This window comes from Cynocephalus volans, chromosome X (assembly GCF_027409185.1).
Source record: "Cynocephalus volans isolate mCynVol1 chromosome X, mCynVol1.pri, whole genome shotgun sequence".
Taxonomy (NCBI): Eukaryota; Metazoa; Chordata; class Mammalia; order Dermoptera; family Cynocephalidae; genus Cynocephalus; species Cynocephalus volans.
Genome location: NC_084478.1, coordinates 150,015,388 through 150,076,335, shown reverse-complemented (window position 1 = coordinate 150,076,335; position 60,948 = coordinate 150,015,388). Strand labels below are relative to the sequence as shown.

At 43.3% G+C, this 60,948-nt stretch overlaps 1 protein-coding gene and 2 pseudogenes across 1 annotated transcript; 2 read left to right on the top strand and 1 right to left on the bottom strand.

The window, feature by feature from the left end:
- The first annotated feature begins 2,404 nt into the window (after nt 1-2,404).
- LOC134368471 (zinc finger protein 75D-like) lies at nt 2,405-35,520 on the top strand. Its single transcript, XM_063084933.1, is given in 7 exon segments — nt 2,405-2,688; nt 2,690-2,804; nt 4,026-4,218; nt 4,939-5,030; nt 5,347-5,375; nt 5,377-5,471; nt 35,489-35,520. Coding segments are annotated over 7 exon segments (840 nt in total).
- LOC134367092 (zinc finger protein 75D-like) lies at nt 12,849-18,635 on the top strand (annotated as a pseudogene).
- Nucleotides 35,521-56,551: 21,031 nt separating the features above from the next.
- On the bottom strand, nt 56,552-57,891 carry LOC134368470 (paraneoplastic antigen-like protein 5; annotated as a pseudogene).
- Between the last annotated feature and the right edge of the window lie 3,057 nt (nt 57,892-60,948).

The window sequence follows — 60,948 nt, the reverse complement described above, 5'->3', positions numbered from 1 at the left end:
GGTTGGGGCTCAGGAAGGGCGAGAGCACAGCCTGCACACAAGAGTGCTGAGGCGGTCCCGATCTTTTGAACCGATCCCTTCTGTGTCCCGTTGACTTTCCAGGTGGCGAGAAAGGGCCACTGGCCGTCAGGAATCCAGCAGGAACAATCGGTAAGCGCAACACCTCCCAAATCAGGGAGAGGAGACCTCGGCGCCAGGAGTCTGTAGGCTACATCGCTCCCAGGCGGCCAGCCATTTATGGGACTCTTCTAGTCTTCCAGCAGGCATGGAGACTCTGTGGCATTAATCCTTTCTTGCATCCAGGGCCGAACTGGAACAGGAGGCGGGTTCCTCCGGGATAGAAAGGAACCTCGGGACAGTTCCTGACTCGCAGCTAGACCTCACAGGCAGAGGGAGGGCGATTGCTGGGCGTGGCTGTCACGAAGCCACCGGAAACACATCTTTCTTTTCCGGTTGGGGATCGGTCAACAGACCGTGAACGGGGAATGGTGAGCCGGGGTACAGTCCCAGGGGAGGTTGAGGGATCGGGTGGGGGACTGATCTTCCAAGGCCCTTGCAGTCCCGAAATCTTGGAGCTTCAGTCGCCAGGCATCTCGCGCTTTCCTGACTTTGCTTCCCCGAGTGGAGCAGGAGCTGGGAGCTTTGCTCCTGAGAGCAGCGGGGAAGCATGGCGACTTTATAGTCGAGCCAAAGAAGAGGGAAGTGGACTCCATGGAAGCCAGATCTAACTGAAGGTAAATGCGATGCTAATTTTCCCTTTAGATTCGGATCTTCTGAGAGATACCAGCCGCTTCTGTCAGTTGCAGCCTTTGGGGCTGCCTCCTGGCAGTGAGTGGGGGTCGGGGGTGGGGGGTGGGATGCGTCATTTGTCAGTACGCAGTGGTATCATTGCCAGGCCGCAGGTAGGCTGGAGAGTAGGCGAGACCTGTCCTCAGCAAGGCCTGCACGCAAGCTCCTGCAGCCACTTCTACCCTCCGAAAGCAACCTCTTTCTTTCCTATGTGCAAATATAATCCAGGGATGCTGATGAAGCACACTCGGAGGTAGCCCGCGTGCAGAGTGCTTGTGGGCGTCCCTGTGGTCAATCTAGAAGGTGTCGTGAATCGGCGGGGGTTGGGACAGTAGTATCTACCACTGCACCCAACGAAAGTTCCCGATTTCCACTGGCTTATGATCATAACACTGGAGAAGGGTCATTTTAACTTTAAAGGCATTAACTTCTGCCGACGCAGAAATGTGGAAAGTGTTTCTGTACCTCCTTTGCCTGGGTGGGCAGCAAGAAGCCAATCATTTCTTCTAGTACTTGTGGCATCCTCGAAAGAATTTTGCTGCTGTTTCTGCTGGATCGCCTCAGGGAAAATCAGGCTGTCAAGGCAATCCTCAGCCTTGAGGATATGTAAAGTCAGGAGAAGGATTAATCCTCACTGGACCCTTTCAATCTATGAAGAACCTTAATCATCACCATCTCTCTTTCTTTCCTTTTTAAATGACCTGACATTTGGACATTTGTAAACAAAGGCCAGCTGTAAGTTTTTTCAGTTAAAGTAAACAAAAAAATTAATACACGGGTACAAAACTGCACAGTTCCTTTATATGTTTTCCAAAGAAGTGTCACCCCCACCCCCCATGTTGGTGGTCTGGTTGCTTAGTGGGGGGACTTTTGCTGAGAGGAGTAAGGTTACTTTTCCACTAATTAATTCTACTCTGATATTGCTGTCTCAGTTCTCCTACCTGTATTAATACAATGGAAAGGAGAATATCAGATATTCCAAGGAGTAACGGCTTCAGTTTTCATGAGAGGATGAAGGGGCATAAAAGTTATTTTTCCCCCAATTAAAGACAAAAGACTGAAATGATCTGTTAAAATTTAGAGAAACTCAGGTATGCCTGATTTTTGAAGATAGGACAGGAAGCACACAGATTAAGAACTGAATAATGTCAAAGTTCCTTTAGCTAGTGGGTGCTAGTTTTCTCACTCACCAGCTTTCCCTCAACAGTTAAACCAAAAAAAAAAAAAAAAAAAAAGGGTGAGGTAGGGTGGGAACTCGATTGACATCTGCCTTTTCCAAGCTGTGCTTTGTTTCAAAGTTGAGTAACAAAGAGAAGGAAAGAAACATACCTCCTGAAATAATCTATCATCATGGGTGTCCTAATATTTGGCAGTTGATTTTAAAGGGACAGCAGGATAGGAACTTTTTGTTCATTTGTCTTTCTTAATGAATAGCAAATAAATAAGTCATGTGGCTTTCTTCTTGACATGAACTTTCTTTTCTGCTCTCCCTCAGTGCCCTTGGGAAGAAGATCCATTTATTGATTTTGTACCAAACCTGACGGCGCCTCAGTTGTCAAAGGTGGCACCAGGGGGCTGTTAGTGACACTCAGGAGTAAAACTGTTCCTAGAGCAAATGATGATGAGAGAGCTGAAGGCAGATGCATGCCTGAACCCCCAGATGGGAGCTATGTGGAAGACTAATGAGTATGTGAAAGAGAGCTCCAGTCACAGCAAGGAGTACAGCAGGCAAATGGAGAGTCTTGGTCCTGAGAGCGCTCGCAGGCACTTCCGGAGCTTCCATTATCATGAAGCACCTGGACCACTTGGGGCTGTCAGCCAGCGTCAGGAATTATGCCATCAGTGGCTGAGGCCAGAGATCCACTTGAAAGAGCAGATCTTGGAACTGCTGGTGCTGGAGCATTCTGCCCAGGGAGACTAAGAACTGGGTGCAGAAGCATCATCCACAGAACATCAAACAGGCTGTGGTCCTGGTAGAACGCTTGCAGAGAGAACCCAGTGGAACAAAGAATGCGGTGAGAAGAAAGACTCCTTACATGTACAATAAAGGTGGATATGCGGGGGTGGTGGTTATCAGGGAACGAGATGGATTAAGTCACTCTTCTATTGTTCCTTTAAGACAGCGAGGCAGGATCTGAAATCACAGACATACAGCAGTAGCCAGTCCACAGGTTTCAGAGTTCCCTAGAGAAAAATGTATTTTTCCCTCTTTGGAGCCAGGGTGAATTGAGGGTGAGGAGCCTAGTCTGGCATGGCCAAGGAGACAAGACAAGTTCTTAGAAACAGTGAAATAAAAGGCAAGATAGAGTTGAGAAAGGGGGAAAGTTCCAAAAAATGGACAGCAGTTATAGACACCAAGGGAGAGAGAGGGTAGCAAGCACAAGTGTAAATCAAACTATTCTGGGGAGACTGCAAAGCAAGAGAAAAAATGGAAAGAGAAAAGGGAAGCAGAGACATGGAAAGAAGAAAATGGCCAACAGAGAAGTGGAGGGAATCAGGATTCTGAGGGGTAGCGTTCTTTGTAGCAGGAGCTACATCCTTGAACTGCTGGACCGGGAGGAAAGAGCCTCCACTGCCCTCCCTTAGTGGCCTGGCCTTGGCTTTGCTGGTGAGTAGGGAACCGAGGTGTGCCCTTGGGAGATGACAGCACACTTCTCCTCAGGAAGCCACCTTGAAGAATGCAGGGCGGAGCATATTTGTGGTTTCTTATTGCAACCAAATCATGTGGGGGCAGGTTGGAGTCCAACACTTCCTTCATTTTTCCTCCATTCCATCCATTTGTCACATGAAATCTTACCCTGGCTATGGGAGGATTGGAAAATATGGCTGACAGGCACACCTTTTAAATTCAATTTCTTATCTTTTAGAGAAAACTAGAAGATAGAAATCCACCAAAGCAGAGATCCAAGTCAAGAAAGCAAGTCAGTGAAGGTGGCAGGGGAACAGGCAGCCTACAACCCTGCTAGTGGCTTGAACCATGGCCGTGTGCACAGGGGTGGGGGCTGCTGGGTTGGAGGGCTGGCAGTTGTCACAGCTTTCTTCATTTTATCCTAATTTTCTCAGATTTTGTGTATAGTTCTTTATAAGAACATAATAGCACAATATCTCTTCAGTCTTTTGATTACTTCCTTTAATGTCACACACTCCCCAAATCTGGGCTCTACTCTTGTTCCTCCCTGCACCACCCCAAAAGTAAAAGTAAATTCTGTGCTAGTCAGGATGGGGATTATTTCTAGATCACAGCCCATGAACTGGCAAAGGAGACAGTGCTCTTGGGAGGAACAGCAGTGGTCCCAGGCTTCAAGTGTAAGCCAGCAGAGCCCCAACCAATGAGTGTGTTCCAGAAACAATGTGGGAATACATACTGCATGCTGCAAGGACAGCTGGGCTGGAATACTCACAACGAAACCCAGCCTGTATATGAAAGAGGTGAGGAGCTACATAATAATTCTCTTCTCCTATGAGCAATGGTATAAACTGGTTCAGCTGGAATGTTGTGGGAATTTTCCAGGTGCCCAGCCATGCTAGCAGTCTTGATGTCTCCCAGGTGGGACTACAGTGGGCCAAAGGTGGGTGAAGGTGGGGGTTGGCCTGGGAGACAGAAGTATCCAAACCACGGAATCTTGGGATTCACATTGTGGACTCTGCTCCTTAGGAACTTAAGAGAAGATGGAACAGGTACAGGTGGGAACACCTCACCCTTGTTAGTTACAGTAGAGATTGGGATCAAAAATGGGCTTTCAGTGGCATAATGTGAAGAAAAATGTGCACCAGGAAAAAAACAATGAGACAAAAGTCTCCCACATTTGCTGTTGTTTACTGGAGGACCCTAGTTCTCCATTTTCAAACACCTCTAATTCTTGCCCAGCTTAATGAACAATTTATTTTTTGAGAGAAAAACTTATAGATTTTCTGTTATTAATTTCTCTCATGAAACCTGAGGAAATAGTGAACTTGGGACCTGTTCTATGAGTAGTGGATATTTAATTCTTATTTACATTGAGATGGCAACTTCTGGGTGCCATGCACACACTTGTCAATGTGATCCATCTTTACTGAAGGTGTTGTGATGTCCCATATTTTAGAAATCAGCTCAGGATGTTCATAAACAGGAAAGAGAAATTTTCTCTGGCTCTTTTCCACCTACATCTGTGCATTGTCAACAGATTTTAGCCCTTTCTGAGCAGAAAATCACCAAAGACTGGAAGATGTCATCTGCACTCATCTTGCCTGAGTCCCAGGTGAGCTCTACTTAACATGGTCTTGTCTCTGCTTTTCTCTGCTGCCTATGACCCATAGTGTCAGGCAGGTGCTCTCAGGTGTGTTAGCCCCAGACCTTCTCTACACATTAGGCTTGGCACAGTGAGAATTGGGCAACTCCCAGGCTGTTTACTGACTCTCTTTGCTCCGTCCTTTCTGCCATCTCACCGCCCCCCCCCCCCCAAATCTTGTACTGTTAACATCTTTAACATCTGACATACAGTGCAATTCAGACATGGGTGGTAGGATAGTTTCTGTAGTGGCAAGTACTAAACTAAAGGCCATTCTCTTCCCTAGACTTTGTTGAAATTTGAAGATGTGGCCATGTTTTTCTGAGGAAGAATGGCAATTATTGAACCCTACTCAGAAGATTCTCCACAATGATGTAATGCAGGATAACTATGAGACTGTCATCTCTCTAGGTAAAGATTCCTCTTTCCCTTTGTGTAGAATTCGAGTAATATGTTATGTCCCCGGTTTATGGAAAATGAGCCCCTGTGAGAGAGTTCCAGTGTTCCAGTAGGAACTGCGCAACGTGATGGTGTGCGGAAGAGAAAAAGCATACCCCAATCACCAGGAGAGCTTTTTGTAAATACACATCTCTCACTTCCTTATTCTAAATAGAATTCTCAATCTATCATATGCCTACCCCCACACTACAAACCAGCTCCTGCCATATCTTTCCCATCTCAGCAAAGTGTACCACCATTTGCCCAATAGCTCAGGCCAAAAACATCTCAGTCATGCTTTTCTCTAATCTTTCCGTTACACTCCATAACCGATCCATCAGAAAGCTCTCTTAGCTCCATATTCAAAATGTATACTGAATCCAACCAATCTCATCATCCTAGTCTAAGCCACCGTTATCCTTAACTGAGTCTTCTTCAATTGCACCGGATTCCCATTTCCCATATAATTTTCATTTATTTACTTTAGGTTTAGTTCTTAGCTTCCTCATTGCATATCCACGCACATCCACAGTAGACTATAAAGAAGAATTGGATCCAAGATTCTGGTCATTTAAACATTTGGAGAAAAAAGTATAAAAGAGTTATTCATTCCTCCTGAAAATTATATGGACTTAAGATGCTAGTCCATGACCTCAAGGTTTTATTCTAAGAGCATTATTGTTCCACCCTAAACTTAAAGTGATCTGTTTAGAGCAAGGGGGGAACCATAGATCCAAAGTGCTCTAAGACCTCAACGACAGCCTTGGAGCGTCTTCTAAAGGTAAGAACATACATGAGAAGAGTAGAAATATTCCTTGGTAGATACTTTTACATGGGCTTCGCATTTTAAGAATCACTCCTATATTTTCTTTTTTTTTTTCTGAGTTTGGAATGCTGATCTTTTTATTTTTTTAATTTATCAGTATACAATGTCGTTGATTTTCATGTCCCTTTAGCAAATCCTCTTTCCCCCCTCCCTCTACCCCCTCCCCCCATCAACATCATGTCTGTTCACTTGTCTTAACAAATACAAGGAGTTGTTGTGATTGTTGTGTCTTCTTCCCTGCCCCCAACAAGGATTGTTTGTATATTTATTTATTTATTTATTTACTTTTAGGTCCCACAAATGAGTGAGAACATTTGGAATTTCTCTTTCTGTGCCTGACTTATTTCACTTAATATAACTTTTTCTAAGTCCATCCATGTTGCTGCGAATGGCAGTATTTCATTCTTTTTATAGTAGAATAGTATTCCATTGTGTAGATATACCACATTTTCTTTTTCCACTCATCTGAGGATGGACATTTGGGCAAGTTCCAACTCTTGGCTATTGTAAATAGTGCTGCAATAAAACTGGGAGTACAGATATCCCTTCAACATGATGATTTCTATTCCTTTGGATATATTCCCAGCAGTGTAATAGCTGGGTGATCTGTAATTGTTTGTGGAATCTCCATACCATTTTCCATAAAGACTGCACCATTTTGCATTCACACCAACAGTGTATGAGGGTTCCTTTTTCACCACAACCTCACCAGCATTTATCATCCTTAGTCTTTTGGATATTAGCCATCCTAACAGGAGTAAGATGGTATCTTAAAGTGGTTTTGATTTGCATTTCCCAAATGCTGAGTGATGTTGAGCATTTTTTCATATGTCTCTAAGACATTTGTGTATCTTCCTTTGAGAAATGCCTATTTTGCTCCCTTGCCCATCTTTTAATTGGGTTATTTGGGTTTTTGCTGTAAAGTTTTTTGAATTCCTTGTATATTCTGGATATTAATCCTTTGTCAGATGTATATTTTGAAAGTATTTTCTCCCACTCTGTTGCTTGTCTTCTCACTCGGTTAATTGTTTCTGTTGCTGTGCAGAAGCTTTTTAGTTTAATATAATCCCATTTGTTTATTTTTCCTTTGGTTGCCTGTGCTTTGGGATTCATATTCATAAAGTCTATACCAAATCCTACTTCCTGCATTGTTTTGCCTGTGTTTTCTTTAAGGAGTTTTATTGTTTCTGGATGTATATTTAATTTTTTAATCCATTTTGAGTTGATTTGGGCATATGGTGAGAGGCATGGGTCTAGTTTCATTCTCCTGCATATGAATATCCAGTTTTCTCAGCACCATTTGATGAAGAGGCAGTCTCTTCCCAGTGTGTAGACTTGGTGCCTTTGTCAAAGGTCAGATGACTTTAGGTGTATGGGTTGATTTCTGGATTCTCTATTCTATTCCATTTATCCGTGTGTTTGTTTTTATGCTAGTACCATGCTGTTTTGTTTATTAGAGCTTTGTAGTATAGTTTAAGGTCAGGTAGTGTTATGCCTCCAGCTTTATTTATTTGTTTTTTTTTTTGCTCGGAATGGCTTTAGCTATTTGTGGTCTTTTCTTATTCCATATAAATGTTAAAATAGTTTTTTTTTTTCCATTTCTGAGAAAAATGTCATTGGAATTTTGATGGGGATTGTATTGAATTTGTAGATCACTTTGGGTGGTATGGACATTTTCACAATGCTAATTCTTCCAATCCAAGAGTGTGGTATATCTTTTCATCTTCTTCTGTCCTCTTTAATTTCTCTCAATATTGGTTTGTAGTTCTCACTGTAGAACTTATTCACATCCTTGGTTAACTTTACTCCTAAGTTTTTTATTTTTTTGGTGGCTATTGTGAGTGATTTCTTTTTCTGCATGTTCATTGTTGGAGTATAGAAATGCTATTGATTTTTGTGTGTTGATTTTGTATCCTGCAATGTTGCTGAAAGAATTTATCAATTCTAAGAGGTTTTTTTTTTTTTTTTTTGTAGAGGCTTTAGGCTGTTTGAATCTATACGATCATATCATCTGTAAACAGGGACAGGTTGATTTCATCTTTTCCAATCTGGATGCCATTTATTTCCTTCTCTTCTCTGATTGCTCTGGCTAGTACTTCCAACACTATGCTGAATAGGAGTGGTGAGAGTCAGCATCATTGTCTAGTTCCTGTTCTTAAGGCAAAAGTCCCATTCAGGATGATATTGACATTGGGCTTATCATATATGGCTTTAATTATGTTGAGATACTTTCTATCTATACCTGATTTGTAGAGAGTCTTTATCGTGAATGAATGTTGAATTCTGTCAAATGCTTTTTCAGTGTCTATAGAGATAATCATATGGTCTTTGTCTTTGGTTTTATTGATGTGGTGTATCACATTTCTTGATTTGCATATCAACCTTGCATCCCTGGCATGAATCCCACTTGGTCACGGTGTATACTTTTGTGTAGGTGTTACTGTATTCTTTTAGCTGTATTTCATTGAGGATTTTTGCATCTCTATTCATCAAGGATATTGGCCTTTAGTTTTCTTTTTTTGTTGTATCTTTGTCTGGTTTTGGTATCAGGGTGATGTTTGCCTCATAGAGTGAGTTTGGGAGAATGGCTTCTCTTTCAATATTTTGGAATAGTTTGTAAAGAATTGGTATCAATTCCTATTTGAAGGTTTGGTAGAATTCTGCAGTGAACCCATCAGGTCCTGGGCTTTTTTTGTTGGGAGCTTTCTGATAACAGCTTCAATCTCTTTTATTATTGATATGTTCAGATTTTCTATATCTTCTTGACTCAGTTTTGGTAGTTTGTGTGTGTCTAGAAATTTATCCAATTCCTTCAGATTTTCAAATTTGTTGGCATATAGTTGTTTATAGTAGTCTCTAATGATTTCTTGTACTTCTGAGGTATCAGTAGTGAATATCAACTTTTTCATTTCTAATTTTTGTTATTTGGGTCTTCTCTTTTCTCTTTTTAGTTAGCCTTGCTAATGGTTTGTCAATTTTAATTCTCTTTTCAAAAAACCAACTTTTTGTTTCATTGATCTTTTGTATCATTTTTTTGGTTCCTATTTCATTAAGTTCTGCTCTGATCTTAATTATTTCTTTCCATCTGCTAACTTTGGGTTTGGATTGTTCTTGTTTTTCTAGTTCTTTAAGGTGAAGTGTTAGGTTGTTTACTTGCCATCTTTCCATTCTTCTGAAGTAAGCATTTAATGTGATAAATTTCCCCCTTTGTACTGCTTTTGCAATATCTCACAGTATTTCTTATGATGTATCATTATTTTCAATAGTTTCAATAAATTTTTTGATTTCCTGTTTAATTTCTTCTCAGACCCATATGTCATTAAGTAGAATGGTGTTTAATTTCCATGTGTTTGTATAGCTTCCAGAGTTTTTTTTGTTAGTGATTTCTAATTTTAATCCATTGTGATCTGAAAAATACATGGAATAATTTCAATTTTTTTGAAATTGTTGAGACTTGATTTGTGACTTAGCATGTGGTCTATCCTGGAGAATGTTCCATGTGCTGATGAAAAGAATGAATATTTTGAGGTTGTTGGATGGAATGTTCTGTAGATATCTGCCAAGTCCAAATGGTCTAAAGCGTTGTTTAGATCTTGTGTTTCCCTATTGATTTTTTGCCTAGATGATCTGTCCAGTATTGATAGTGGGGTGTTCAGGTCCCCTGCTAATATGGTATTATTGTCTCTATCATTCTTTAGGTCTAATAGTGTTTGCTTTATAAATCCAGCTGCTCCAATGTTGGGTGCATAAATATTTATGATTGTTAGGTCTTCTTGATGGATAGATCCTTTTATCATTATATAGTGGTCTTCTTTATCTCTTTTTATGGTTTTTGGTTTAAAGCCTATTTTATCTGATATAAGAATAGCTGGTCCAGTGTGTTAGTCTGTATTGTGTTGCTTATAAGAAAATACATGGAACTGGGTAATTACAAAGTAAAATGAAATTTATTGCTTACAGTTTCGGAGACTGGGAAGTCCAAAGTCCATCTGGTGGTGGTTACAGCAATCCAGGGGTCTCACAATCCAAGATGGTGGAAGCAGAGAGAGCAGAGAGAGAAAAAAAGACATACTCTCCTCTTCTTTTAAAGCCCTCAGAACCACGCCCCTGACCACCATTTTTAATCCATTCATTGCTACATGGTCCCACAATCCAATCATCTCTTCAGGGCCCCACCTTTCAATTAACATAATAGGATTTCCCACCCTCTTAACCATTACAGTAGGGGCTAAGTTTCTAATACATCAAACTTGGGAAACAATTCAAGCTTCAGTGAGTTTTGCGGCACATAACTCAATCCACTACATCCAGCTTGTTTTTCGTTTCTATTTTCATGGTATATCTTTTTACATCCTTTCACTCTTAGTATGTGTGTGTCTTTATAGGTGAGGAGAGTCTCTTGAAGGCAGCATATAGTTGGGTCCAGCTTTTTAATCCAGTCAGTCAGTCTGTGTCTTTTGAGTGGGGAATTTAATCCTTTAACATTAAGAGTTCTTATTGAAAGGTGTTGATTTACACCTAGCACTTTATTGATTTTTGTTTGGATATCTTAAGTATCTTTTATTCCTTTCTTTCTGATTTACTGTTTGTCTTCTGTGTTTGTTGGTTTCTTGGGGTGGTAGATAATTTTTTTTTCCCTTTATTGTTAACATTTTTATTTTACTATTGGGTTTTGTTCTTTCTTGAGTATTTATGGCAGTGATGGTTGTTTTTCAGGTACCAAACCCAGTTCTCCCTTGAGAATTTCTTGTAAGGCTGGTCATGTCGTAGTGAACTCCTGCAGTTTTTATTTGTTTGAGAAATATACTATTTGTCCTTCATTTTGGAAGGATAACCTTGCTGGGTAAATTATTCTTTGCTGGCAATTTTTGTCTTTTAGTATTTTGGATATTTCATCCCATTCTTTTCTGGCTTTTAGGGTTTCTGATGGAAAGTCTGATGTTAGTCTGACTGGGGCTCCCTTATAGGTGACTTGATGCTTCTGTCTTATACTTTTAAGATTCTCTCTTTGTCTTTGAGTTTTGCCAATTTGACTGTAACATGTCTTGTAGAGGACCTTTTTGGGTAGAATATGTTTGGGGATCTTTGAGCTTCCTGAATCTGAAGTTCTGTGTCTTTTCCTATACCTGGGAAGTTTTCTGCTATAATTTCATTGAATGTGTTTTCATTGCCATTTCCTTTTTCCTCCCCTTCTGGAATACTCATGATTCGGATATTTGAGTGCTTAAGGTTGTCTGTTATCTCTCTTAGATTTTCTTCAATTTTTTAAATTCTTTTTTCTTTTTCTTTCTTTCTTTTCTTTTCTTTTTTCTTTTTCTTTTTTTTTTTGTCTGCCTGTGTTATTTTGAAGAGCCCATCTTCAAGGTTAGAAATTCTCTTTTCTGCTTGTTCTATCCTTCTGGTTGGACTCTGTTGTGTTTTTTATTTCGTTGAATGAATCCTACAGCTGCACAAGCTCTGCTACATTCTTTTTCAGGGCATTGATTTCTTTGTACATTACTTTTTTCACGTCCTGTATACTTTTAAAAATTTCATTGTGAGGGCCAAGCCCGTGGCGCACTCGGTAGCGTGTTGCGCTGGGAGCGCAGCGACGCTCCCACCGCGGGTTCGGATCCTATATAGGAATGACTGGTGCACTCACTGGCTGAGTGCCGGTCACGGAAAAAAAAAAAAAAAAAAAAATTTCATTGTGATGTCTAACTGAGTTTTCTTGTATCTCATTTGGTTTCCTTAGAATTGTTGCTTGAAATTCCTTGTCAGTCATTTCAAGGACTTCCTGTTCTATAGGATTTAGAGCTTGAGAGTTATTATTTTCATTTGGTTGTGTCATACTTTCTTGATTTTTCATATTTCTGGTATCGTTCCTTTGGTGTTTAGTTATTGTGGCAGGGGATTTCATGGTCCACTCATTCAACCCTTGTGTCTGGCTAGGGTCCTGCAGGGACTGCCAATTCAGCACCGCTGCCTCAGTGCCTGTGGGCCAGCGGCTCAGGCCTCTCTCAGCTGCAGGGACTGGCCTAGCCTAGGAATCTTGCAGCATGGTGTCTGCCTGTTCTGGCATGGGTGTCTGGGGGTCCTGTGAGCCCAGTGGCTCTCTGGCCTCTCTGGGCTGCTGGGAGTGGCCTGGGCTAGGAATCCCACAGTGGCACATACCTGTTATGGTGCAGGTGACTTGGGGCCTGTGGGTGTGACAGCTCTTGGGCCTCTCCAGTTGGTGTGGACTGGCCTGGGCTGGGATTCCCAAGGCAGTGCCTGCCTGTTCCAACATGGGTGGTTCATGGCTCTGTGGCCCGGTGGCTCTTGGGCCTCTCTGGGTGGCATGGACTGGCCTGTGCTGGGAGTCCCATGGTGTGGCACCTACCTGTTTTGGTATGGGTGGCTTGGGGTCCATGGGCCAAGCAGCTCTGGGATCTCTCTGTCCAGTGTGGATTGGCCTTTGCTAGGAGTCCCGTGGTGGCACATACCTGTTCTGGTGCAGGCGGCTCGGGTCTGTGAGCCTGGTGGCTCTCGGGCCTCTCTGGGAGATGCAGACTGGCCTGGGCTGGGATGCCTGTGGCATTGCCTACCCATTCCAGCATGGGTGGCTCAGGGCCTGTGGGCCCAGCAGCTCTCAGGCTTCTCTGGGTGGTGCAGACTGGCCCGGGCTGGGAGTCCCATGGCAGCATCTACCTGTTCCAGCCTGGGGGCTTGGGGCCTATGGGTCTGGCAGCTCTTGGGACTCTCCAAGTAGCATGGACAGGCCTGCGTTGGGAATCCCATGGTGTGGCACCTGCCTGCTCTGGCATGGGTGGCTCGGGGCCCTGTGGGCCTGGTGGCTCTCAGGCCTCTCTGGGCGTTGCAGACTGGCCTGGGCTGGGAGTCCCATAGTGGCAATTTGGAATGCTGTTCTTAATGAATCTGGAGGTGGCTGACATTCTAGAACTATGGAGCTGGACACTGGAGATTGAAACAAGAGAAAATCACATTGTCAAAACCAACTCGCCATCTCCTGTATTTTTTAACTAAAATTTTTATTGAGATAATTTTAGATTCACATGCAGATTTCAAATGTAATATGAAGAGAACCCATGTACATTTTACCCAGTTTCCTGCAAAGATAACTTGCAAAACTATCATATGATATCACCACAAGGATATGGGTATTAATACATTGCACTGTTCTTATTAAGAATTCCCCAGCTTTACTTGTATTCATTCTTTTGTGTGTACATGTGTATGTGTATTAATTCTATGAAGTTTTATCACATGTAGATTTGTGTATTCACCACCACAGTCATAATGCTAGACAGTTCTCTTCGACACACACACTTCCCTCCCACATGCCACTAATCCATGCCAACTACTAATCTGTTCTACATTTCTAAAATTTTGCCATTTCAAAAATGTTATATGAATGGAGTCATAAAGCATATCAATTTTAGGGATCAGCTTTTTTCATTTAGACTAATTCCCTGGAAAGTCGTCTAAGTTGTTGCATGTATCAATCATTCATTCCTTTTTACTGCTGAGTAGCATTCCATGATATTGATATATCACTGTTGGTCTAACCATTTACCCGTTGACGGACATCTTTGCTGTCTATAGTTTTGGCTATTATGAATAAAGCTGCCAGGAACATTTGTGTACAGATTTTTCTGTAGAGGTAAATTTTCATTTTTCTGGGATAAGTGCCACAAAGTCATTTGCTGGTTTATATGGTAATTGCATGTTTAATTTTTCAAGAAACTGCTAAACTGTTTTCCATAGTGACTATATGATTTTACACTCCTGCCAGCAGTGTATGAAAGATCCAGTTTCTCTACATCCTTGCCAGTGTTTAGTGTCATTATTTACTTACTTTTTAAAAAAATTTAGCCATTATGACAGATATGTAGTAATATTTCATTGTGGTTTTGATTTGCATTTTCTTAATGGCTAATGATGTTTTATATCTTTTCATGTGCTCATTTACCGTCTTTTATATCCTCTTCAGTGAAATGTCTTTTGCCTGTATTTTAATTGGATTGTTTGTTTTGTAAATGTTGAATTTTGAGAGTTCTTTATATAGTCTAGATATTAGTGCTTCGTTGGATATATGGTTTGCAAATAGTTTCTCGCAGTCTGTATATTGTCTTTATCCTCTTTCCACAGATTAAAAGTTTTTAATTTTGATGAGGACCAATTTGTCACTGTTTTCTTCTATAGATTCTGATTTTGTTGTCAAGTCTAGAACTCTGACTAACCTAGCCCTAGATCCCTTAGATTTTATTGTATGTTTTTTCCTAAAAGTTTTATAATTTTATGTTTTACATTTAAGTCCATGTTACATTTTGAGTTAATTATTATATAAGGTGTGAGGTTTAGATTGAGGGTTTGTTTGTTTGTTTCTTTTTTTTTTTTTCCTTTGGAGGTCCAGTTACTTCACCATCTTTCTTTGAAAGGGCTATCATTCTTCCATTGAATTCCTTTCACAATTTTTATCAAAGATCAATTGGACACATTTATGTATATCTATTCTGTTTCTAAGAGCTATGTGTCTTTCCCTCCGTCAGTATTGCCCTGTCTTAATTACTGTAGCGGTATAGTAAGCCTTACTATCTATTGGGTGGAGTGATTCTTCCCACTTTATTCTTCTATGTCAAGATTCTTTTAGATATTCTAGGGCCTCTTCCTTTCTGTTTTAATTTTAGAGTAAGCTTATCTATGTCTATAATAAACTTTTTTGGGATTTTGCTAGAAATTACATTAAAATTATACATCAGTTTGAGGAGGATTGGCATCTTTACTATGTTGCTTGACTGCTCCAATCCATAAACACAGTATGTCTCTATTTGGGTATTCTTTGATTTCTTTCATCAACTTTTAGTAATGTTCATTGTACTGTTACTCTGTATGTTTTGTTAAGTATATGTATAAGCTTTTCATTTTTGTTGGAACAATTGTAAACGGTATTATTTTTAATATTGTCTTCTGCATGTTCATGGTTTTTAAGAATGCCATTGATTTTGTGTTTTGATCCTGTATCCTGTGACTCTACTGAACTCACTTATTAGTTCTAAGAGTTTTTTTGTAGATTCCTAGGGATTTTCTACATAGGCAATTGCTTCATCTACAGTGCCTTTATTTCTTCTTGCCTTATTGCGTAAGTGCTATGTTGAATAAGAGTGGTGAGAGCAGATACCTTTGCCTTATTCCTAGTTTTATTGCAAAAACATTCAGTCTTTCACCATTACCTACAACATTAGCGCTGGGTCTTTGTTGGTACTCTTTATCAAGTTGATATAATTTCTAAATTTATGAGTGTTTTTATCATGAATAGATGTGGGATTTTATCAAAATAGACATGGGATTTTTTTGTGTCTTGGTTAATAGTAGCATGTGATCTTTCTTTTTTAGCTTGTTGATATGGTGGATTATGTTAATTGATTTTCAAATGTTGAACCAGTCTTGCATACCTGCAATAAATCTACATGGTCCTGGTATATATAATTCTTCATATACATTGTTGCATTCAGATTGCCAATATTTTGTTGACAATTTGTGCATTTAAGTTAATGTGAGATGTTAGCCTGTAGTTTTCTTGTTTAGTACTGTCTTTATATGGTTTTGGTATCAGAATAATACTGGCCTCATAAAATGAGCTGGGTAGTTCTGTTTTCTGGAAGAGATTGCATAGAATTGTTGTTAATTAAGTGTTTGGTAGAATCCTCCAGTGACACTATCTGGATCTGGAGATTTCTTTTTGGGAGCATTTAAATTATGAATTCAACTTCTTTAATTGTCATAGTGCTATTCAGGTTATCTATTTCATATTGGTTGAATTCTGATAGTTTGTGGTTTTCAAGGAACTGGTACGTTTTTCCTCTTTAAATTTATGCACATAAAGTTCATAATACTCCCTTATTATCTTTTTAATTGCTGCAGAATGTGCAGTGATATACCCTTTTTCTTTCCAATATTGGTAATTTGTGTCTTCTCTCTTTATTTTTGTCAGTGTTGATAGAGGTTTACCAGTTTTATTCATTTTTTTGAACAACAAGCTTTTTGTTTGTGATTTCTGCTCTCATCTTTATTATTTCTCCTTTTTCAACTTGCTTTGAGTTTGTTTTCCTTTTTCTAGTTTCTTAAGGTAGGAACTTAAGGTATTGATTTGAGATCTTTTCCCTTTTCTATTGTAAGCATTTAGGACTTCGTGTTTTCCTCTGAGCAGTTCTTTAACTTCATTTTATATATCTTAATTGAGCATCATTTTTATTCAACTCTGTATTTTTAAGTTTCCTTTGAACCATGGCTTATTTAGAAGTATATTATCGCATTTCCACATGTTTTTAGATTATTCTGTTGTCTTTCTCTTTTTGGTTTTTAATTTGATTCCATTCTTGTCAGATTGCCTTTTCTCATTCAAGTTGTACTTTTCTTGGTTCTTGGTCTGATGAATGATTTTTGCTTTTTTTTTTTTTTGTCGTTTTCGTGACCGGCACTCAGCCAGTGAGTGCACCGGTCATTCCTATATAGGATCCGAACCCGCGGCAGGAGCATCGCTGTGCTCCTAGCGCCGCACTCTACCGAGTGCGCCACGGGCTCGGCCCGAATGATTTTTGATTTATCCTGATCGTTTTGTCTGTTATGTTGGGATGATCTGGGTCCTACTTATATTTTTTATTTTAGCAGGCAGTCCCTCTGTTTTAGTTTAGCATGCAGGTTCTTTCCTACTTTGTGGGGTATGCGTCAAATGACAGTTTGATTTTCAGAGTCTTTATGGTGTTATTTTGGTTTCTTTGGTTTTTCTGGTGCTTCTGAGGCTCCCGTGAGTCCCTGCTGGTGCTGCCTGAGGATGTAGAAGGCATTTTCCTAGGCCAGGGTGTCTCTTACTAGTGAAGGGGTGTCTCAGACCTATGGGGGTTAAGAGGCTTCCTGGGCCAGGCCACTCATTGTGGCTGGGTTCTTCTTGCCAATTCTACCTGCCTACTTTGATGCCCCTATTGGAGGGAGGAAGTCTCATATCTACAGTATTAAAGAACCATCTCATCTATTCGCCTTCATATGGCTGGGTTCCTCTTGCCAGTTCTTCTTATATACTTTGGTATCTCTCAGCTGAGGTTGAGGAGAGTCTCCAACCCAATATGGAAGGCAAGTACCTCTGCTTGCCACTTACCTTTGACAGGACTCCAGGGCAATCCCCTCTGCCACTTGTGTCTGGTTTGCCTGATGTTGTCAGAAGCTTTCCCATTCAGGCTGGGACAGGAATAAGCCTACCCAGTCAGCTGTCTGTTGATGGGTTGAGGGTTGGAAAACCCTGTATCTGGGTTGCCTTCTTCTGTTGGGTGTGGGGATGTAAGACACCCTGCTATGTTTTTCTGTCCGTCTTGGGGTTCCAAACCAGCTTGCTTTCTTCTTACCAATTTTTAGAATTCTTTTTTGTCTGTCTCTTGCATTATTTAATGGGTTTGTTGTTGTGCCTAGCAGGAAAGATCAAGTAGAAATGGGTCAATGCCATTTTGCCCAGACTAGACCAGAAATCACTTGTTTCTATATTTTCAAAAAGCAATCATCGTTGAATTCTTTTCATTCCTGTAGTTTTCTTGCTCTCGGACACATATGGCTAATTCTTCTGTTTATTCTAACAAGTTTAAAGCTCAAAAATGACACTAAAGATGATCAGCCTATATCTGTTTCTACATCAGAAATACAAGCACCAGAATGCAAAGTATCAAAAAAGACCAGAATGAAAATTTCCCAGAAAACAACAGGCAAAGAAAATCTTGGTGATACACACAGGGTATGGAAACAGCACCAAGCTTTTCCAAAACAGAAAAGAAACTTTCAACTTATAAACAAGAACTTCTGAAATTTACGGATCTCATGGGAAAGGCCACACAAGAGAGAAACCTTTTAAATGTCAGGAATGTGGGAAAAGCTTCAGAGTTAGCTCTGACCTTATTAAGCAGCAGAGAATTCACACCGAAGAGAAACCCTATAAATGTCAACAATGTGATAGGAGGTTTCGGTGGAGTTCAGATCTTAATAAGCACTTCATGGCACACCAAGGAATAAAACCATATAGATGTTCATGGTGTGGAAAAAGCTTCAGTCATAACACAAATCTACGCACACACCACAGAATTCACACAGGAGAGAAGCCCTTTAAATGTCATGAATGTGGTAAAAGGTTTATTCAGAACTCCCACCTTATTAAACACCAGAGAACCCACACAGGTGAACAGCCTTATACTTGTAGCATATGCAGGAGAAATTTTAGCAGGCGGTCAAGCCTTCTCAGACACCAGAAACTCCACAGGGGAAGGGAAGCATGTCTAGTGTATCCAGTCTGAGGAAAGTCACCAAAAGGGACTTGACCCTAGAAGTGATGGAAGAATACAAATTTATGAGACATGCAATGATAGGCATCTATCATCAACAGGATATTTGGGAGGGTTACATGTCATTCTTCACAGAAAGAATCTAAGCTGTCTCTCTTATTCAGCATTGTATCTTCAGTGCCTAGCACAAGACTGATACATAATGAGTACTTTATAAATAAAAGAATGCAAATAGAATTATCAGACATCTATAGTTATCTATCTATATGTATTTATCTGGTTACTCAGAGATTCCCCATCCTCAGTGATTTAAATTCTTCAGATATCTGGTGCTCAGTTAATATATTATGGCCATGTGTCCTACTCTCAGTCTTTGTTCTTTCTCAGGAGAGATGGAAAATGAAAGTAATCAGATCCTCTGAAGGTAGTTCAGAGAAAATTACTAAGTGAGGGACAGTTCCCAGGGCTCAGAGAATTTTGCTCGGGAACAGGAAGAGAGGATTCAATGTTTGCCCTTGGAGAAGTGCCTTCATTCTAGTTGTCTCTCTCCTGAGTACCCACTACCACAATGTCTTCTGTCAAACAAGTGGCAAAGAAAGGACTGAATGCCAACACAGACCTAGGAACCTTGTAAGCATTTGATATCTCTTCTCCTGCTGATCCTCTCAACACAGGCATATAGAATGAAATGATAAGGGAAGCAGTCTGGGCCCTCATTCAGATATCTGTCTCTTTGTAGAAAGCACAAGACAGTGGTGAATGGCCTTTTTTTTCATTATGTGGACTGGAGGCTTTCAAACGTGCAATACTGCTCCAAGGACTAAAGAAGGTCCATATTTGTGGCTGCTCTGCCACATACCTGTACACTTGAATGCTTTGCAAGAAGGTCTGGAGATTTTGCAAAACTAATTTCCTGAGAATGGCAAAGAGAGCCCTTTGGCCTCTAAGCCTTGGTACACATTTAATAGCAGAAGGGAACATCCAGAAGTGTCAGAGCAAAGTAAGGCATGTGGCTTAGAGTGATTGGCCCAGTCAGAGTCAGACCACTGGAAACTATTTTCTGATGTTACTAATTTCCTTACCTTCCCCATTGGCATAATTGATTATCTGTTAAGAAAAGACAATATGATGTCAAGGAAAGTTAGAAGACATGGATTTATATCTATGTCAGATCCTGGTTTATGATGTTGGCCAAAGCTTCTCTATATTTGTTAAGTATTTCATAAAATTTTACTTTTTAACAGAAATGACATGTTTCTTATTAAATTTAATCATTAAACAAAACTTCTTTGTTACAAAATTGCTCAGAAATGGCCAATGTTTATTTTTTGGAATCAAGATGCCTTTAGGTATATTTTCCACCAAGAGACCTTTCTAAGCCTGTTTTCAGATATGTAAAATGGGGATAATAATTTCTACCTCTCAGGGCTACTGTGAGGATTAAATTGGACACACATGTGAGTATGCCTAACACAGTGACGGGCCACAGTAAATGTTCCATAAACATTTGGAACATTCTTCATTCATCCTTCAGCTAGTTATTTAGAAAAGAAAGTAAACTTTTTCTACTCATACAGCTTTTAAGCACCCTTAATTAATGGGCTTTCCATCACTTCCAGCTGGTTTTTAGGCCTGATAATGATGGTGAGAAAGGTAGCCTTCTGGCATTACATTCCTTTCTAGAGATGCTCCTGTCCTCTTAGCATTAAACTATAAACTAATGTCCCAATTCAGCTAGGTAGACAGCTTATGAGTAACAGAACTGAAATATACTAGAGTCCCCCGACTTGAAATGCCTGAAAATGGAGGGGATGTGATGGCTTGCGGTGAAATTTTGTGGACAGTACTTACACTATTAAGTGCATCCTCAAACTAATGAACTTGAAATAAGAGAGGGAAGAAGTGACTGTATAGAATGGCCACTGAAAAGGATGACAGAGCTAAGCCAAGAGTAGGAAGTGAACTGGGTGGAAAGGATCCCGTTATACTCTCAAGTATTGGGGATTGTGACCACCCCACCATCCCTTCCAGAACTATCTGATTTTGCCTTAGGAACTAAGAAGGGCATATTCAACTTCCTGTAGAGGGCTTCACTCAGTGTGAATCCATGTTTGTTAGCATCTAGATAGCTGCTATCATACCACCATTCAAAGGACATTTATTCATGTAGCTTTTAGAAAAAAGGGATTAACTTAAAAATTCAAGGAAGTACTGGATCAATGGAAGCAGCAGTTACTGCCATTCATGAGGTTCAGCAAAGTCACAAAAACAGGTCAGCAAAAGGTCATTCCATTTTCACAAAGCTGCCAGCCCTGTTATAATACCTGTTAGCTTCAGAGCTCATCTTGCAGGTCCTCATCTACACTGATGTCATTCACAGCAGGGGCCAAAACATGGAACATGGGTCCTATTTGAAAGATCAGTTATTTAAGGCAAGTGGCAAGAAATGATTGCCTTGAGATGTGTCTGAGCAGAAACAGGAAGACAATTGAAGTTTCCTTGTTCTGAGTTCATATACTCTACCATCGTTAGAATATAAGTGCTCAAGGAAGAAGCACATTTTCTTCCTCAAAGTTTGTGGAACAGGATTTAGAAGTCAGGGCTCTTGGCCAACTCGTCAGTACTTATTCTTCCCTTTCAGCCCTCTGACATGGTGTCTCAAGGCCCCATTCCCCATGCAACCTGCCGACTTATATCAGCCCTCACTATCTCAGAAAAAGGACAGACAATGTGTCCATGGAGACATGAACACTAAGGAAAGAAATGGCAGAATGGGATAAAGGAAGCCCTTCCATTCTTATTCTTATCTTCTTTGCTTTCCCCTTCTCCCTCTGTGCTGCCTGCTCCTTACTACCGTTTGGGTTCAGGCAAAGGACATGGCTATACAAGACGAGACAAAGAGTCAGGGAAACTCTCTTAAGGATCAGTGATCATGAGCATATGAGGGGATAGGGCAGGAGCCACGGGTGGGAGAAGCAGAGGGACCATGTCACCATCAGATCTGGACAATCCAGTTATAGGAACAATCCAGGCGTAGCTGCTTCGTGAAGCAGTTCTGCTCCAGAGCTGGGATTTATGGATGAAGTAGAGAGGATGAACTAGGCAGTGCCAAGAAAGATTTTCACTGTCCCTCCTCAGGCTCTGTGTGAGACTTGGGGTGGCGAGAAGGAGCTGACTCCAAACAGAGGGCGGCAGTGGATGCTTCAAAGGAACTCTGAATTCGGTAGCATAAGGTTTCATACCTGAAGGGGTTGTCTCTTCAGGCAGTACCCATGTATCTGCCCATCCCCAGGCCTCCCTCAGGGAGGTCCTCAGCTTCCACAAAGGGAGCTATTCTGGATTTTCTTCTTTACCTCACGCCCCATTCTACTATAAGTGACAGGAGTGTAAGGACATTATTTTGGTGGTATTCCCTATGTTAGAGCCTTGAGCAAGTGACCTCTATCTCCTATGAGTCCAGGCATCCCTTCTTAGGATATTCTGGGTTCTTGGAGGGATCCAAACCGATTTTTCTCTCAGGATATCACCTTACCAGGTGTTCCATGCCTGAGCTCTAAGAAAAAGCTGCCCTGTTAACAGGGGTTGCCATGTCTTCCAAAAGTACTTCTTGTTCCCTGTACACAGTCTGATCAGGAAACCATCCCTCCTCTAACCATTCTCAGGCAAAAGAGTCACAGAAAAAGCTGGAAACAAGGGGCATATGTCCTTGGAAAGGCAGACTCTCCACAAACACCCAACCTCCACATTTCTGTGATACATATTCATTAATTTTTCCTCAAACATCATGTCACTCTTCCACTCCTAAAGCATCAACAGCTCCCCAGTTCCCACAACTTTCAAGTTCCACTCCTGACCTTGACCTCAAGGCCCTTCTTCACCTTGCCCCACACGATCATCACCAACCCCCTCTCCTCTCTTCCAGCTCACATATGCCTGATGTTAATCTGTCTTTGGTTATGCTTTGCTTTTAGCCCCCAGTATCACCTCCTGACCTATCCAAATCCTTCCTTCAACTTCACATCCCTTTTGTTCCTCATAGTGCCCCAAAACTCACCTCACACTGACTGTCCTCTTCTCTAGCAGAGCATTTAAAACCCAGAATTTGTTTAGACAGTGATTGCTGGGCCCCACTTCCAGAGTTTCTACTTTAGTTGGCCTGGGTTATGGCCATAAAATTAGCATTTCTGACAAGCTCTCAGGTATGCTGATGCTTCAGCGACCCCACTTTGAGAACTACTGTTTTAGAGTACCTCTCATGTACTTTCTCCTGGGGGCATAGGTTAACTTAGAAGCCCAGTAATTCTATCAAAGGCTGGCCCAGTGCTGGCTGTCTATATAAATCCCCTGGACATATGATCCTGGCCACTTTAGGGTTAAATGTGAACTTAATGTGTACCTTATTCTCATCCAATTGCCAAATCTGCACCAATAATTAAGAGTGGGTACAAAATCTTCTTGTTTTCCCTCAATTTTGAAACATCCAGTGCCAGTCGCCCTTATCTCACCGTGTTTCCATTTCTGGGATTGCCAGCATGCCTGGTCTCCTTGCAGATTCCTGGATGATGGGCATGCATTGGCTCTGGGCATCCCTGGACAGAAACTTCAGGAAATGCTGCTGCACCAGCACTTCTGCCATCTGCTTCTCTGGGCCCTTGCATGTCAGTCATCAACTTCGAAGCTGGCTGCATTGCAAGGACCTCTGGGATCTGCTGGTCTCTGGGATGGAACCAAAATAACTGGGAAGAATCTCTGTAAACTAGTTTTTCTCCTTCCTGGTGTTGTGTTTCCTCCATTACCCAGCCTGCTCAGCACGCTGTACCCTCTGGGAACTGACCCTAGTAGAAGTCACAGAGAAGACTGAAATGACGTAGCAGGGAAGTGCAGGGGCCTGCTTCTCCCCACGGAGATTCAACTTTCTCTGAGGGCTCTTAACCCATGCCTCATTCTGGCGATGGGCAAGGGATGTATCTTCCCAGAGCCGCTTGAAAATGGGTACAGTTAGGAAGACTCAGCACAGTTGCCCAGGCCTGTCCAAAGTCCTCTGGGAGAGTGGGGACTCCCTCCAATGGTTTGGGAGTGTCCTCACTTTTGAGGCCTGCAGCTCCCCAGCTGCTGCAGGTCAGCAGCAGCCTGGGTGCTTGAGGCTCAGAGAGGCTTCTGGAGAGGCAGTCTGAGGAGCAAACCCTGAGGAGTCCTCAGTTAACTGTCTTCAAATCAAGGGTCACTTGCTCCTGGGAGTGCACCCCTGTAATGAGCATGGGGAATCTTAAAGAAATCTCTTTTCAAATCTTAAGTTTTATGCATTCTTCTTAAAACTGGTCTGAGGGAAACCTTGAGAGAAATTCTCCTTTCCTATCTCCTTTTCTCTATTCCTCTTTTATCACTCTCCCCTGCCCTGGTCTTACTATGGTGCATTGCCCCAGAATTCTTCGTCTCCTAGGAGCCAAGGGGACTTTCAAATATCCTTGCCTGGAAATGGAGAGACAAATGACTGGATAGGGGATCCTGCATAGCAAATAATTTCCAGTGTTTTCCTTTCAACAGAACTGAAGAAGGACTTCATCATTTGGTCAGCTGATAGACCACTAGAAAAAATTACAATACTTCACTACGTGATTTGGGCCATATAACTCTAAGGGAAATTAAAAATTTTGATTGATCCTGCCATAACATAATTTCCATTCCATATACATATAATTTCTGAAAACAAGAAATAGGGATATAATTGGTAGTGAGCCAGGCTTTATTCTGGAAATAATATTCATTCATGATAGGAACTAATTTTTTAAAAATTCATCCATATCATTAGGAGTGGGATTTTTAATAAATTTTAATTTTTTGTTTATAATTAACCAAATTTATAACATACATATCTTGTTTGACCACTAGTATTTCATAATTGTAATAACTCAGTCTGAAGAAACACATTAACGCTTAGAGGCTCATGGTCACGAGAAATTTCTTTTTCTATTCAGTCATCCCTTGGCATCCGTGTGAAATTGGTTCCAGAAACCTCTCCTCAGGTACCAAAATCCACAGATGCTCAAATTCCACAGTTTGCCCTTTGGAACCAGGAGATATGAAAAGTTGGCCCTCCATATATGCAGTTCCACACCCCGCATATTTCAATCCACTGTTGGCTGAATCCACAGATGTGGAACCAGCAGACACAAAGGGCCGGCTGTATTTATTGGGGAAAAAAAATCCACTTATAAATGGACTCATGCAGTTCAAACCTGTGTTGTTCAAGGGCCACCTGTATATTCATTTTAAAAGAAACCTTTATGGAATCATGACACACAAACAGAAAAATGCTCAAATATTTAGTGTACAGTTTAGTGAATTGTCGCAAAGTGAACATCCTTGTAACCACCACCCAGATCAAGAAAAAGAACATTAGCAGTACTCTAGCACACTAGGAGTGGAATGACTGGGTCATTGGGTTTATATATGTTCACCTTCTTTATATCTGTCAAAAGGTTTTTCAAAATGTGCCAGTAATTTGATTTCTTCTTTGACACATTTGTTGTTTAGGAGCATATTGTTTAATTTCCATTATTCGTCTGGTTTTAATGTCCTTTTTGTGTTGATTTCTGATTTTATTCCATTGTGGTTGGACAAGGTAGTTGATATGCTTTTGATTTTTTCAAATTTGTTGAGACTTGTTTTGTGCCCTAACATATGGCCTATTCTAGAGAATGTTCCATGTGCTGCTGAGAAGAATGTGTACTCTGCAGCTGTTAGATGAAATGTTCTATAAATATCCATGAGGTCAAGTAGTCCTATGGTAGAGATTAATTCTAGTGTTTCTGGGTTAATTTCCTGTCTGGACAATCTGTCCTTTGCTGCTGAAAGTGGGATATTAAAGTCCCCAAATATTACTGTGTTGGAGTCTATCTCTCCCGTTAGGTCCAATAGTAATTGCTTTATATAACTGGTGCTCCAGAGTTGGGTGCATATATATTTAGAACTGTTATGTCCTCTTGTTGAATTGATCCCTTTATCATTATATGATGACCTATCTTATCTTTTTTTTATTTTCGTTGGATGGAAATAAGTATAGCTACTCCTGCTCTTTTTGGTTTCCATTTGCAAGAAATATTTTTTTCCATCCCTTCACTTTCAGACGGTGTGTGTCTTTATAGGTGAAGTGAATTTCTTGGAGGCAGCATATTGTTGTTCCTTGATTTATAGTCCATTCAGACACCGTGTGTCTTTTAATTGGGGCACTTAATCTGTTTTCATGTAGTGTTGTTATTGATATATACAGACTCATTACTGCCATTTTGTTATTTTTTTAAGGTTGTTTTGTAGATCCTTTTATCTGGTCTTACTGTTTTCCCTTGTGGTTGAGTGGTTTTCTCTAGCCTTACATTTTGATTTCTCACTATTTGTTTTTAGTATGTCTCATAAGTTTTTGTGTTATGGTTACCATGAAGCTTACAAAAATATGTTATAACTATAACAAATTATTTTAGACTAATAACAACTTAACTTTGAAATCTAAGAAAAAAGAAAAAAAAAAAAACAGCCAACTCTACACTTTGGCATCATTATCCCCCACTTTTTCATGTTTTGTTGTTCCAAGTTATATCTTTTAATATTGCCTGTCTCTTATATGGTTGTATATGTTATTGTCTTGTTAGGTTTGTCCTTTAGTTTTACACTAAGGATGCAAGTGGCTTATTCATCACCTTTACAACATTGGAGTATTTTGAGGCTGTCTGTGTATTTACTTTACTAGTGAGATATGTACCTTCAAATATTTTCTTGCTGCTTCTTGACATTGTCTTCTTTCAGACTGAAGAACTCACTTTAGCATTTCTCATAAGGCGGGTCTAGTGCTGATGAATTCCCTTAGCTTTTGTTTGTCTGGGAAAGACTTTATTTCTCCTTCATATTTGAATGTTAGTTTTGCCGGATGTTGAATTATTGCTTGGTAGTCTTTTTCCTTCAGCACCCTGAATATATTATCCCATTCTCTGGCCTGTAGGGTTTCTACTGAAAAATCTGCTGAGAGACGTATTGGGGCTCCATTGAAAGTTATGTGTTTCTTTTCTCTTGCTGCTTTCAGTAGTCTCTGTCTTTGGGTTTTGATAATTTCATTATGATGTGCTTTATGGTGTTCCTCTCTGGAGTGAATTTGACTGGTAACCTCTGAGCTTCCTGTACCTGGATGCTGACATCTTTCTCCATATCCGGGAAATTTTCAGTTGTTATTTCCTCAAATATGCTTTCTACATCTCTTCTTTTTTCTTTTCCTTCAGGTATGCCAATTATTCAGTGGTTATATCAGTTGATGGAGTCCCATGTTTCCTGTATTTGTTTCACTTTTTCTTATTCTTTTTTCCTTTTGCTCCTCTGATAAGACAATTTTGTGTATTTTATATTCGAGCTCATTGATTCTTTCATCTGTTCAATTAAATCTGCTATTGGAGCTTTCTATAATGTTTTCAAATAGAACAATGTGTTCTTTATATCTAGAATTTCTATTTGTTTTTTTTAAAAAAATGATTCTATTCCTTTGTCAAGTTTCTCATTCTGTTTCTGAATTGTTTTCCAGATATCATTTAATTTTCTATCTGTACTTTCTTATGACTTCCTTAACATTCTTAAGTGGGTTGTCCTGAATTCCCTGTCAGACATTTCATAGATCTGCTGTTCCTCTGAATCCTTTGCTGGCACTTTATTTGTTTCCTTTGGTGGTGACATATTTCTCTTTTATTTCTCAATCATTGTGTCTTTACATTTATGCCTTGGCATTTGAGGAGACTGCTACCTGTTTTAGGTTTTATAAGTGGTTATCAGAGCTTTGTCTCTGGTCTGTGGGTTTTTTGTTTTGTTTTTGTTCTATAATGGATTAATAGGTACCACTACCACTTAGACTCTGCATAGGAACTAATGTGTTGTCCTGTGGTTAGTTCCTGAGTTGTGCGGACTAGACCTTGAGCTCTGGACTTGAGCTAACTTGCTGCTTTGCTGCCAATTCTGTGAGGAAGGCTTTTTGTGTGAATCATTAATCACTTCCAGGTTTAGATTGTGTGGAAATTCTATCTTGGGACCGAGTGTTTCCTGCAGATTGCACTCCTTGCAGTTTATTACCCTGACTAATTTCCAGTGAGCCCAGCTTCCCTCGCTGCATCCAATGTACCCCCAGCAGGCTAGCCTTTCTCCTGCACTCCAAATGCTTCCTGTTGGGCAGGCCACGTATGTGTCCCTGGTGATAACTCACTGGCCTCTGGGCTGCTCCTTTCTCCAGTCAGCTGTGGTCACTTGGTCCTATGCGGGCCCAGTGGAATCTTGCCAATGGTCCTTATGGCCTGTGGGCTGGTATGGTGCTCTCCAAAGCCCTCCTCTCCCCTGCAGACTCCAAGCAGGTTTACATGAAGGGTGCTGCTGTGGCTTTTTCCAGCTTCAATCCATATGTAGCAGTCACTCCCTACCTCCTATCGGGTGGCTTGGAAGTGGCCAGGGCTCAGAACTATAGTCCTTACACCCTCTTGCCATGACCTTTCACACCTTCACAAACTCCATGGGTCTCTCCTCCTCTTCCCCCAGCTCCGGCAGTCCCAGGTTGGCAGTCCTTGCTTCTGAGTAGTTGTAAATTGGTTACTTGTGGGAATTATCTATTCCGCCATCTTGATGATATTGCTCTCCGCCTCTGACAATTTTATGGAGTAGCTTATGTAGGGAAAGATTTCTCCTGTGGATTTGCCCTATAGTGTTAGTTGGGTAGGGTGCTTTAGCGCTGGTTCTGGGTGGGTGCAGTAGTCAAGTCTCTGTATGATACTTTTTAGTCTCTGTATGATGTCAGTGGTGTCTGTGAGCACCTCAGTGGCATACACTGTTGGTGCTTGTAGAGACAGTGGCGTGGCTTTTCTAGGGGTGGGGGCTGCCAGGCAGGACAGTTCTTAGGCCTTGGAGGGTCACAGTCCTGGCCCAGCAGTTCTGCTCACTGCAGGAGAGGCATCACCAGCTCTGGTGGGCACCAGGTGGGCTAACTTTTCGTCACTGCTGGGTGCACACATTGTCTGGTGGCTCTGCCACTGAAGAGGGCATGGTTGCCGGTGGCAATGGGAGCTGGGTGGGCCATTTCTTGATCATTAAGGGGCACATGTAGAGTGCAGCTGCTACCCTGCTGGAGGGTGAAGGCACCCATGGTGGAAAAGAAACAGAAGAGGTCAATCTTAATAGTATGTAGTATTTAATCCAAACTATCAGGATTTCAACATGTAAAAAATACAAACAATTATCAGCGAGATATTTTATCTACTTTATTTTCATACTAAGTCTTCTGCATGAGGTGCGTGTTTTACACTTAAAGCAGACCTCAGTTTGCACTGGCCTCATTTCAAGTGCTCAAGAGCCTCACATGGCTAGTGACTCCTGTACTAGGCAGTGCACGTCTAGATATAGGAAGATAGAATCTTGTATAGTAAATAAAACCAAGAAGACAGAGACAAAAGGGGAAACCACCAACCCATGCTATGCTAGAAAGGCAAAAACCTTGGAAGACCCCTTCCAGGGTGGCTACCTGCCTTGAAGCTAACAGCTCCTGGAGACCTGCGCCCACACTTAAGACCACAGCACACCTGATGCCCAGCTGGAAGCACTTACTTTAGAAATGAAGGAGAAATAAACTTTATTTCTGTTTGTCAGATAAATACAAAATATTTTTGCATATTTTAGTGTGAAATGAATTTTCTAGATATGCATGTGGAAATCAAAAGAAGACTACACTATTTATTGTTCAGATTTACCAAGATTCGTATGCCATTCTGGAAAATCATAGGAACAGCATATGATATGAGCAATCATATGAGCAGCATATGCTCAAAGTTATTGAGCAGTATCAGTCTGAATTTCTGGCTGTTGTAGTACAGTGATTCCAAGCATAGATGTAGGCATCTTACATCATCATGATGTCTTCCCGTTCAGTCAAGCCCAAACATGTATTATGCAGAAGTGCACATTAGTTTATAACAAAGTATGTTCCTTTTCCTTTATATCCCTTCTATACTCTACTTGATTCAAGGTTGACAAAGTTTTTCTATAAAGAAAAAGATAGTAAAAGTATTAGGCTTTGTGGGCCACATTCGCTCTGTCAGTTCTTCTTCCTCATTTTTTTTTTTCTAGAGTGCTTTAACAAGGTAAAAACCATTACCAGCTCACAGTGTACACTAAAACCGTTCATGGCAGAATTTGGTCTGCAGGACTTAGAGAAATATATTGATAGTTTTGTCATAGGTGGGAGATAGGTTCTAACGAGGTTGAGAATAACTGACATATTCTAATTCCAGCAAAAGAGAACAATGAAAAGTACTGTGGAGAAACCTTGGGGCTGAGAAACGACACAGACACAAACTGTTTGGTCTAGTCCCAGCTGCTTCGGCTACTTCCTTCAGTTTAGTTACAAAGATACTAAACTCTTTTCTCACCTGCTGCTCTAGTATCTCAAGTTCTCTCTGTAGGTCTTCTATCAGTGACACTACTCTTTCTCTATATTCTGGGCCATGTTCCCTCACCCAGGTCTCTATCTCTGTGGGCAGAATAGTTAGGAATTGTTCCAACACTAGAAGCTCTCCCAGAGTTTGTTGAAAGCTTCATGAGGCCCAGCTGCTTCTCTGTACTGGAACTGCCTGAAGCGCTGACGGAAGACTTCACAGTCAGTGTCATACTCTTGAAACACAGAGCCCTGATTCAAGGAGGCCTGGATTGCACAAGCCAGGGTCACAGCCATTGCCCCCTCCAGCAGTTTATGGTTTGTGTGGGGCCTGAAGTCCCCAATTCCAATTTGTTTCTCTTTGTAATTGTCAAGGGGAGCCACCCACAGCTGAGGACAGAAAAAAAATGAGAAAGGGGAAAAGCACTGTTACAAGACGGTATACTTCCCGCCCTTAACTTAATTTTCACCAAAGCTCTAAAGCAGAAGTTTGTAATCATTTTTTTGTTTTTTTTAAAGATGACTGGTAAGGGGATCTTAACCCTTGACTTGGTGTTGTCAGCACCACGCTCATCCAATGAGCCAACCGGCCATCCCTATATGGGATCCAAACCCGGGGCCTTGGTGTTATCAGCACCGCACTGTCCCGAGTGAGCCACGGGCTGGCCCATGTAATCATTTTTGTGGTTTGGAGAATCTGATGAAAGGTATGGACAGACTCATGTATTAGTCCGTTTCTGTTGCTTACACCAAAATACTTGGAACTGGGTGATTTATGAGTAAATAAATTTACTGCTTATATTTTCTAAGGCTGGGGAGTCCAAAGTCCAAGGAACACATCTGGTGAGGGTCCTGGTGGTGGTGACAGTGAACCAGGGGTCTCACATGGCAGAAAATGGCAGAACACAGAGAGACTAACTTCTCATGTGCTCTTCTTTGCAAGCCCTCATAACCACGCCCCTGACCACCATTATTAGTCCATTTACTACAGCATGGCCCTACAGTCTAATCACCTCTTCAAGGCCCCACCTTTCAATTACCATAATAAGATTTCCCACCCTCAGCAGTTACAGTGGGGATTAAGCTCCTAATATATGAACTTTGGTGACACAATTCAATCAATCTACAGCAACTCACTTCCTAGAAAAATATATATACACATCCAATTCTGCATCTAGTTTCCAAAAGGATTACAAAATATCCGAGGGCATCCACAGACTCTCCAGAACTGTGCTGGACAATATGGGTAGCCACTAGCCTCTCATGGCCATCTAAGTAAAAATGCAATAAAATTGAAAGTTCAGCTACTAGCCACATTTCAAATGCTTGACAGCCATTTATAGAGAGCCATTACTAATAGCCACTACAGAGAACTATTTTGGACAGCTCTGTTCTGGAATTCCATGCACCCCAGGCTAAGAACCCCCGCCCTTAAGTAGAACCTCTTAAAAATTTACTGGCCTGTAACCCCACTCCTAGTCTAATAAGGGCAGTCTTGTGTTTGTGAACATGGGGAGTCCACAAAAGAAATGGAGAAGGAATATGAACAATACTGTTAAATAACCCTGAAAGTCCATCTAGCTTTGAGTCACCCTTAGTAGCCTTCAACCAACGCGACCTCAGCTACAGTCATGCTTTGCCAGGGCAGCAAATCATCAATCCCTCATTCTTCCCATCATGGAATCTGTGTAATTCCACTAGTGTCTCCATGCCCTTCCCCTGCTACCCCCTCCTTCCATAGTGTTCCAAGTGGCTCTTCTATGGAAAAAATGCACTGAAATAGGACAGGCCATGAGGAATTTGCTCTGCATTCATAATGAAGGGCATTTGTTGAATTCACGATATATGCAAGATACTGTTTTAAGCATCCTGCATGTATTAGCTCAATAAACCCTCACCCAATGTTAAGAGCTGGTACCAGTATTTTCTCCTGAATTCAGATGAGGAAACTGAGGTTTGAGGTTCAAACGGATTAAATAATTTGTCTAAGTTCCCATTGTAAGTACTAGAGAAAAATGGTAATGAGGTTAGAACCAATAATCTCCTGAAATTCAAATGTCTAAAAGCATCAAAATGTTCTCAGTGCAATCTCTGAAGTCACAGCAGTGGTCACATACATGTTGCCACAGGCCTGAAGATCTATACCTGCCCATGTGCTGTTGGTCTTCTCTCTCCTGTCTCTGTCCTCTTCCCTGAAGGGGATCAAAGAAAAAGAAATACTCATGACTCTCTTTCCTTCTGGTCTTCCAGAATCAACAGTCTCTATCCCAATACCATCCCCATGCAAAGCTTCTTAAGTGACCCCATTGCCTCTGTCTGTAGCATGAGGATAATCACATCCACATAAAATGTCCTTCATGGATCCAATTGCATGGAAAATGAATAGCAGTGTGCCTGCACAGAGGAAGTGCTCACCAAAGTTAATTTCTGGTCAAGACTCATTCCTAGGAACCTTCTATTTCTCTGAGCCTAGGCACCTAACCATTGCTGGAAGGAATCCAGCAACTGTGCAGTGTCTCGCTGTGGACCCACTGTTAATCCACTCCAACCTCACAGCTGGCCAGCCTTCCCCTGACTGACCCAAGAACTTTCACCACTGTCTACCAGGGAAGTGCCCCGCCCCCCGGGTTTCCTTCCAAAGGCTCTTCCCAATTAAACTTCACTTCTCCACAGAGCTGATGGTTTCTTTCCAAACCCTCATGTAATGATCCTACCCTCACAGGTCCTAGGAATAAAGAAGTGTGAAAAAAAGGGGGACTGCAAGTGGGAGATGTCCCTAAAAATCCTAAGGCTGGATTAAAGACAGATGAGTTATACGTGCAGGGTCTTTGAACTCTCTTTGAGGACTAGGTCCCATAGCCTGGGCAGGTGCTCCTTGCCCTTTAGGATTCCCAGGAAGGCCTAACCTGTGCACAGGGAGCTGTGATGAGAACCCAGACCTGACAGGGAGCAAGACTACTTGCATATGTGTTTCACAGACAGACAGTGGCCTGCTGCACTATGCTCCTTAATGGGCCCCAGGGAGCTACAGGTCTTGCCTGTTGCTACTATCCAAGCCTGTGCTTCAAAGAGGCACAGTGGCCCACTGCTGGTTGCTCTTATTCTTGTCCCCTTCTCAGGGAAGGACCGGGAACTGCTGACTATTGCTCATCTCTGTGCACTGCTCTTGGGTCAGGACTTGAGGCAGCCAGTTCCCATGGCCCTGGCCTGTGAAAAGAGCTGTCTCCTCTTGGCTCCTTCCAGCCACCCTTCCCCTGTCAGAAGAGCTGCCCTCACCCTAAAGCTGATGGCTTAATCGTCCCTCCCATTTTCTCGGTGGTTTCAGCACACCTGCCTGTGTCCTTACCCCTCATTCCTTAGTGTCCTGAGTGTCGCGGCATCCCAGTACATTGTAGTGTAGGAAAACCTGGCCTGTAACTGACTAATTAATTGCTGGAGGCAGAGTGCGGACAATTTGATGAGGTAAAAACTCCAGGCAATATACTCCAAGACTGATATTCACAATGTCATGAGATTTACTTCCATGAGGTCAAACAGGTACCCACAGCAAATATCATAGAAAGATCTCTTCATGCTTCCAGCTGGGGGAGGGATAAAGGAACCGTGTGAAAAACCCCAGAACATTATGTTCTTCTTTACAAGACCTCCCCTCAGAAAAAACTGCTTAACAAGAGCCTAACCTGCTGGGGTATTATGAAAGTGTAACCAGCATGGGAAAAGGCAAAAATCAGACTCGAGGCAGATCTAGCCTATCAGGTGGGAGAAGGAAAATGCACAACTCCAGCCCCCCTAGACGTCTGGTTTCACCTACAAGGAAAGAATAAAACTAAGAAACATTTGTGAAGTTCGTTGTCTGGAAGCAAAGGCTCAGTCAAGGACTGAGACATAATCATAGCTCTATAGGATGCTTCTCCTTCCCACAGATTTTACCACCTTATTATTAAAGTCTTATTTACATGAGTCACTTTTACACAGTACAACATGGCTGGCTATCAGGAAAAAGTAAAAGGCAAACTAAAAGGCAAAAGCTAATTTGAAGACACAGAGCACCCATCAGAACCAGACATGGCAGGGATGATGGAATTATCAGACTGCGAATTTAAAACAACTATGATTAACATGCTAAGGGCGCCAGTGGAGAAAGTAGAAATCATCCAAGAGTAGATGGGCAATGTAAGCTGAGAGCTGAAAATACTGAGTAACAACCAAAAGGAAATGCTAGAGATCAAAAATGCTGTAGCAGAAATGAAGAATGCCTTCAATGGGCTTATGAGGAGACTGCACACAACTGAGAATGAATCTCTGACCTTGAGGATATATCAACATAAACTTCAAAAACTTGAAAGCCAATAGAAAAAAAACTGAAAGAAACAAACAAACAAACAAACAAAAAACAGTACAGTGGGCCCGTGGCTCACATGGGAGAGTGTGGTGCTGACAACACCAAGTCAAAGGTTAAGATCCCCTTACTAGTCATCTTTAAAAAAAAACAAACAACAACAACAACAAAAACCCAGCATATGTAAGGGCTATGTAACAACTAGAAAATGTGTAAGTATGCATAATGGAAATACAAGAAGGACAAGAAAAGGAGAAAACATTAAAAGAAATAATTGAAAATGTGTAGTTCAGATGGTTAGACCACAGTCTTCTAATACCAAGGTCACTGGTTCGAATCCCCAAACTGGCCAGCTGCCAAAAAAAAAAAAAAAAAAAAAAATCAAAAAACAAAAACTGAAAATATAAGGACTGAGAATTACAACAAATTAAAGTCAGTCACCACATACATATCTAGGAGGGTCAGAGAATACCAAGCATGATAAGTGCAGAGAAACCTACAACTATGCACACCATGGTCAAACTACAGAAAATTAAAGATTAAAAAAAAAAAATCCAGAAACAGGACAGAAGGGGGAAGAAGCCTTACCTGTACAAGAACAAACATAAGAATTATATCCAACTTATGCTCAGAAAGCATACAAGCAAGAAGTGAGTAGGGTGAAATGTTTAAATTGTTGAGAGAAAAAACAGGCCAAACCTAGAATTCTTTACCTGCAAAATTATCCTTCAGGTATTTCGCATATTTGGAAGGAGATGCTTTATCTAGATATCTGCACAAAAATATTGACTTGACAACAAAAGTGCTAATGGCCTTGAACATAGTAAAATTTGCACAGACTACATCTCATTGATAGCTATTAGCTGGTCCCTAGTGGAAAAAACTAGTGTGTACGTAACATTGGAGTCAAACATCTGTGACACTGTACGACCTCCGTGAAACCTTAGGTCCCGTGGCAGTCTGAAGAGCACAGCTCTGGTCTGGATACACTCAGGCCGAGCGCTGTAGCCTGTTCTTCTTCAGGTCCCCAATGTACAGTGTGATGGATGCAATGTCCCAACAGGGAGCTTTCTGCTTTTTCAGCATCGCGGCACCTGAACTCCACAGAGGACTAATGATCCTCTTGGCAATAATGAGCTACAAGACGTCAGCAAAGAAGGCGTTTGCAGCGCTTCCTCGCCTTTACACCCCAGTGTCTGAGTGAGTCTCTGCTAACATCTCACACATTTGCTGGTAAGACATTCTTTTAATTGATGATTCCTGGTATAAAGTACCTAATCCTCGGACACAGGCAGGAACCTCCTCATTCAGTGGGCGGGTTTTCCTCTGCAGAGTCATCACAGGAGGAATAGTTCGCTATTTGTGCCCCGTGGAAACTGCCCGGCTCTGATATGAGTTAAGGTTGTACTCAGGGAGTAAAACACCCATCTACATAATAAGCTCACAGGCTAAATAATGAAATAATCAGAAAAAGCACAGACTAATGAGCAGGTACTATATCTATTTTCAGCAAGTAATTGAGTACTGAACAAAAAAGTGAGAGTTTAAATTCCTAAAAAGAAAAGAATAAACTCATGAGAATTAAATTCACAAACGACACTGAAGTGCTTATTTTCCTCTGTACCAACTGGCAAAATTTCTCAAATAAGGACCTTCTTAAAAGTCGGAAATGGTGCTAAGGACATATATACCAAGAGGAACTTTGGATGAGGGGGAGAATCCTTTACCAAATGCAAATTTAGGAAAGAAACTGACCCTTGACCCTCGATACCAAATATTCACTTTTGAGGTAGGAGTCACTTCTTCCTGTATTAGATATCGCAGTTAGAAAAACAGAATGTCAATGCACTTGTTTTTAAAGATCTGGAAAACCTCAAAATGAAGTGACGCATGAGTTAAGTGGCTAGATTTAAAATTTTCAACATGCGGAAACATAGGAGAAAGACACGCCTCTCCTCCGAGTGAGAGTGTTTTTGGTTTGGAATGATTCCCGAAAGCAATTTCAGCTGCTCTGCAGAATGCATTTCACTAATTTATTCCAACCAGATTGTGAAGCAGTTTCATCTTTGTTAAACAAAATATTTCCCATTGAAGATTTTGTATGCCATTATATGTAAAACAATCACATTAGAATAGACAAGAATTATTTTTTATCATGTTTAGATGAACATGCAATCAACTTTCCACGCACTGGATATTACACCTGAGGAGAAAAAACTTTGTCAATCACTTATCTCTACAGAAAGTTGTGAACTATTTAAATGATAAGTAACTGACCACATGTATATATTAATGAAATACTTTTAATCAATGGTAATGGTAGATGTCATTTAATCGTGGACCAAAATTAATTAAATGGCACAACTGTTACTTATGTATCTTATTCAGCTGTCTTAATGATGTTGAGCAGTTTAACTTATTCCATGGCACAAACATGTTGCTCTTAATAGGTTTTGTATGTCTTTAGAACACACTTTCTTTGAAATCTTATTTCCATTAGAATCGGGTTATGGATCTTAATAAGTTTCAACAAAACTAGCTACAGAAAATAGACTTAGCCTTTTTAAATTTTTTTTCTTAGGGAAGAAAAACGTAACTTCCATCCTGTGCTTTCTGCCATTTGGGACTAATGCACATCCACCGAGGACAAACCTAAAGTTAAATGAGCTTTCGTGCTAACAGTTAATCGACAGTGGCAGGTAGAAAAAGTCACCATGACTACCTAAGGACTGGAAGCCTGATACATGCAACTCTGGAGTGGCTGCTACTCACACAACCGTTTCGGTTATCTGAGTTTTAACAGAAAGGAGACGTGACACTTAACAGACAACACAAACAAAGAAGATGTCATAATTTAAACTTGAACTTTGAAGCCACAGTGCTTTCACGTAGCTAATCTTATGACAGTATTGTATGACTTAGGTTCCGCTTCCTTCTTTAAAGTTTCATGAGAACAACAGGGACTGAAGAGACTTTCAGACACTAGCCGTGTCTTCCTGCTGCTGTTACATGAAAAGAGACGTGAAGTGTTTGTTTAATATTTAGGTAAGTATTGTACTCACCTCAGCAAATACATTATTTCAATGCTTAAGTCAATCCTTAGTTCTCAATTTCAAACCCACACTACTTACAGTTTTCATCATAAGTTGTGCTTGCAACACGGCCATTTCTTTTCTAAGCTCACTTTGTTCACCAGAAAGATTTCCATGATTCTCCTCCAGGTCCTCGACATTCTAAACAAAAAGCCTAGTTTAGTCGCAAACCACCACTTTCCATTGTGGTATCATCATCATACAACTACATTTCATTATCAGTAAATTTTAAAATCCAAATAATAGTCATTATTTATACTCAATACAAAATATTCTAAGTACTACATGAAGACCACAATACCCAGTAAACAAACATAAAAATGTGTAGTTTGAGTCAAATATTATTATAATAGGACCGAGAACAATAGTACACTTTGCTTGAAGCAATAAGACAATGAACGTTTAGGGTAAAGATGGAGCAAAAAAAGAGTATAAGTTCCATATCAATAAATGCCATAATTTTGAAATCCTTTAATAAGCTTTCAAAACACCAGGTATTATGCCATGAATTATCGCTAATAGTCAATGTAACATGATTTCCTAAGGGAGATAAAAATGTTCAACTTATGAAACATACAATTTATGAACAGTGCAACAGTGTGTAATCTGTAATAATTAAAGTGACCTGTGCTATCAATCAAAAAAATGAATTCATGATTTCTTCCATATTCCTGTGACAAGAGAAAACATATAAAGAGAAATCATACAAAAATTTCAGTGGAAGGGCAACTTGCTGGGACTATGGATTGAAAAATGGAGATTAATGCCTACTTAGGTGGCAGAAGAATAAGATTTCAACTGGTGAGGAAAAAAGGAGTTAGTAGTATCGTAGGGGTAGAACATAAAAAAGCATGCAGGTAATGGTGAGATATCTAGAGTAAGCTACCATCCTGGAGGGGTGCGAGTAAAGAAACAATGAAGCAAATGAAGCTTAAAAAGAGGGTCATAGAGTGGGAGGTGATGGGATGCCTCTGAATATCTGACAATTCCGAAGAGAAAGCAACTGACAGTTTAGAAGACAGGAGGGTTATATTTTAGGAAGAAAATACTGCCGAAATATGGAGGATCATTTCATTTCAGGGAAGAGAGAACTCAGATAAGAGTTTAACTGTACAAGCAAGGAATGATGAGGCTCCGAACTAGGGCAGCAGCAGTGAATATTTAAAGAAAGAAATTAAGTACCATTGCAGAGATAAAAATTCCAGGGCCTAGTGATAGCTACATGGGAAAGATAAAGAAATACAGGAGAATGAATGCTTGTAAGGTTTCATTTATCACTAACATTGAGAAGGAAACTGTTGAATTATGTATGAATATTCTAAATATTTGAATGAGTCTAAATATATGAATTATTCTAAAAGGATTTAAAGAATTATTACATTTAAACTAGCATTTTTCAACATCCTGATTACATTAGAAGACTGAAATTTGAAAATGAATTTGAACAAGATGGTTTTAACAACACCCCATCAAAAAAAAGCGGGGGGAGGAGAATGTACAGGATTCCATCAAATCCTAATAAGTATATACCTGCATGAAGAAGTCAATGTCACTGAGGACAGTTTGCTAAGGTGCAAATCTGACAGTAGATACTTCTCAATTCACAAACTGTTAATTCTCCACTGGCTTTTTCATTCTGTTTTAAAGCTCGGCCCTGTCTTATGATGATAAGTTGGCATATAAAGTAATTTGTAGCCATTTCAATAATGCTACAAGCAAATAGGCCATGAAATACTCGGAAAATAACTGTGAAGTAACCGAAATACTCATTAATTACAACCGAATTGTTTTTATTTAAGAATCAGTGGCACTAGAAAGACAAATGACGTCTGGAAATGATGTAGAGACTTCCTACTTTTATCTATCACTACTCCTCTAAAAATCTAATTGTGGAACAAACGACCGTAATTAAACTGCTAAGAAAGTATGAATTTCCTGTTGGACAGGTATGTTTCTAAGTAAAATTGCCCATTTACCATTTCCTGTTTGGAATAACACCCACAAGCACTAATGAATCCTGATAACAAAAATATAGTTTGCACTTATGTTGCAATGGGACCAATGATACCAAAATGAAAATACTTGGACTGCCATGGAGACCCCAGACCTGCAGAGTAACCCATGGGCAATGCCAGCCTGGGAGAGCTAAAGCATCAACTGAGACCAGGAAATCCATAGGAGTGGAGCTCCCTGAGGACTTGGGGACCCAACCCCCACACCAGTGTGCAGAGGCTGTGGAACATGGAGTCGAGGTACATGATTTGCCACCTTTGAGATTTAATGTCTGCCTGCTGGGTTTCGGACTTGTTTAGGACTTGTTACACCTTTCTTTTGGCCTACTTCTCCCTTTTGGAATGATAATATGTATCCTATGTTTGTCCCACCATTGTACCTTGGAAGTAGATAACTTATATTGATTTCACATGTGGGACTTTGATCTTTGGACTTTTGAGTTGAAACAATACTGTGGGGATGAAATGAATGTATTTACATATGAAAGGGACATGAGTTTTGGGAGGCCAACAGTGGAATGCAGTGGATTGAATTATGTCCCCCCAAAACTCACTGGAGCTTCAATTGTGTCCCCCATGTTCTATGTATTAGAAACTTAGCCCCCACTGTGACTGTTAAGAGGGTGGGAAATCCTATTATGGTAACTGAAAGGTGGAGTCTTGAAGAGGTCATTAGATTGTAGGACGGTGCGGTAGTAAATGGATTAACAATGGTGGTCAGGGTGTGGTTCTGAGGGCTTTCAAAGAAGAGAGTCTGTCTCTCTTGCTCTCCTCTCTCTCTGCTTCCACCACCTTGTAATGTGAGGCCCCTGGATCACTGTCACAACCACTAGATGGACTTTGGACTTCCCAGCCTTAGAAAATGTAAGCAATAAATACCATTTTCTTTATAAATCACCCAATTCCAAGTAAGCAACGGAAATGGACTAACACATTTATCCAAAAGAAAACTTTTTTTTTTTTTTATTTTGCATTTTCTCTTTCTGAATTACACGTTGGTTATGGTAGCATAAATAGATTCAATGAGGACATTATACCCATTTATCATCTAAGACTTCAAGCAGGAATACTTCATTTCCCCTAGTATGTCACGGGAAGGATTCTGTACAAAAGAACAGTGAATGAAATACAGTTCAAGTAACAAATTTTTTAAATGTAAGATAAACCTTTTTCTATATAATCGAATACAGTTGACTATTACAGGACTAATAGTTTAAGACATTCATGGAATGAATACACATTTCTTTATGTTAAGCAAACTCAACTGTAATTTGAAATGACAAAAGGTCATCTTTATTGACCTCTAGTAAATACATCCCTGTTCAATTATGCTGTGAGGTAATAAAACTGAAAAAGCAAGTGAAATATATTTTCCAATTGAGCTACTGGCAAATAGCCGAACACAGTATTTTTTAAAGAAGTTTGCTCCCATGAATAGTGGGAAATAATACAAAGGGTCTGGCTCTAAAAAAACGGATAGACTGCTAGTCATTTAGTTCAGTTGGTTAGAATATGCGGTGTTATAACACAAAGGTCACTGGTGCCAAAAAAGAAAAAGAAAAAATAATAAAGTAAAATTTTAAACATTAAAACGCAACAGTCTTACCTTTACTCTTGCTGAGTTTTCCAACCATGCTCAGTATTCTGCTGAATGGTTTTGATGGAAGCATTGGTATTCATTATGAAACTTTTTTTTCTCTTTGCATGAAAAACCTTTTTAATATCCCCTACATTGATAATATATACTCATTAAAATTTATCTTGAAAATTATTTGAAAATTTTTATATTTGAATATTTATTTGAAAATTAGATTTTTCTCACATATTAAAGTTAATATGGCTAATGTTGGTTCAGCAGTATTAGAAAGATACTGAGCATTAAAAAATAAGCATCATTTCAATAGTCAAGATTATTTGCCTCCTTTTTCACAGTAAAAATATAAAGGGACTAGTACCTCAATTCAAAATTTTAAACTTGCACACCACTTTTTAATTCCCTGCCATGTTCTCCAGTGCCCTGTGACTGTCCTGTGTGGACCATAGAGTAGGACCCTGGCCCAGCGGGTCAGCCCAGGAGAGGGTTCACTCAATTGAGTTGACATTGCCAGAGTCCACCGTCCTGGCCAGATGCAGATCCAGGGGCCCTAAGGAAGGGAGAGGTTGGCAGAAGGGCCACAGCATGAGTGGCAGATGTGGCACCTGGTCAGGAACCCCAGGAGGAGGGGGCCCAGGGACCCATGACCTCTCGTGGCCGATACAATTTCCCCTCTGTGATGTCGTCCCCTTCTCCTCAGTGGTTCAGCAGATGTTTCTTGTCAAAAAAGTTTTCTGGATGTTGAAGCTGAGTCTCGCTTCTGCTGTGGGCAATTGACGGCTGGGCCAGCCTGGGCTGGGATGGAGGTGGGGATGAGGGGACACAGGGACCACGTTAACATTGGGGGTTGTGTGGGGCAGGGGCCGTGATGGGCCATTGGGGCCCCTGGGATGCACGGAGCGGGTGACATGACATGGGGCAGTGGTTGGTTGGGTCCCCCAGGCACTCAGTCAGCCCCCAGGAATAAGTGGGTAGAAGCTGAAGCAAGGGCGAGAAACAGCAGGCAGACCCCAGGCCCCAGGACCCCAGCAGCGTGTGGGGGCTCAGGGCATCCAAACAGGCCAGAGGGGCCACATGGGCACTCCCAGGAACAAGCAAGGTCAGGTAAGGGCCCCAGAAGGGCTGGGGCATGAGGTCAGGTGCACCTGCCAGGAGCTGGAAGCAACAGTGGCCTTGTCAATGCTGGTGTTTGTGGGGGACTTGGCCTGCAAAGTGATTTGGGGTGCACTAGCCGCAAAAGGTGGTTATGAGCCAGGTTCTTTTGCTTATGGACCCAGGCAAAGGACCCCAGTTGAGCAGTCTGTATGGTGCTAGTCAATATGCCACACAGGCGGTGGCTGACTGGGTCCCCAGGGCATTCTTGGAGCTTCTCAGAAATAAGTAAAACATTAAAGGGAGAGTGTGGGATGGCAGGAGGACCTGAGGCCACAGGATCCCTTGTAGCACTGTGGGGACTCAGGACATCCACATCTGAAGCATTCAAACCAGACCCGTATGTGTGAGCTTGTGTCAATGTATGTGTATGAGATGATATGTGAATACGTGTGAGCATGTGTGTTAGTGACTGTGTGTGGGAGTGTGAGCGTGAGAGTAATATGAGTATGTGTTTGTAAGTTTGTGTGTCAGTATGTGTGTCAGTGAATGTTTCAATGAGTGTGTAAATATGTAAGTGTGTGAGATGGCATGTGAACATATTCTGTTAATGGACATGTGTGTTCTCAGTGTGAGTATGAGTATGAATTAGAGTGTGGGAATGTGTGTGTGGGCGTGCAAAAGTATGTTTGTGTGTTGGTGTGTAGTTTTTGTGGATATGTATGCCTCCAGAACCCAGGCTCTTCACCACTGTACTACAGTTTCTCCAATTTCCCCAACATCCAGCCACTACCTCCCTACTTCTGGAGGTCACTCACTTCAGTACTACACCTCAGTCATGTATCTAGACCTAAAAACGATCGATGGGAACACATTTCACTATCCAATATCCCCACACCAAAGGCCTCCCTTTCCTCAGTCCCAGCTTCAATTCCATTCTCATATATACCCTGCCCCCATCTCTCTCTGCCAATGTCCTTGTCTAGCCCCTGATCCTGGAAAATCCAACCCTCCAGCTGCTCTGGCACAACCATGCCCACTGGTCTCCCTCTAAATTCCTGATCGCTATGACACTACTTTAAGTTGGATCCCTAATGGCACGTGGCATTTTTCTTCCCCAGTCCATTCACTGGCCAGCTCTCAGCAAACAATTCCATGCCTGATCCTCTGCCCCAAAAGGAAGCATCTCCTCCCCATTCTTACTCCTAACTGATGACATTACTGTCTAACTAAGGAAACAGAAGCAATACAAAGAGGACATCCCGTCTCCCATTGCCACATTTTCCTTCCACCTTTGTCCATCTGGGCTCATGTACTCTAGTTTCTCTACTGAAGTTTTGCATGAACAACTGCAACTTGAGACTTCAGTACAGTAGATTAAGGATAAAGCTGAGCCTGAGGCCAACAGCTAGTTTTTCTTGTTGTGCTGCAGCTTTCTGCACATCTAAGACCCAGACTTGGAAGAAAGTGCAAAACTACTGAGAATATTTGTAAAGAAGATTCTGCCTGTAACCCATAATAATGAACACAGTCATACTGTATAAAGTAAAAAAAAACAAAGCATATTCAAAACAAAATTGACTTGACGTAATTTATGCTACAAAAGGAGGGAGTAATATCAGCTGAAATTTTCTCATGGGAAAGAGAGACATAGAATAATTGACTCTTTCCAAATGTATTTGTTCCTAACTGACTACTAGAGAGATTATATCACATGCTTTACCTATTGAAATCTAAAAGGATATATTGGAATACAAACTTTCCAGAAATATTCATTTTATCTAAAAGTGCTTTCCTAAGATTTTGTTAGTATTGTTTTCCATAAGAACTTTCACTTTTCTTCTTACTGAGTAGCATGAAAGTTCTTTTATGATCAGTAGATATAATGTGGGTATCATATCAATTCATCCTATGGGATTTCCAAACAGGAGTGGTTCACTGAACTGTTTCCCCACTTTTGAACAACAGGGGTTTTGTACAAAGAATAGTGAACACGATTCAGCTAAAATATGCAATTTCTTTGCAATGTAAGATCGTCCTTTTCTACATAATTGAATATTGTTAATTATCACAAGACTGATGATTTAAGACATTTACCTTATAGGCAGCTAGTATATTTCTAGAAATGTATATACATTAATTTTGCAGGAAAGCTATTGGCTTCTTGGGAACATATTTCAATTCTGTTAGACTTAGAATATAGAATGAAGGAAACATCTGCTTATAGAAAAATCAAGCGAAATATATTTTTCACTGGAGCCCCCAATAAATATAAAACAACAGTGTGAGTCTGAAGCTATTTACACCAATGAATGCTAAGAAATCATACAAATATCAGGGTCCAATAAAGCCAACCATCTTACCTTTGCTCATGTAGTGTTTTGCAAACATTCTTCATTTTTTGGTTAATGGATTCGATAGAAGCATTTGTGCTCTTTTCAAACTTTTTTTCTATTTGCAAGAAGAGCCTGTTTAATGTCACCTATACAGAAATGACATATTCATTAAAAGTGAATGTTGAAAAGTATTTTGTTCCCATATAGTCAAATTAGTAGGGGAAATGTTGGTTCAGCAACATTGGAAAGACGTTTAAATTTTATAACACAGGAACCATTTCAAACAGCAAGATTTGCGCACTTATTTTCTGTGAAAACTTTCAGATACTAGTATTCCAATTCTAATTTGACTTACTGCGAATCACTTTTTAATTTAGGTATGATTAAAAAAGGGTCAATATGCAAAGTAGTTTCTGTTTTGTAAATGAGTATAAAGGGTCTCAAAGACAGACTATAATTTCTGGATAAGAAAACAGCTAAAAAGCAAATTGTTTTGCATTTATAAAACATCCTCCAATTCAGTGGACACGTTTAAATGGAATATTGTCAGAGTTCATTGTATAAAGCAACCAAGAGTATTTATTTAGAAAGCCCATCACAAGGATAGAAATAATCAGACACACGATGAGAATTATATTTCAACAATTTAATGAGTGATGCTTTTAACAGTACTATACTAAAAGAGACAATGTCAATGGGTTTAAACATTCTGGTTTAAGTAAGCAAATTAATAAAGGATTATTAGGACACTTTTAGGACACTTTTAAAATATTTTCATGGACCTTTTTACATTTTCATCCATTGTGCCATGTTCTATAAAATTTTAATCCTAAAAGTCATGCTTTACAACATAGGATTTTATATCAGGGATCTACCATCTCTTTTTGTTTTTCAGTAAACCTAAAGGATCTGCAGCATAATGCAAATATTTATACGTACAGTACCCCTCTATAATAATCAATTTGTCACACAGCTCACAAAACAACACCTTTGTCACCACCAAGTACAGCAAAGCTTTCCAAACATATTTCCTTGTATAAATTACTTCTATAGAAGAGCCAAAAATTAAATAGGACACTTTTATAAGAGTATTGTCTCTATAGTCCCTAGAAAAGTGCCAGACATTTACTCAGATTCTTCTTTAACGGTCTGGTCCTCTAACATAGTTAGTGCAACTGACATTTAACATGCCAATATGCAGTTCATGAGTTTTTGCATCCAATTACATGTTTCTCACCAGCTACGAAAGTTGTGCTTACTTTTCCACTACACCATTTATAAATGCAAAAATAACAATAAACAACTGTTTTAGAGGATTCAATTTTAACTGCTTCTCCAAAGAAAACAACATCAGAAGGCTGTAAAAATAAGATAGGTGTAAAAAACAACATTTAAGAACATGAAAAATTGATATTTCACTTAATCTGGGCACACTAAAAGGAAGAGAGATTTTTCTCACCCATTCTCCTCCAACCTTCCACAGTCCTATAAATTTCCCCATGCACAAAACACAGACCACTGCTAGATACATTCTTACTGTTCACATCAACAATTAAAAAGGTAAATGGGCAAAATGTGAAGCTGAACACATGAAATTCTTAGGTCAACTCCTATACATGAGAATGAGGCACTAAATATGGTGTTGTAGTCCACTGATTAACAGTTCCTATTGTAAAAGTTGTATTCTTGAGAACAATTAATTTGAGCTATAAATATCTCTTGAGACATACCTTCAAATCCTTGTAAAATCTTCTGTATATCATCCCTGAGAAAAAAAAAATGGCATATGCATTTTTAAATAATGAGTCATAAACCACGCTTTACATCCTAGGCTTATGCCTTTTGTGGCACTTGCTATGGATTTTGTGACCCCCTGGAATCCTGTTTCCCAACTTGCTCCAGCTCTGCCAGCCTGTATTCCCTTTACAGTCCCAGCCAACCAGCAGGGGACTGCTGAAGGACTCCAGGAGGAACTCTGCCCTGTTATTCAGGGACTGTCCCTAGGTTCTACAGTTTTGGCCTAACTGCCTGGGACCATGCTGGGGAAACAGTCCACTGACTTGCCTGGTAGGGCCGCCCTGATCTCTTGCCTCCCTCCCCGCTCCCACCCTTCATCTCCTCCACTGCCACGGCAGGAAAATACCCACATGTTCATGGACGGATGGGTCACTGACAAAGTGGAGACACTGCCCCTTGATGGCAGCTGGATATATGTCTCCTGGCATCCCTGACTATAGTCCACTGTAGACACCTGAGGCCAGAAAGAAAGAGCTAGGCATAAGCCAACATCTCCCATTCAAATAATCCCCCAGCCCCACAGAGATGCAGAACAGGATGCATGTCTGCTTTGCCTACTATAACAATGAGGACTTCCCGTTCACTCTGTTTCTTCTTCTGACTTATAAGAAGTGTGTTTCCTTAATGTGACTAATTCTGCAGATGTGAACTCACTATCTTCCCCTGCCCCTGAAGGAGTCCCAGTCGGCCAGCCCTCATCCTTGTATTCTTGTGTCTCTCTGCCAAATTGGACACAAGCAGGTTTCCTTAAAAATGTTTGGTTTGGGGCCGGCCCATGGCTCACTCGGTAGAGTGCGGTGCTGATAACACCAAGGCCCGGGTTCAGTTCCCACATACGGATGGCCGGTTCGCTCACTGGCTGAGTGTGGTGCTGACAACACCAAGTCAAGGGTTAAGATCCCCTTACAGGTCATCTTTAAAAAAAAAAAAAAAAAATGTTTGGTTTGCCTGGTGTGCATCAATCACATCTCACTATGTTTCCTGTAGCTCTGCCTATTTATGGGTCTTCTCCAAATGCTCCTTGGTCTCCTTCCCTTCTCCAGTTGTGCCTGCCTCACACCTGCTACTCATGTGGTTTACTTCAGAATTTACATAGACCTTTTAGTGATTGCCCTTTAATAACTGAATGTTGTCACCAGTGGGACAGCTTAGACAGTGAATACTGGGAACCATGAGCCTCAGAGTTGCACGTGAGGCATTTCCTAGCCTAGGGGAGGTGGTAGGAGGGAGTTCCTATCTTCTTGCCAAGGTTATGGTGCAAAACTGCTGTTTTTATTAAAGCAATGTAGAACTGAGTAACACCATGCCAACTGTAGGTTATTGTCTTAGTCTATTTTGTGCTGCTGTAACAAATTACCTGAAACTGGGTAATTTATAAAGAACAGAAATTTATTTCTCACAGTTCTTGAGGCTAGGAAGTGCAAGAGCAAGGCAGTGGCATCTGGTGAGGGTCTTCTTGCTGCATCCTCACACGGTGAAAGGCAGAAGGGACAAACGGGGACGGACATTGTGTCCTAACAACAGAAGAGCAGAAGGGCATGAACCCACTCCTGCAAGTCCTTTTTATAAAACATCAATCCCTTCCTAAGGGCAGAGCCCTCATGAGCTAAACACCTCCCAAAAGGCCCCACCTCCCAACACGGTTGCATTGGGAATTAAGTTTCCAACACTTGAACTTTGGGGGACACATTCAGACCATAATAATTTATCTTCACAACAAACTTGATATTTAAAATTTATTTTTCGCATACTTCTGCCTATGGTTTACTTGACATCAGAATCTCACATTTTTAACAATGCTGCATGATAGAACTTTAGATTGTAGAGTAACCAAGTGACTGCAGCATTAAAAAAAAACAAATCACTGGATCAGAACAGAATATGTGTGCAATATATATGCACCCATGTGTACAATATAGACAAAAGAAACAGCAATCATCACTATGGAATGATGATTTAAACATGGTCCCAGAACCTTTGCCTATTTGGAGGAAAAATTAGTATAGGTCTTGGACACACGCCACACTCTAAAGTGTATGTCAGAAGGATTAAAGACTAAATGCAAAGGAAAATATTAGAGTAAAATACCAGTGAATACTTATGTTCTCCCTGGATAGGAAAATTTTCTGAGTTTAAAGGTAATGAAATAAATTACAGAGGAAATGTCTTAAATACATTGAATAGTATAAAAATTTTTTAAAAAATATTTACATCAAGCATCACAAACAGAACTAAGTGTAAGTAGCATGTGGAGCCTAACATCTGCAAGAAATATAATGAACAAAATTTTAACATGTGAATCAGTCTTAAAATGTGGGAACCAACGGGGGCCCCCGGTGCTGCCCTGGGATCACTTGCAGGGTCTCTCGCGTGTGGGTGCTCATGAGCTACCCCCGAGACCTAGCCTCAGAGTGGCTGGTGTGTAGCAGAGCACTGGAGGTCTCACAAGCTCTTGGGGGGACTCTGCCGTGCACCCAGCTTGCAGGCCAGAGGCGTGTGTTGGGTGCAGGAGAGACATGGACGGGCATCACCCTAAAGATGGCTTTGGAGAAACTGAGCCCCTCCCCAAATGCATATGTGTGTTTCATGCTAAAAATAGCAACCAGAGCCAGAGACATAAGGAAAATCGTCTCACTCCTTCATAATCTGCTCAAGCTCCTCACTTACCGTATTCACTGACCCATTTGAATCCTTCCCGGCCCTGTTTGGAAGCCAGGCCTCCTCCGAGTCTGCAGATCCGCCCTCCCAGCAGGAGCACCGGGCCTCTGAAAGGACTTCTGGAGGCCACTTTCATTGTGATGTCTGCTGTAGCCTGCGCTTGCTAAGAAGCCAGTTACGCGATGTCACACAGGAAGTTGAATCCGACTCCTTCCCATGGCCTCCAAGCCCTGCCACACTGAGCCCAGTGCCCATGTGACCTCCCCTGTGCCAATCTTCCGACTCACTCGGCTCCAGCCACGCTCTTCCCCATTCTTGGGACACACCAAGTTCTAGTGTGTCTTCCCTCTGTTGAGAATGTTCCTCTTCAGCCGGCCGATGCCTTCCCATCTCGCAGGTCTCCATTCTGATGCCACTGCCTCAGCGGATGTGGTAGGAAGTATTTGGTCTCCCTCCCCTGCTGGCCCTTGTCACGGTTCACTGTAGGCAGAATATACTTCCACACACCACTGCCTTTGGGCTTTTGCCGTGACTTGCCAACGTGATAGATATGAGTGGGCGTGAGGTGCACCATGTCCCGTGAGAGGCTTTGATGTGCTTCCGTGGTTTGACCTTCCACTTCTGCCCCTGCCCTTGCCCATTGGGTGTCACGGCCTCACTCAGGTAACCACTGCTGATTCTATTGGGCACCCAGAATGTGGAGACACATGGAGCAGACCTGAAGCCATCTCCACCACCGCACACACAGCCACAAGTGACCCTAAGGCCATGAGTGAGAAATGTTGATGTGAACCACTGAGGCCCAGGGGCTGTTGGTTTGGCAGCACTTTTGCAGCAAACGCTTTCAGATGCCCCAGGGGAGGAGCAGTCACTAGAAGCAAAACTAGAGAATTAAGTGAAGGTCGAGAGAGGCTAGTGGTGACACACTCTACTCCAGAGCATTGGCCGCCAGTAAATACCTTCCAGGTAGAAGATGAAAGGATTTCTCTGGTGGGGGAAAGAAAAAGTCCAAGAGAAAAGATTCAGAGACATTCGCCATAAGAAGTCCCACCATCAATCTCAGTTCTCCCCCACAAAGCCCTCAGGGCGTAGGGCTCCCGGTCCTGTCCACACACACAGGGCTTCCAAACAGTTCCAATAAGTGTTTAATGAAAATACACAAAAACATCCATTTTGAAGTGGAAAAAGTAAATGGCCATCAAAAGAGTCTCTTCTCCCCTTTTGAAGGGGTGATGGGGCCCGAGCAGCTGCACATCGCTCCATGCCACCAGCACATTCGGTCTAGATGACTCACCAGGTTCCATTGGCAGTCAGGGGGGTCACTCTAAAATGCCCTGCAGCTCACAACCCTCCTGTGGCTTCCAGATCCCCATCCATGGCCTCCAAGCCTCCTGCCTTGTCCGACCTCCCCAGCTCCCACTTGCCTTTTCTCACTGGTCCTACTCCAGGTCCTTGAACATGCCTGTTGTAACTGTCACGTCCTTGGTGCGTTCTGGGCTGGCCTGACTCTCGTTGTCTTATTGTCTTAATATTTACCACAATCTGTAATTGTATAGGATTTTTTCATTCCTTGAGCTATTGTCTGTTTCTCCTATATACCAAAAGGACCACTGGAGCAGGCCTCGCTGTGGCATTTACTGCTGAATCCCCAGTATCTAGTGCGAGGCCTGCTCTGGAGGAAAGAGCACTGACTGAGAGGGGAAGGTGGCCTCAGTGATGGGTGGGAAGTGCTCGAGGCCGTGCCCCTGGGTGTGGGAAGGTTGGGGTGAGTTTCTGTAGAAATGGAATCTGGGTGTTTCCCTGCCCCAAGCCATGTCCTCTCCCTTCCCTTTGGAACCTGTCTCTTCTCCTGTCCCCACTGCTAGGATAGGATGTGTGAGTCACCCAGCTGCTATGGGCAGCACACGCAGAGGGTCTGTAGAGCATGGGAGGGCTTGGGTTCTTTGTTCAGAGCCAGGGACTTGGAGGAAGCACAACCCCAAGAGCCTGGTGAGGAAGAAAGCAAAGGAGCAGAAAGTGGCTCTGCCTGGGGTAGGAGGTGGGGGGACTGTTCCTGCAAGTGGCAGAGGCTGCCCCCAGATAGTGTCAGGAGCCCGAAGGTCTCAGCACCCCTGGTCTCCCACCAAATAGGGCACTTGGAACTTCTGTGGGGTGATGCGGCATGAAAGAGGGCTTCGGCCCAGGTCAGGGTGGGACTGAATGGGATCGGTGCGATGCTGCAGTCCCAGCCAGGGTGGTATGAATTCCAGCTGTCCTGTCTTGACAACATAGAAATGGAGTACCCCCTTCTCCCCACATGCAAGTCAGGGGATGGGTGTGCATCAAGTTTGGACTGGGGACAGCCACTCAGACCCTAGAGTCTCTCAGGAAATCCAGGAAAGACAAGGCACACGGCCTCAGGCTGCAGGACCCCAGCTGGGAACTGTGCAGCAGTAGCCTGGGGAGAGGGAGGAGCTGGCCCCAAGCGGCCATGCTTGTGGGCGAGGGGGTGTGGGAGGCCTGTTCCGGGTACTGTCACCCGACAAGGTTGAGGGCCTCCAACAAGAGACGATGTGCTTGGCTCTGGGACAAGGAAGCATCTTCCTGGGAACACGGAGTGCAGCTTAGGGAGACAGGAGCTCCTTGTTTCAAACCCTGTGTATGCTACCGGCTGATGGTGGGGGGCGGGAGGCCCATGGTGTGGCCCACGGTCTGGCAGGGACCACCTGGGTCTGCAGTGCTCCTGTGGACAGTGGCCCTGCCACCTGCCTGGGGCCCTCGCCAGGCCTCCACCATCAGGTTATTGAGGAGATGGTCAAAGGCATCCACCAAGCCAAGGTCACACAACACTGGCTCTGCGGGGAGCCCCTTGCCTTCCTGCACAAGCTCATCTTGTCCCCCTTCCCACACGCCCTGAGTCCTTCTCCAAAACCACAGACTGTGCCAGGCCCCCTTCAGACTCTTCCTAGGCCTCTGCTGGGAAGCTGGACTCCCGGGGTGGGGCTGGGGTTGGGGGCCCAACTCTTCTCTGACACACACCCCCACTGGCCCTATCGGTCTAGACCCCTTTGTCCCCGTGTCTCTGCTGCTGGTCCCCACAGCGGGCTGGGACAGGCAGGGTGGGGATCAGAGCCTGCATCTCCAGGGCCCTGGTCTGGTGGCTTTCTGGAGCAGGGGCTGGGTCAGGTGAGTTGAACGGACCTGATCAAGTTCCGCCTTAGGCTCTGTCCCTCTCTTCCTCTCCAGTTTGGGAAGAAATGCCCCCCAGCCCGGTCTGGCACAGGGGTGGCCCCAGATGCCTGCGTGGGAGCAGGCAGGGCCTGAAGACCAGGCCCCCCAGGCTTGGCCACCCGCAGCAAGGAGCACAGGCTCCTGCAGATGCCTGGGAAACCACAGCCACTGAGAGATGGAAGTCGAGAGCTCACGCCACCTCAGTCACTATAAATCTCTATTTTCAGCTACGCAGCCCCAGGAAGTTACCCTCTCATAAGTCTTACAAACTTTTTCTATTGCTACCTTTTATGCTTTCTCATTCCACTTAGATGTGGAAGAGATCACATATATGGTTTTTAATTCCTCCACAGCACTTCACATGGTAAGTTTTGTGTAGTGCAAATAACATCATTATTTTTTGAGTGAATAGTGAACATTTAAAACAGAAGCTATGTTTTTTCTTAACTTAAAGAGGTTCCATGACAGGCCATTTTATTCCTTCTTAGGAATCATGGTACCGGAACTGTGAGTGAAAATAAATGGGGCATTACCTCCTAAAAAGTGATGGTATTTTATGGTTTGGGACTGCCAGTCTTTTTCTGTCTTTGTTCCATCTTGACCAGAACTGTTCATCAACCCATTTTTCAGAGTTAAGTATAAAACTATTGCACCTCCCGTAATATTAGTCTTTCACTCAAATCTTACATTTAAAAATTTCTTAAGTGGGTATTTTTATCTCCGTGTATTTACTATAACATTTTAAGTTGCAATAAATAACAAGCCTATGTATGAAAAGTTGTGCCTTTTGAAATTTAATTTTACCTGTTTAGAATGTGACATGAAAGTGGCTTATAACTGAAGTGGACTTTTTGTTTTAGGCTCTCAAGGACTTGGATGGGAATGATGAAAGTCTCCTTATTGACGAACAAAGTGAACTTAACAAAGACATGGCCGTGTTGCAGCAAAACATTATGATGGGAACTGTAAGTAGTGTCTCTTTAATATTAGAGACTAAGGGTGGGTGTGAGCACTGGAACACTTTGTGGAGTTGCGCGTGAGAATTACGTACATTTCATTTCTGAAACAGCATCAGCAAGAAATGGCAGTTATTGAAATATCTCTTCGATCACTGTAATTCTGAAGACTCTGAAGAGGGAACTTGAACCTCAGTTATATGACACAAGTATAACATTAGCTACACTAAACTCCATTACAGTGGCGTAGAAATTCTAGTATAAATCAGTATATCTTGTTTATCATTAGTTTCTTTGTTCAGTGCAGATCACATTGCTGTTAACCAGCGAGTGTACCCTCAACAGTTACGTGAATACCAAAGTTGCATATATCAGGCTTCCAGCCCTTCGATAGTAATGGTGACTTTTTCTCATTAAACCTGTCAGTTAACTTTTAGCAAGAAAGGTGACTTAATTTTAAGTTTGGCCTCAGTGGATCGCTATCAGTCCCAAGAGGTAGAAAGTACAGGCATGGAAGGTTAGATTGTTCTTTCCGAAGGAAAATATAAGAGAAGACAATATCGATTTTATCTGTGCACCCTTCTGTATTACTAACCTGGTTACAAAGCCAATTTCAATGAAAATTTGATTTCATAGGAAAACCTATTCTATGGCCGTAAAAATGATTAAAAGCAACTTCTGTTTGTGTTCTTGAAGAAAATTAAAGTGCTAAAAATTATCGAGACAACTGAACAAGATAAATAAATACCAGTTCTGAGCCATGGATTTGTGAATATGTCATTTTCATAGAGACACCAAAATGTCATTTAATTGGTTTTGGTCCACTATTAATGACACCTGCTCTTAGCATTGATTTAGGAATTTTGCTAATGTATATGTATAATGAATTATTTGTGGTTTATGTATTTTACGTCTATTTTTAAAGATAAATTGTCGAGAGTACTTTGCTTTCCATGTATAATATTCAGTGGTATGTGGAAGTTTCAATGCACATGCATCTAAAACCTTGAATCGATAATTCTCATACATTTCCTTTTGTAATGTGCATTTTATACATTTAACAATATGCACAGTCTTCATTTTATTTAATAACTTTGAAATTGTTTGAGAATATATTTCAAACAACTTAGTAAAATGTGTTCTTTGGTTGAGTTACTGAACTTGCTTTCACAAACCATTCAAAATAAAATAGTCCCACTTGGAGAAGAGCTGGGGTCCTGGGGCCTGGTGTCTGCCTGCTGTTTCTCGCCCTCCCTTCAACTTCTACCCACTTATTCCTGGGGCTGCCTCAGTGCCCTGGTGACCCAACCAGCCACTGCAGATTGTCATGTAACTGGGCTCTGTGCATCCCAGGGGCCCCCACTGACCATCATGGCCCCTGCCCCTCACTTCCCCCAATTTTAACCTGGCCCCTATGTCCCCTCATCCCCACCTACATCCCAGTTCAGGCTGGCCCAGCCGTCAATTGCCCACAGCAGAAGCGAGACTCAATTGCAACATCCAGAGAACTTTTTCTTGTCCAGAGACAAGAAAAATCTGCTGAACCACTGAGGAGAAGGGGACGGCATCACAAAGAGGACATCCTAACAGTCACGAGAGGTCATGAGTCATGGGGACCCCTCCTCCTGGGGTTCCTGACCAGGTGCCACATCTGCCACCCACACTGTGGCCCTAACACATTCTCCCTTCCTTAGGGCTCCCCGATCTGCCTCTGGCCAGGACGGTGGACTCTGGAAATGTCCACTCACTTGAGGGAACCCGCTCCTGGGCTGACCCTCTGGGCCAGGGTCCTGCCCTATGGCCTGCACATGACAGTCACAGGGCACTAGAGAACATGGCAGGGAACACACCATGAGCCAGAGAAACTGAGGCATGAGTAAGAACAGGGTGGACATCAGAGCTCGGAGACTCCGGGAGGAAAGGCTCAGTTAAGGTCACACACATTCCCACAAGAACAAGCAGCCGGTAGCCTAAATCTTCACTGAGAAAGCGGAGGTGGAGCTGGTGACACTGGACAAGAGTGAGCAGAGCCTTGGCTCCTGGCCTGGAAGCTCACAGCACGTGCCCAGGCCCAGAGGTGGCTGACCCGGTAGGCCAGGTCGCACCCCGGGGTAGACACGAGCCTCACGGGTTTGAACAGACACGATGGCGGTGGGGGATGGGGAATGGGAGCCCTTGCTTGACACGGGAGTCACCTCGGGGCCAACACAGATAAGGGTGGGCTTCACAGAACAGGGAACAGCCTGACCCAGGACTGGAAATGGGGGACCCCTCTTGGGAGACCCCGGCAGCTCCACCATTGAAATGGCCTCTTTCCCCCTAATGTTTCCCAGTCCAGTGCAGGTGGCCGCCGTCTTCAGGTCCCTCATCGAGGCCTTGGCCGGACACTCAGGGCTGCCTCCAGGCCAGCTGCCCGAGGTGGCGGGGTGTGGGGCAGGGCTCGGCATCGGTGGGTGCTCAGCTGTGGTCCACCATGCCAGTCCCAGGTTCTCCTTGCCTTCTCTCTCCTGTGGCTCTGCACAAACACGACAGAATGAGACAACACCCCGCACTCCTCCCTCCTCCTCTTCCTCTTCCTTCTGCTCCCCCCCCCTCCTGCTCCTCCTGTTTGGAACAAAAACTTTCCTGCACACTCAATCTGGCCTAAGCCAGCTATGGGGACACTGGTCCACTGTATACCCAGCACCCCTGCCTGGGGGTCTTATCCTCGCAGACTTTGGTCGTTTTGCCCACTGAGCCCTGTCAGGCCACAGGGGGAGAAAACTGCCTCTCAGCTGGCATGGGGCTCCCAGGTCCTTTGTGTCCCCTGCCCTCAGCTCAATGGTGCTTTCTTCCTGGGGCTCCCCTAGAGCAGTATAGTTGATCCTGAAGACGGGCTGGATCCTGTGGACTCCCCTCTGAGATGTTACTTCTCTGCTTTGCAGCTCTTCCTCACCAGCACTGATTCCTTCTGGCTGGGGCAGTCCCTGAGCAGTCTTTTCCAGGCCCCACACAGCCTGGGGGCTGGTGAGCTTCTTTAGCTCAGAGCACACAGGGTGGGTGTTAGGGGCTGGCCAGATGACTGGGCTTGTGCCTGGGCCAGAGCCCTCAGCTGTACCTTTTGAGCCTCTACTTTCCTGGGGTCCCCACCCGAGGCTCGGGCGCCCCATGTGCTGGGTGCAGCAGCTCCCCACTTGCATCTCTGGCACCTCGTCAGGGCCCTCAATGAGTCACATGGGGTTTGGTCTTGGTTGGTGGAGTCCTTTCCAGCTGGTGAAGGAGGACGGGGCACAGCCTGGGCCTGGCTGCCCTGCCCCTCTGACCCACTCAAGTCAGCTGTTGTTTTCCTGGGCTGCCCCTTCCCCTTGATAAAATGTCTCTGCTGCCTGCTAGGAGAAGCGGTGCCTGGATCTTCTGAGCCTATGCGTCGTAGGGCTCGGGGTGGCTCATGGCCCCAGCCCCCGTCTCATTTCCCGATGCTGCTGTCTCCTGCTACAACCTGTGTCCTCCCCAGTGATGGAGTTTTGTCTTCAGCCACTGCACACGCTGCCTGGCCATGGCCTTCTTCCCCAGTGCTGTGACAGAACAGCAGTTGGCTGCGCTTCAGTGATGGGAGAGCCCCTTCCTGTAGGGTCTGGCTGCTGCTCTCGCCAAAAGACTGACTGCATGGGGACCTGAGCTGCGGGGACTGCCTGCCCATGGCCCCCGATACTGCCTGCCTACCAGAGGCCTTCCGGTCTCTTCCTACACGACTCTGCTTCTCCTTCATCACAGCCATGGTGGCCTCCCTCTCCTCTTCATCTCGAATGACTTTCATTAACTCCATAAATATGGGGTGACAGTCTCACTGATCAAGGAGCTTGAGCTTGTGCTGGAGGGTGGTGGACATGCAGGTCCGAGCTAGAAAATGTTTCAGATGAATCATGTCTGTGCTCTGCTCTAAGGGGCTCTGCTCCACGGCTTTCTGCAGCAGGGGCTCTAAGCGTAGCAAGTAAGCAGAGACTTTCTCTCAGGTCTTCTGAATGGTCTGAAGAAACCTAAACTGAGAGCTTCTAAAGTCCTCTTTATCCCCAAAGATCTGCTTCAGGGCATCCAGGCACTGCTCCACAGTGATAGAGTCATTGTGGGCCCAGAGCACCTGCATGATGGACAGGGCAGAGCCGCATAAACTCTCCAGCAGACGCCACCTCTTCTCCACCTCAGGCACTTGCCACATCTGCATCATGTCAGTGACCTGCTCCAGCCACACTTCAAAGGTCTCTTCGCCTGGGCCTGGGAAAGCACTTCCCGAAAACACTTTCGGTTTTTGGTACCACGTGCTATCTTCCAGAGGCTGCAAAACTGCTGGTCGGACTTGGCTCGAGCCCTCAGTGGACAAGGTGCTATAGGCCAGGGTTTTGGCCACGTCTACCACTCTCCGGCCCTCATCTTTCAGGAAGTACTTCAGTCTATTGATAAATTGTTCAAATGGGTTCCGTAGTTTTACCACCACTTCTCAGGTGCCCCCATTTCCTGGTATCTGACTAGGGATTGTAGCAAAATTGACAGTCAGCCAACTCGATGAGGACAGCCTTGGCATTGTCTTCCCTTAGGAACGTTTTGCCCAGCACCCTGTACGCACACAGGGGCTTGAAGCCTGCCTTCACGGTCTCTTTAATTTCAGCCTCACTACACTCCACGGGGATGCCCACGATCAGCAGGGCCTTCCTGGGGTCCAGGTCCATGCCCTTGCACCAATCCTCTAACGGTGTCTCCGCCATGGCTCTCACTGCCCACAGACTGATCTAATACTAGGGCACTAATCAGCTCAGAGCTTTACCAGGACTCAAATAATTCTGAGCCAATGCCAAGGAGGAAGGCAGAAGTGCCCCAGGTTTCCACAGCCTGTAATGCAAAGTGGTGAGGGCATCGTTAACACCCACTCCCCACCTCCACCCAGAGCACCTCCTCTGCCCCCACCTCCCCATGCAGGGATTTAGTTCCTGATTCCCAGGCCTCCTGCAGTTATTTTGTGGAGAGCAGAGTGTGGAGGGTCTCCCCAGGCAAATCTCCCCCACCTCAGCCTTCCTAGGTGAACTCCATTTTCTGTGGGTTCCTCCTTGAAATCTGTGTGCTGTGCATGCCTGTGGTGAAAAGGCCAGTCTCAGGAGGCAGGGCCTGATGCCTGGGGACACTCACAAAGCCCTCGAGGAAGGAGAGGGCAGGAAAATGCCCCCCACCCCGTGTGGCTCTGCTGCCCCACAATAGCTGGCTCCCTCCTTGCCGGGGCAAAGGCTGGCAGAAGGAGCTGCAGAGCTCTCCTCTTTCTCAGAAAATGCCTGACAGATGAGAGAGATGGCTGGAGCTCTGTGCAGTGCAATGAGAGGGGCGGGTATAGAGCGCGTGTGACGAGCTGCAGTGCTGCCATAGATGCCGAGAACAGTGTGGACCATGGGTTTGCATTGCAGGAGGATGTCTGCAGTAAGGTTAAGGCCCTCAAGGAACAACAGGTGATGTCACCGGCTTCCAACCAATGAAGCATCTTAGCCACAAGGGGGTGAGTGAGGGAAGGGGCGGTGCGGGGTGAGGTGGGCAGCAAGGGGTGAGTGCTGAAAAATAAGAGCTTGTGCTTTCAAATTGTGTGGAAGCTGGGATCAGGGGCTGAAAACGGACCCAGAAAGGGTCTCCTCTGCTACACTGCAGGAAACAGACAACTCTTGCTGTAGGTGTGGCCCTGCCCTGCAGTCTGTGAGCCCTGGCAGGCAGCCCCTCCACTCCTGCTCTTTGCCAGGGTTACACAGGTCCCTCCCAACACAGCCCACCTCCCAGCTGCTCACCCTGCTGAGTAGGTCCCACCAGCAGTTCAGATGCTGCTGCGATTCCGATTCCACTAGCACTCAGCACTCCCTCTGCCCTCTAGCTCTGTCCAGTCAGGCAGATCCAGAGGTGATGGGTCCCGCTCCACTGGATCTATCCAAAGCAAGACAGACGTATGTTGGTTCTGGTCCACGTCTCCCGCTCAGGTTGTGTCAATTCTGAGTCTCCAGAGGTGTATACAAGGACCCTGGTGCAGGGATACAAGAAACTACCCAACTGGGGGCTGCTGCTTAGGCAGAAAAGATCCAGGGGTAATGATGCTGTTCCAACCCCAGCACAACCTCCACCAATTCCTAAAACCCACCCCACGGCAAAATCCACCCCACCCCCCTAAATCCACCCCTTCCCAAGTTCCACCTCTCCTCAAAGCCCTGCCCCCACCCAAGCCCAACCTTTATCCCCAAGCTTCCCACTCTCATTTCCCTGTGCTCCCCACTCCAACCCTGTTACCTACAGCCCCCTGTGCCCCTCACTCGTTCACATACAGCCCCCACCTTACTCACCCCCCCCATGCTTGAACAGGGATACATCAGTCAGTGGAAGTAGGAGGGGGTGGGGGGGAAGGGAAGGGCTAAAGCCACTTTCCCTCAAGAGCAAGGGTCAGAGACACTTGTCTTGACTAGGATGTCCCTGGGCAGGGTCAAGGGTGGAATAACTGACCCTGAATTTCCCAGGCTGGTAGTGATGCCTGGAAATGGCAGGGAGGCTGCACAGTGCTGGTGGGATTCAACTTCCAGGGAAAACTTAGGGCAACTGGCCCCTAGGAAGGTAGCAAGGGTCTTTGGAGGATCCCTTGTTATCTGGGTTGCCTTTGTGCCCGGGGCCCAGCTCCATACCTGCTGGAGATGCCTCCAGGCCGGATCGCTCGGGCAGGGCAGACAACACACCTATGTCACTGGTGCCACAGCAGTGCAGACTGGGCCACGAGGCTATGGTAGGAAGAGGAAGTCGGGTGACAAGCCCGCTAAGGGAACTGCACATGGCCCGCTCGCGCCTGTGCCCTGGCTGCAGCGACCTCTCCCCCACACCCTGCCCAAAAGGGGTTCCTCCCCCCACCCCCTGCCCCTGCCCCACGTGTGCATGGGTGACAGAGAATTCTAACGGGGCTGGGAGCTGCTTACATTGCAAGAGTAGGTCTGAGTCCAGCTGCTTATTGTCTGATGGAGAACACCAGGCCCGCCATTTGTCACACCAGAGGCAGCACCCATTGCTGCTCCAGTAGCACCTGTCTCTCCCTCATTGGATGGGACATATGGTGGGACAGTCACCAGTCCCTCTTCTTATTTATATATATATTCCAAGGTGCCAGCACAGGGCCAGATGCAAAGTATGGGCCCAGTGGGTGCTTACTGACTGACACTCAGGGTTCCTATTTATTTTTTACTGGGCTGTGTTTGAGGGGAAAAGAGCAAAAATACAGCTGCATCCTGCATTTCACACGGGTATGAAATTCTTCAGTGGCCCCTTGGCCTGGGGCTCCAGGGTGTGGGCGCAGGTAGGGCCCAGCGGACCTCTGAGGAGACGTCCTGGCGTTGGTGTCACCTCGGGTCTGAGATCCCTACCAGGTGGGTCAGGACAGGGGGAGGGTGGCTGTGGGGCCGCGTGCGTGCGGTCGGGCGGGGAGGGGACCTTCTGTGTCTGTCCCTCCTGCCCTGCTGGCCCCCTGTCAGGAAGGGACGCCCAGTGCCTGGAGGACCTCAGAGGGCGTCCGGGCCAGTGAGAGGCCAGCGACCTCGCCTGGCCATGCAGGACCAGCGTAGAGGGTTCGCTTCCCGTGGAGACGGCCGGGAGTTGGTCATGACCCCACGGCCGGCCCTGTCCCTGGCTCGCAGGGGGCCCTTGGGCAGCGGGAGCAGCGCTGAGTTTCTTTGCGTCCAAGCGACAGGAGCCCCGCAGTGGGGCGACGGGCGGGACCGGGGCTGGCGTCCTCTCCTCGTCGCCTCCTGCTGCCAGCACAGACT